At 41.9% G+C, this 72089-nt stretch overlaps 3 non-coding genes across 3 annotated transcripts; all 3 read left to right on the top strand.

The window, feature by feature from the left end:
- The first annotated feature begins 44303 nt into the window (after positions 1-44303).
- Positions 44304-44374, top strand: trnag-gcc. Its single transcript has one exon. It is a non-coding gene; the product is annotated as a tRNA-Gly (tRNA).
- Positions 44375-46314: 1940 nt separating this feature from the next.
- trnag-gcc lies at positions 46315-46385 on the top strand. Its single transcript has one exon. It is a non-coding gene; the product is annotated as a tRNA-Gly (tRNA).
- Positions 46386-47333: 948 nt separating this feature from the next.
- trnag-gcc lies at positions 47334-47404 on the top strand. The gene has a single exon. It is a non-coding gene; the product is annotated as a tRNA-Gly (tRNA).
- The last annotated feature ends 24685 nt before the right edge of the window (positions 47405-72089 follow it).

The following is a 72089-nucleotide window of genomic DNA, read 5'->3' as shown; positions in this document are numbered from 1 at the left end:
TTGATATGCTGCCTTCTTCTTAAAGGAAGAATAAAAGTTCCCCAGTCTAATTTCAAACTTCAAAGCACAGCTTCCCTGACAAAATTTAGGTCATATTTCCACAGTGAATAAGCATTGCGGGGCTGCCTCTTTGAATTGTAATCAAGTTGAGGTCCGTTAGTAAACACATTTGTCTCAGCAGCGGCGAGCGCTTTTTCTCCCGTGACTTCAAAAAGCTGAACTTAAGAGATACTGTACTGTTGATCGTGTTGGAAAATTTTGCTTTGAAGATGCCGCTGAACAAAACGAGAGATGCTTGCTTAATACGAATTCCTTTTGTTTCCCTAAATGCATGTGAAATGTGTCACAGTAGGGAGGAAGAAACCAGGCAACTTGGAAAATACATGTTTATATGCAGTGTAATAACCTGGGAAATATACAATGCATGTGTATATGCCAGTGAAGTGTGTGAATATTGCTTTTGCTGCACCAGTTCTGACATTAGACTGGTGTAGTGGGAAGGGGCTTCAGACACTGTTTGATATTGTGGTCCATTTTTGCAGGAGACACATACAGTAGTTAGGGACTTTAGTTTTCTCTACTGCCCTCCCCAAGTATGGAAACCAGTTTTTTCACACACAGGTTTTAAAGCTGTACTAGTCAACACTTTTCCAGCAGCAACACAAAGTTGTTTTCAGCTAAAAAAAAAAAAAAACTCTACAAACCCATTGTACAGTTCCTGCCCTGCACCAAACGGTGCACCAAAATAAGAGTTGTGATAAACCCTGGTTTTCCTTTGAGTGCTGGTAAACACACAAATTTTCTAGATGTGTGTTTTTTTTTTTTTGTTCATGCAAGTTATGAAAGTTCAGCCGATCCGAATCTGACTCAGCGCTGCGTCCGATCTTTTCAGGCTAAAAATACAGGATGCACAGAAGCAGAGCTGAGCATGAAGGCCTGGTACTGACACCAGGCAGCTCCAGGTGGATTCTCTGCCTCTCCAGTGGCGTTGACATCTCAGTTCTCATCTGCTTCTGATTCCCTGAGGTGGAAGTAGGTGGTGGTAGCTCTCTGACAGCGATTATAGTGGTTGGTGGTAGTGGCCACATGTAGGTGGAACTTATTTATTCAGGCCAAACAGTCAAACTATTGCAAAAAGAAAAAAAAACCCAAAACATGTTTGTCCAAAAAACAAACCCATTTTGAAGAGTTCCTTTCAAAGTGTGTTTTTCGTGAAAGACTGAGCTCTAACCCAAGTTGAATTTAGATCCTTTCATACCCACTTTTAAAGACAGCGGTGTAAAATGTTTGCTACCTCAAGGCTAGGAGCCCCAGTTAGGTCAGAGTTGTTTTTTTTAAAAGCTTCAGAGCTCCTTTAGCTCTAGGCTAATTTCCCTGATTGCAGAATAAATAGGTGTGTTGAGGTCGAAGGATACGCAAACAGAACTCTTTTTAAGAGGAGACGTTTCACTGTATACTTTGCTAATTTAAAGGTGTTTCAGGCTGTGCAGTGGATCTGCTGATTCAGACAGAGTGGCGGCTGTAGCTGGCGAGAGAAGCAGCAAGTGGGAATAAGGCAGAGAATCTGAGAGACAGGAACAGGGAGAATGCATCAGCTGTCCAAGTCCTGCTATAGCTGGAGAGGTTATGGCTGTACACGCTGCTGCCAAGTGTAATGAGGGCGCAGCAGAGTGACCACCAATCCACACACACACACACACAATCTACACTTTCCCCTGTTTGGAAACGCTGTGTGACCTCGTATCACAAAACGCAAATGCGTCTCACGAGGTTATTTCGCACAGTGGACTGAAAACACGGGGGCATCTGAAGAAACCGTACAAAGAAGCAGCTCTCAGTTCATTCACCACCGAGCCGCTGATGTCATTTCAGCTGAAAAACCTGACCTATGAACAAGTTTTGGGATGAGGAGAACATTTCTGTGGGAGAGTTTGGAGCTTCATGCCGCATTTTTGTGGTCCTCCAGCAAACCATGAGACACTGAGACACGGCGTAGGCTGGAATCTTTCTTCCACTCCCAACGTCGCAGAGAGATGTGTTTTCACAATCTCGCAGGCTGATTCTTTTATCTGTAGATTTTTGCACATTCTTTCTTTCCTTCCATCTCTATTTTACAGTAAATAATCAAATAAAGGGAAAGAAAAGGCAACAAAAAAGGAAAAGAGAAAAGCAAAGAGAAGAAGAAAAGAAAGCATGACATGGACACGACAGTGAAGAGGTGAAAAAAGGAAAGGATAGGGAAATCAAGGTAAAGGAAGGAAAAGCTAGGGAATGGGAAAAAAAGGGAAAATATAGAGGAAAAAAGAAAAAAGGCAGGAAGGGAACGAAAAGATTTTGCAATGTGATTTGCTGGTTCAGTCCTAGTTCATGAGAGGATGAGTCTATCATCTTCCTTTGGCAGGGTCTATGTCCCGTGTCCTTGGGCTCCAGATTGCTTGGATCTGTCATACTGGGCAAGAGACAAATTCCATCAGCAGATGTCATGGTACTGTTGTGGGTAAGGGACCTTGGATGATGCGTACATATCATTCTGTCGCACAAACCAGGCCACTGGAAAGCAAAGCCAAAATCACAGCGGAACATCCAGAGAGAAGAAAACTCAAATAACAGCAAAATGAATATGTGAATGATCTGTTTAAGATCACTGGTGACAAATAACCCCCCTCCCCCACCAAAAAATAATGGGTGTGCCATCTGCTGACCACCAAGCTAGAACATTAGATCACACTCAGCACCATTATAAATCCTTAAGAAATGTGCTGTAGTGCAACATCCATGGCAGCCCTTCAAGATCAGGGCGGAAGCACTACAAGCTCACTGATTTGAACTGTTTTGGTCTCAATATACTTGTAATACTTTGGTTCAGATGTGCTGGATTAAATGCAGGTGTTACTGCGCAGGACCTCACAGTAAGAGCACTGTTCAGAAAATCTTGATATAAGATATTTTATACCTGTTGGTTAAAAATAGATCAATGGGTCGAGGCAGACGGCCGCCCACCGTGACCTGGGTTCTGTTTGAGGTTTCTACCTGGTAAAGGGGAGTTTTTAGTTTTTAGTATGGGTGTGTACGTGGGGTTTGAACTGAATGAAATGCTGAACTGACCAATCGCTGGTGAATGAAGCATGCAAAGTCTTCTGGGATATACATGACTGTAGTCCTAGGAAATAACTTAAGGACTTCTTTCTCCATATTCTCCCAGAGCCATGGCCTCAGTGACACTGCCACAGGCTGCTCCAATGCACTCGTTTCAAACGTGCACCCTGTGAGGCTCATTTGATGCTGCAAGTACCATCAGGTGGGCCTATGTAACAACAACATTTCACCAGGAATGGATACAAGGTCATAGCCTTAAATTCTTAAAAAAAAACAAAAGAAATTTTGTTCATTAATATTCACTACTCCCATACAGACTCATTAACAGCTTAGCAAACGCCATTGTGATTTGAGAGCACAGACTGTACTGTTTATGTACAGGACAACACACTAAAGCTAAGCAGTTAGCTTTAACAGCTCTGTGTCCGACTGCTGATGATAGTTTGGAATTAAAGCTGAAAGCGATGTGGCTCCGCTGCCTCTGGCCTGTTCCCTGTGCTGCTGTGATAATTGATCTTCTTCTCCTCCAGGATCGATAGATTCTCACCTTGGAGAACTGATCAACCTCTCTCATTATTTGGAGAAACCCTATGTTTATACTGCTTAAATGATGCCGGGTTAACAGAGGTTGGTTTGATAAAATAGCCGCTCATAGGAAACCATTAACTTCAGCACCTTAAATGATCTCTTTCTGTAGAAGTTTAACACAGAGTCCCGCGAGATTCGAGACCTTCCTCTCAAGAAAAGTTTTGGCCAGGTTCTGCCACAGAGAGAGGATGACCATGATTAACTCAGCATGAGTACATGGTCGTATAGAAACCCTGGTGTCATTTTTCTCTACAGACACAAATCAGCTAGAATATCCATTATCAATACTTCAATCATTAGCTTGCAGGTCAAGCTCTGTAGTTACGGGCCCTATATATGACTTTTCCACTATAGTAGCAAATTAGTAAGTTAGTAATGTTTGGTATTGGACAAAAACAAAACCCTTTAATAACAAAACCCTTTAAAATATCTTCATTTCAGACAAGGGATTTACATTTTACATCCACAAGTACTGAATGGGTGTGAGGGACCAAAAACAATACAGGTACCCTTCATTTGTGCCCAAAACTGAGCTCCACAGTTCACCCCATATTCTGTTTTTTTTTTTTTTTTTTTAATGGATTAAGTAATGGATAATTATATATTAGGGGGGTTTAATAGATTATCTCCACAGTTTAATATGTTTTTAAGATGTAATAACACCATGAAATTTAACAAATAGCATGACGCCCATCTGTGAATTTTTGCGTAATTGAAAAATGAAGGCTCTTTTAAGATATGAATGAAGGGATGGGATTTTTTTTTTTTTTTTTTTTTTTTTTTACCCCTGAAAACCTGAATATATTAGGATCCAGTAGTTTATCTATTAATTATCCTCTTAAATCCCATTAAAATCCTTTAGATATATTATAATTAAGGGGTAGATTTATGCAGTTTTAAGGCCAAAAGACAAAAGGTGGATTCAGTCTCACAGTGAGACAGACAGAAATCAACCTGGCAACTGTTTTATTTAAAAGCCTGCCCCGGTTTACTGACGGCTCTCCAGTGTTTCTGTGGCTCTCTGATAGCACGCCAAGTTTTATCTTATGAACTAACAATGAAAATGCGTGATTGTTCCACTTTTTTTTTCTTTTTACTTTACTTTATTCCTTCTGTACTGAAGGTTCAATGTTGTCGCTTTGGATTAACACATTGACCAAATGAGTAAAGGTAAACGTAAATGATTTTTCACCAATCCAGCAGACAGACGCATCCTGTCTCTGGGGACAAGAGGAGTAATAACTTATACTGGGCTTGTATTAACCACACAACAGGGATCTGAGATGCTAGTTATCCTTTCTTAGACTGACACCAGAGGAAAAAAAAACATGCTCTGATGTTTCATCCCTCACAAACTCCTAAGTCTCCAGAGGACAGCTGGTCTAGTTGGCTATAGGCTCAGTGACACACACTTTTTATATGTGTACATTCAAGTGTGTGACTGAGAATGAGTTTGAGGACGGAGGCTCATCAGTCATGTGCCTGAGCAGGTTGATCCTTGTCCAAAGTCCACAGATTCTTTTTATATCTTTCAGTTTATTTAACCTTTATAAAACCAGGTAGAGTTCGAGAGATTTTCCTTTTTTTTTTTTTCTGTGCTCCCTTTGAAAGCTGCAACCAATTTGGAATTCCAAGAGCAGGGCAACCTAATCAAGACCAGAATGTGTTTCTTACAAGATACAACATATTGACTTTTGGTTTTGGAGCCTAAAGGTTTTAGGATTTCGCTGCTTTTTGTGCAGAATACTGTCGGGATAGATATGCGCCCACGAACCACAGCCACAGGAATCCAGTTTTTCTGGCAATTTACTGAGAACAAGACCTTTCAGATTTTCCACTGGCATCCCCCGTGATGGCACTATTGCCTCTGTCTCAGCATGTCACCACTGTTCCTTAGCTACCTGCTGAGGGATTTTCTTGACCGACCATGTGGACAGCTAGGAAGCCTCTGTCCACATCTACTTCCCTAACAGACATCCTTATTTTTTTTTACCCCCCCCCCCCCCCAGTGGCAGTGCACACCCGTAGGTTAAACCATGATGAGTTTCTCATGTGTCAAGTCATATGGCTCCCTGGCTTGAGAGTATATAGAATACTGATTTAGCCACAATGACCTTAAAGAGACGTAAATCAACTACAGTGAGATACAAAATGATCACAAAGAGACACAAAACAACCACAGAAAGAGACACAGAAAAAACATGAAGAGGTGAAAATTGACCACAAAGAGAAACAAAATGACCACAAATGACTTGTCACTTTGTGTCTCTCTCAGTCTGGGTGTCTTGCCCATGTGTGGGAGGAGTGGTGGTGGTGATGGGGTGCTTTTACATGTCTGTGCCCAGGGGGCTCATTGTCTCGTAATCCATGGTGAAAAGCAGAATTTGACTCTCTCCTCACAGCCAGTGAAAAGAGACAGTAAAAATAAGGTGCTGCTCGTGTGACATGATTGCTTCATGAATCATTTGCACTCTGCAAAAGAAAAACACTGAGGAGGAATCGAGAACCAACATAGTCTGCATAGGTCAGATTTTCCTCGTTTAATTGGAGCCGTGAATCAATACGTGTAATTACTCTCGCTATGCTTGCTTTTGACTCTTAGCCCAGCAGTTAGAAGGAGCCATATTTGAGTCCTTTCGAGCTTTTTGTTTTGCAACCACGTGGGGACCGGTAATGAAACACAGACAGGAATGTGTAGCATTTCAGAACCCTCAATAAAATGAGGGTCAGATTCCTAATTTCAGTATTTTATTTTTTTGAAAGGGTTTATTTTCCCTGTGAAGCTGTCACATCTGAACTTATACTCACTTATGGAAATGTGAATATAATGTCACAGAGTTCAGCGTTATGCAGAAGACCACCCCCCCCCAAACCTCCCTTCAAGTCTGAGGGAAAACAACACACTGACATCAAGCTCTCTCTGTGCTGACTTACAATATATTTGACGTGTGGTGCTGCAGGCTAACCATCAGAAATGGAAGGGTCAGCTCTCAGGCGCACTTTGTTTCTCCACATACTCTTGTATCAATACATAAAAATGTGGCAATACTTTCAGGCTTCATGTTTATGCATGACTGGGCCGTAGCTAAGATCTTTTTTTTTTTTTTTTTTTCTCACGGCGAGAAAAGCCTGCAGTTCAAGTGTCCGTAAATAGACTCATGGTTGTCCTGTGTGGGAGCACTGGTGGAAATCGGTGAACCCAAAAAGAACGCTGAGCTAAATGTCTTGCCAGTACACCTGATTCACATTAAACCCATTATCTTTGGTCATCCACTCAGCCTGTATCTATTTTTCATAGCCGTTACATCGGGTGGTGGGGGGACTGGCAAAGGGATCAGCCATTTAATGTGAAACGCTGAAGAGCAGCTTATTCATAGTCCGTGTCCTCGATGTTAGGATTATGTGAGGTGGACAATTATGGAAATCAATTGGACAGTATCCGGAGAATTATGCATCCGTTTTCAGAGTAGCAGAATGTAACAGGCCGCTTAAATTATTTTTGGTGCATAGTGGAACTTTTGTAAAGAGCTTCACCGGCACTCAGAGATCATACATGGCCATAATACCTGCCTGCCTGGCAGCGGATAGCAAGGAGGAGGTGCTGTCCTTTCACCACTTCCCAAGAGATTTAACAGCCATTCACACTGTCGTTTAAGCAGAACACTAACAAACCAAGGTACATCAATGACCTTAATAAGGACCCCACAGTGGTTACATACCTGGGACTCCCCACCAGGTCTGTCAGACCTGAAGAAGACTCCTGGGTGAGAGGTGTCTTCAAGAGCTACAATCATGTCCAGCTGACCTTGATTCAGCTCCTCTTGGGAAAGATCAATGATTTGGTTGACAGACGACCTACACACTCATTTACACAATCATTTGAACAGCCAATGAGAGAGCCTCACCATCTCATGCCCAAAAGACACTGAGCAACAGCCGGTTCACTATAGAAATAGGGACAGAGAAATGCGCAGTCTCATGCCGAGGGATTTAAAGCACATCATATATAAACATCACTAACACGATGTAACCTACTCAACCTGCCTTTGCGTGTCCTTAAAAAGCAAAATCCTCCTCTGACGTACGAGAGTCAGCACATGCTCCATTTAAAAACGATAATTAAAGGTCATTTAAACCTGCACCTTGTTCATTTATTTGATTACTTTTTCCTAGTTTGGATTCTTATCCACATGGTGGCATTTGCTGCTGTATGCAAGCGTAATACATCCACCGAGCCTGGTCCATTAAGTCCTTCCCTGTCCTGACGACGGGGGAGCTTCAACAGGAGCGTGCTGCCCCAAAATGTCTGTCTTGGTTTCACTTTCATTGCTCTTTCCAGCACCCTGGCTTCCAAAATGGACTGTTTTCATAGCCCTGCCACTACATCACATTTTTAGTATTATTTATTTTTTTTCCCCCCAGTCTTTCTGGTCTACTTCATTCATTTTGGAGCAGTACACTCCTGGTGAAGCTCCCATTCTTTCACCAGGGAAGGAGTTAATGGACCAAACTGGGTGGATGTATTACTCTCACACAGAGCAGCAAAATGTATTTTAGCCACTTAAAAAAGGTCCACTTCAAAAAAAAAAAACAAAAAAACCCCCGCTATGTTTAGAATATTTTCACCATTTTACTTTGGTGTCAGACAGCTCTTTCTGATGGAGAACTGAAGCTGTTATATCCATCTATGCTCTTTTCAAAGTCACCAGACTCCTTTGACAAATGCAGTCATTTTACCTTTCAGAACACACACAGGAGTTGCTGGTCTACCTTTGTGTTATTGTGTGAATTTGGTGTTTTTAAAGAGTTAGTTTGGATCTGAACTAATGTGTCATCTCAGGCCAGAACAGGTCTGAAGACATCTGACTGGTTACAGCCAGGACTACCAATCTGGCTGCTCACCTCTCAACCAGCTGGTTCTAGCTGGATTTTACAGTAGGGTCATTTCCGTCCACTGTCTCTGCTTTATGAAGCAGGTTCATTGCATCATCATTTTGCCACCCCCGGGTGAACTTGTCAAGTTTAGTTACAGTGAATATCATCAATGACCACTTCTCACCATGATAACATGCATTTTTATAACCAAGAACACCATGAAGAGTTAACAGCTAACAGATTCATTCTGCCTCCTGAGCCGCTCTGTTTCCAAGAAATGTTTGTGGAGTCAATCTGCTCTTCACTCACCTCTAACTATGATCCTGTTACTTACTACCAGACCCAGAAATTACCTGTAACCTGAGCCTAATTCTGCTGCTTTCCACTGTTAACCTTCAGACAACATGCATAATTAGCTCTGTGATTTCTTTTCTTGTGGGTATAGTTGGACCACACACACACACACACACACACAGCTAAATCATCCTGCACACATGCCCAGGCTCATACACTCACACTCGTATGTGGGAGGTAGAAGAGTTTGACTCTACACTCTGCAGTTAAGGGGTGGTGGGGGTGGGGGTGTGGGGGACGTGGGGGGGGTCTCAAAGGGAGTGTGAAGAGTTCATTTCGATTTATTAAAAAGAAAAAAAATCCAATGTGAAGAATAAAGAGATGCGGTCCCTGCTGGGACCTGCATCTTCTACTTAATTTGCATGAAGGTCCGTACATCAAAAGTCATGGATGCCCTCTTTAAAATATTCAAATGCGGCTTGTTACAAGCTCCATCTCTGCTTCTATCAAAGGCAGATGGAGGCTGGGAGAGAACCAGAAAGCTCTCTCTCTCTTTCTCTGTTTTCTTTTTTTTTTTTTCTCCACTGGTCAGCTCGACTGTTCTCCTGCCTGCAGGCCTGACAGGCCGTCGTTCTATAGGGCATCCCTCCCTCATCTCCCAGGAGGACATCATGCTGACAAGCAGCAGCTGAAGTGAGCATGACAGCGGACGTGTTGAGGAAGATGCCCCACCCCCCCACCCCACCCTGTAAAGGAAGGAGGAGCTGCTTGGTCCACGCCGAGGAGGGGAAAACTGCTGTCGTGGCACCTCCTGCCTGTATGGTGTGTGTGTGTGTGAGGAGGCGGGAGGAACGCACCAACTGGTTTTCTGGTTTTCTGGTGTGTCCCCCCCTATACTCAGAACACTACAGAACACAGTGTTTCTCAGCAGCAGCAGCTATCGAGTCAAAATATTTAGAACATGCTCAGGAAAGTGATTGACATTGCTTGACTACCACATGGGGCATGAAACATATTCCTGCTTGTTCTGTTTACCAGTTTATTTGTACATCTTTTCGGTGTGTATGTGTGTGTGTGTGTGTGCAATTACAAGACAAAGAAAAACGCGGTGTGTGTGTGTGTGCCAGGTGTTCCTCTGTGTGGGTGGGTGTGGATTCTTTTAGCCCTCACATATGCTCAGAGTAAAGCGCAATAAATCAAATTAAAAAGTAATACTTCTGCTTTGTTTCCAGGCAGAGCAATCTCTAGCATGTATCATTACCGCAGATTGCCCATTCATCATGCACCGTTGTAGGTTGAACAGCATTGTCAAATCAACAGAAATCAGGTAAGGAGTGAAGTTAGACTGAAGCCACTACTAATGAACATATATTTAGAAAAATAGATGGGGCTTGGATGAATATTATTACAGTCTGAATGGCTATTTTGGCCATTAATCACGCTGATTAATCAGCTGCAATTAACTGTAAAGAGAGAGCTGTATTCTTTTTATGTGATGCTAGCTCATTTTCCTTATTGCTGGGAATGCTAATGGTAAATTAATCGCTAATTGTTTCTCTTTTTTTTTTTTTCCTCACAGGGTTTGATTTTAAATGTCATCGCTAAGTTTAATGAATTCTCTCTTTATATCACAGTGAGAAATGTGCTCAGACATGCAACAGCTTCCTCTGTGGTGTTTTTTTTTTTTTTAAGCTCAGCAGGTCAGAGATCAGTCTCTTAGACGAGCACAGTCACCGAAACTCTAAACTGTCACTGAGCGGAGAAGGGACAACCAGGGGATTTTCATATGTAATTCTATTATCTACATTAACTGTTATAGTATCTATGCATGCAGTGTGATTTCGTTTTGTTTGCCCAGAACAATGCAAGTGATGGAATTTTTCCTATGGTGCTTGCAGCATTTAAAAAAACCAACACAACCATGATCATTCCCTTAAAGCCTAACCATGTGTTTATTACCGTAGCCATGATGTTGAAGGTGCTCTAATCAACCGTCCAGAATCAACCTGTGTGTTCACACTGCAGCTGCTTGGCCCAAACAACACTGGGACTGGTGCCTCTGATCTGGCAGTCAGGCCTTTTGTTGTCACAAACAGTGCCATGTTCCTTCCTAAGTCAAGCCACCATTCTACATAATCTTTGAATGTGTGCAGTTTTAAGGGACGTAGAATATGTAATGTTAGGGTTGTAACATGTGAGAGGATTCACTTGACAACATTACTAAACAACAGATAAGGTCAACTTTAATCAGAGTATTTTCTTTAGTGTTTGAAAGGCTAATTGTAAGGTTTCATTCACTTTAGGGCTATACAGCCTGAAAAGAGCTGGGAGTGGGGGGGCAGTGGTTATGCCAGTTTAATTGAGGTAATATAGTATTGATTTCTGCTCCCTTGTCCTTTTCTTCCTCACAGCTGCTTGGTTTCAGGTGCTCAGGTGCCTGACCAGCCAGTAACACAGGCTTTGACGCACCAGGAGCTGTGTATCATTGCTAATGACCTGGCTAATTATCTGCATGATAAACATTATCTGGTCATTTTTCACCTTGTACAAACTTAATGGACGCTGGCTTAGCCTGATATCGATATCTCGAGGTGTTAAGAAGTGAAATGCTAAAGGACTATCCACCCCCCCAAAAAAACTTTTCTATTGTCACATAATAACATTGTCTTTGCTCAGTGGATTCAAATCAACCTGTTCTAAATCAACTTTTAATATCCAGAGGACGGTTGCTCTCTGTCTTTGATGTGTGTATGTGTGAACAAAATGAACAAGGCTTTAATTTATGCCTATAATATCATAGAAAATAATTGACCTTCAGTGTGAAATGAGAAGTGCTGGGAGCAGCCATTCATCAAATCCAAGTGAAGGACATTTTCCCCCAAGTCTCTTTAGTCTGGGGGGGGGGGGGGTCCGGTGGTTTAATTGACCTCTTCCTGTGGTGTTTAATAGAGTATGACTACTCTCTGTAAAAATGATAGCTAAACATAATGACTTTAAAAACAAATAAAAGACCACAGTATGAATATACAGTGGGGCAAAAGAGTATTTGGTCAGCCACCGATTGTGTAAGTTCTCCCGCTTAAAATGATGACAGAGGTCTGTAATTTTCATCATAGGTACATTTCAACTGTGAGAGACAGAATTTGGAAAAAAAAATCCAGGAAATCACATTATAGGATTTTTAAAGAATTTATTTATAAATTCCTGTGTAAAATAAGTGTTTGGTCACCTACAAACAAGCAAGATTTCTGGCTCTCACAAACCTGTAACTTCTTTAAGAAGCTCTTCTGTCTTCCACTCGTTACCTGTATTAATGGCACCTGTTTGAACTCGTCATCTGTATAAAAGACACCTGACCACAGTCTCAAACAGTCACACTCCAAACTCCACCATGGCCAAGACCATAGAGCTGTCGAAGGACACCAGGAACAAAATTGTAGACCTGCACATGGCTGGGAAGAGTGAATCTTCAATAGGCAAGCAGCTTGGAGTGAATAAATCAACTGTGGGAGCAATTATTAGAAAATGGAAGACATACAAGGTCATTGATAATCTCCCTCGATCTGGGGCTCCACGCAAGATCTCATCCCGTGGGGTCAAACTGATCACGAGAACGGTGAGCAAGAATCCCAGAACTACACGGGGGGACCTGGTGAATGACCTGCAGAGAGCTGGGACCAAAGTAACAAAGGTTACCATCAGTAACACACTAAGCCGACAGGGAATCAAATCCTGCAGTGCCAGGCATGTCCCCCTGCTTAAGCCAGCACATGTCCAGGCCCGTCTAAAGTTTGCCCGTGACCATGTGGATGATCCAGAGGAGGACTGGGAGAATGCCATGTGGTCAGATGAGACCAAAATAGAAATTTTTGGTAAAAACTCAACTCGTCGTGTTTGGAGGAAGAAGAATGCTGAGTTGCATCCCAAGAACACCATACCCACTGTGAAGCATGGGGGTGGAAACATCATGCTTTGGGGCTGTTTTTCTGCAAAGGGGACAGGACGACTGATCCGTGTTAAGGAAAGAATGAATCGTGAGATTTTGAGCAAAAACCTCCTTCCATCAGCGAGAGCATTGAAGATGAGACGTGGCTGGGTCTTTCAGCATGACAATGATCCCAAACACACTGCCCGGGCAACGAAGGAATGGCTCCATAAGAAGCATTTCAAGGTCCTGGAGTGGCCTAGCCAGTCTCCAGACCTCAACCCAATAGAAAATCTGTGGAGGGAGTTGACATCACTACTCTAGAGGAGAGCTGTATGGAAGAATGGGCCAAAATACCAGCTACAGTGTGCGCGAACCTGGTGAAGACCTACAGGAAACGTTTGAACTCTGTCATTGTCAACAAAGGTTATATTACAAAGTATTGAGTTGAACTTTTGTTATTGACCAAATACTTATTTTACACAGGAATTTATAAATAAATTCTTTAAAAATCCTACAATGTGATTTCCTGGATTTTTTTTCCACATTCTGTTTCTCACAGTTGAAGTGTACCTATGATGAAAATTACAGACCTCTGTCATCATTTTAAGCGGGAGAATTTACACAATCGGTGGCTGACTAAATACTTTTTTGCCCCACTGTATATATGTACACAGACCTCTGAGAAAAGTCAGGGTGAGCTGCTGTAGCTGACAGTGTATATTTCATGGATGCTATCTGTAGTTACAGGGTGGAATCAAAATTTATCTAAAATCCAAATCTAAAATCTTGAAATTCGTGTGAAGTGAGAGCACGGCTGCAGATCGATGGACTTGTTCACAATACTCCGACCCAGCATTCGGTGATCTCCGTTATATATTTTTTTTAAAAAACTGTTTTGTTTGTAAAACAGTGCCAGGGGTCATGCAGTGCAGTGCAGCGTGGAGAAGCAGCAATTTTTAATACATTCTCATTTTTCATCTTGTCCGCATTTGCCTGGTGCGTGTCTGCGTCTGGGTTTGATTCTCCCACTACAGAGCCTGTCAATAGAACTGTGTTCTGCAGCCAACTCTCATGAGTCTCAGATTTCAGAGCGTCTCACCAGCACATGAATGCAGCATAGGTCAGGGGTACACTTTTCGCTTGCGTATCCTGCAACAATCCAAGTACAGAGAGGTCATTTTGACATTAATATAAAATGATACATTCATTTTATATTCACAGAATAAGAAGCAGTCATATTTTTTAGTCAGGAGTCAGTTAAAATTAGCAAAAGCAGTATTTTACTGTTGTAATTAGTTGAGGTAATGTAAATTTAAAGTAATGTAAAATGAAAATAGTGGGAAGAACTCCACAAGCCAAATACTGCACACATTTGAAATATTATGGCTTTATATGTACTATATATATACACACACCGTTCAGCCACAACATTACAATCATTAACCAGGGTTAAAGTTGTGGCTGATCAATGTAATGTGCAGTGTTTTTTTTTCCAAAGGCTCCTGCAACACTAACCTGGATCTACTGTGGAGAAAAGGTGGTAATAACGCATACAAGTCTTTAAATGTCATCCTCATACACAATACAGCCATCAGACAGAAGTGTATGGTGCTGGAAACCGCATTTTGAAGGAATGTTTTTTGAATTCCGGAAACGGCTAAACCTGACAGCCATCCTTTTTCTGGAATAATGTAAAAATATTGCAGTCACGTAGTAATTATTTTTTAATCAGCGAGGTTCGTCAGAGCTTTGGATGGCTCCCCCGATTCTCTGCCTGCGTGCTCGTGGCATGGGCAGGCCTTTGAGCGGCTACAATTAGAAGCAGCCTGAGATTTCTATTTCTACATCCAAAGGAGATCGGCTGGCTCCGAGGAGCACTGAAAACCAGAGAGCCTTTCGTTTGGCCAACTGCAGCCTGTCTGCATCTGAAGCTATTCCCACTGGGAACCCTAATCATAGCCGCAAACTCAGAAATCAGGGTCAGGAAATGTCAAGAATTCAGAGGGGGGCTCACAGAGAAGGCGCTGAAGTATAAATTCTGGAGATCTCTCAATCCAAGTTGCTTTTCAAAGGCCTTTTTTTTTTTTTTGAGGAATGTCACAGAGCTACTTAACGGTGAAGCCGCCACAAAGTAAAAACATCATGTTTCTAGATGAAAACTTGTTCACATAAAATAAGTCCCTGTCTTACATGTCTGTCTGTATCAAAACCAGTTGCCTCATGCTGGTAGTGTTGCATTAAGTGAGTAAGTCCGTTAGCTCATTTTCCTACAAGAAAGCCGATATTCACCCTGCATAGGTTGGTCATGAATGCTTTGCATTCCACCGGTTTCTGGTTTGGCAGATGAATGGAGATTCTGCCATCGCTTTGGACAGCAGCTCGTCGTTGGTTGTTTTTATGGTTGAGGCTGAGTGAAGCAAGGAAGGAAAAATACAAACCCACAAAGTTACTTAGCGGTTGCCAGATATAATTTCAAATGTCATTTAACCTGTGTTTACTGCAACAGGATTCATGTCAGGTATGACACTGCCCTGTGTGTGACGGTGTGTGTCCAGATAGTTTTGGTGGGACAATCCCAGTCAAAAGTCCTGGGCCGACTTTTATTCCCACTCCAACCCCTGTCTGTGAGGATGAATGTCATCTCTCCTGGACATACGCAGTATGATGGTCATAATCCTAAAAATGTGCAGCCTTTGCTAAATGTATATAAAACACATTCTGATCATTTAAATGCATTTTACTAGTTGTGTTATATCACTGTTACCTGCCAGGTCCAGCTACTTTCCATTAAGTCCTGCAGAGCATTTCTCCGGTGATGATCAGCCGTGCATGAGGTTGCACCAGACCATGAATCCCAAACATAAATCAACACACTGACTGGAAGAGAGATGAACAGCTTCCTGTCTGTGTCTGCAGCCCAATTTTACCTCTTTAGCTTCGTCCGTGTAAATCTACATATTTAAAACGCAGGCTTGTATATTTGCGTTGTAGCAGAGGCAGTGAAACTTTAGCTTGACAGACATAAAACAGAGTGACAGAAAGAACCATATGTTTGTTCAAGCCCATGATCAGCGTTCAGCTATGTTCTCTGATTCAATATTCATGTCAGGAGTTTTTCCTCACATCAATCAACATGCAGACTGCAATAACTACCCTTACATGCCTTGGAACCTGTTCTAGAGTACTTCCCTTCCAATCCGTCATGATGAAATCAAAAGAGAGAGAGAGAGAGAGAGAGAGAGAGAGAAGAAAGAAACACTTGAAAACCTTGGGCTACAATATGCCACACATCCTGTTGGAATGAGTTTCTCACCTTGTAAGCAATAAATCAAATGTGAAATTATGCTGTCGAAACATTATCAAATGGGGAAGGATTACAAGGAACGCAGAATAAGCCCCTCTCGCGTTTGCAGTGTCACAACGTAGCCCGGGTAAATACGTAAGAATCAAAGAGCTTCATGGTCACATTTCCGAAGGACAGAGGAAAGTGTTTGTGAGTAGAGTTTTCTTTCTGGCCCCACCCCCCCCCCACAAACACACACCATACACACACACCACACACCCCCATCTGAACAGGTCGAGGCAAATGGCTGCCCAGCCAGACCACAGTTCTGCTCGAGGTTATTAGTGGAATGTTGGGTCTGTGTAAATAATATAATAAAGAGTACGGTCTAGACCTGCTCTATAAGAAAAGTGCCCCGGGTTAACTTCTTTTATGATTTGGCACCATACAAATACAACTGACTTGATTCGACTTGTCTTCATTGTTACAGATCCACATGAGATGTAAGACATACGCGGTTCAACTAAATGTACAGTATATAGTAGTATGCAACAAAATAATGTAAGCTCAAAGGTCCACTTACCAGGAAATACTGCTCTACTTAGAGGCAACGTTATTTAGCTTAACACCTGCAAGCTGTCCAGCACAACCACGTGTGTTTTGGCCACTGAGCAAGTTGTATGGGTCAGGATGTTTTCCCACTCAGGCTCACTGCAGTTACCAGACTTGTGCTATATGCTCATAAAAATGTGAGGAGTGTTTTTGTCCCTTTTGTGTGTGTGTTGTAAGTACAGTGGTCATTGAGCTTGCTGAGCGCTGCCAAAACCTACACTACAATTCTGAGCCTGAACGCATCCTGTGTAGACACAGGTGGAGCACTGAAGCTGCTGCTGCTGCTCCGCTAACATGCCGCTCACGCTGCGCCTCCTGCGCAGACAGAGTGTTACATGGTGCCGGCTTTCCAGATTAAATTTCACATCGCTGATATCAAATTCTTCGGACAGCAAATACTCAGATGAATATTTCAGAATGCCTCTTCAAATCAGTTACAGCGAGGCCGACTCGCCTCAAAGAAATTCTCACCTGTAGCTGACACACTACAAGAGTCTATTTGATCACATTCAGCATCTTGCTCTTCTGCTGGATTTTACATTTTAGGCTGAGTGTAAGTTTTTTGGAAGAACAGAGGTGGGCTCACAGCAGGAGCACAGCCAGAAGTCATATTGTGGGTGGGCACAGAGAACATCAGGTGGGCCTACCTCCAAAAACTCTGGGTACATGACTCCTGGCAAAAACAGGTTCCTATTACCATAATGTTATTCGTTAAATAACTTTTGTTTAATGAAGTTTCAGCAATGAAACTGAACAAAACGTGAGCCATACACACGGATACACAGGCAACAAAACACACACACACACATACAGTGAAGAAAATCAACAGACCCACCAGACACACAATGTCAGAACAGCTAAATAACCACATACAGTCACACACCTGCAGGGCCACGTCGCTTCCTACAGTCTACACCCACACGCACAATAAACTAACAGAGACAACACAAAGAACGGAGACATGGATGTAAATACAGTAGCTCACCTTAACAGTGTGATGGTCACACTGTTAAATTTCAGGCAAAAGAGTGAGGAAAGTTAGGTCTATGTGTCACCACTGAGCCGAGAGAAATCACCACACTGTTTATCACTGTTCATCCTGTAAACCTGTCACTGCAGCATAACCTGACGTCCAGCAGGCTACTTTCTCAAAAGGCCCCCGCTGGAGGAGAACAGCTGCTGGCAGGTTGATTCTTTAGGGGCTGGATTAGCATCCACATCCAACTCCATTTGGTCTGATGAGGAAAACACTGCAGCTTTGAGACTGAATTGGAAGCTTTCTTTTTCCTCACTGCACTGCTGTGTGACAAATTAAAGCAGTACTTGCTTTGTTTCTGTTATTCAAACTTGAGGCAGACCGAAAGCAGCGAGCTCGATGGGATCCCCGTTCCTCTGCTCTGAGCGGAGCCACCGCTGAACGCTGAGTGACAGCGAGGGATCATTATGTTTCTGCCGCCATTCGGAAACAGAATTATGAACAAGTATAAACAAGACTCAAGCACATGCAATGTTTTATTTGCAGCTGTCACATAGTCTGCAGAACATTACAAAACAGTTATTGACTGGTATTACTAATTCAGGTTTGACCCTATTTGTGCTTGAAGCTGTGTGACTGGGCCAAAGCCTCCCAACCGCCCCCCTCCTCCTCCCAGTGGCTGTACATATGAGTCACCCAACATCAGCAGTACTAGTAGCAGGGAGAAAAACTAGCTTATGGTGCTTTTGGCTTGCCAGCCGCAGAAATACATCTGTGTGGCTGCTACAGAACGCTGCTGTAATGAAAGGATTACTATCAAACTGACAGACACACTGTTTTTCTGGGAGATAAATTACAGGAAAAACCTGACAAATGAGTAGAGAAACAGGATGACAGGGCACGAGGGGTCACCAAATGGTTTGATGAGTATGAAAATGATGTGGATCATATGTTACGTCCCCTTCGCAGTCACGGATCTCAACCAAAACCAAAACTGATCACCTACGGGAGATTTTGGACCGATGTATCACCCTCCACCACCATCATCAAATACATTATCTTAAGGCCTTAAAGCTAAAATATGTTCTAGAAATCCGGCTTTCCTCCTTCCACCCCCTCCGTCTCCCTGCTCAGTTTTGCTGTCTCAGCTAATGCAGGAATCAGGGGGTTAGCTAGCCTGCCCCGTAGAGTGACGTCTTCTCCTAGCTAATACTCGCTTGAAGCCTTTAAACCAGGAGTGTGTTCACGTATTGCTTGACAGCTGTGCGCTCCCACCCCTGACTTTGGCTCTCTCTGATTGGTCACAAGGACGAGGCTTGTTCAGAAACTTTATAAGGGAATATCTCTTCACTGCTGAGTCTGGGCCACCTCTCCACACTTTTGGAACATATTTAAAACATTTTCATAAATCATTTTTTATTGTAGCTTACTTGCTGTATATTGCCACAGAGAGCGGGAAAATTGAGGGTGACTCAGTGCTCACGTCTAATTTTTGCTTCTTGGCCCTGAAAAGGGTTAATTCAGTCCTGCCCTCACTGATTCAGAGCTCAAAGACCATAATGAATTCGTCCTCCATTTTTCAAACTCTATGTTGACAGAACACTAATTTCCTTTATCAGTCAACCTGTGTTCCACTAAATGGTTAATGGTGTAGTTAATCTCCATGTCACAGTGTCACAAAGTTCAATATGCTCCAACTCTGGCTGTGCAGGCAGGCCGACGGGGATTGAGCCTACTTGCTGCTTCGTCTTGCCAGATTGCCGGGCTCCTGCGTGCTGCGTCCTCCCCGCCCCGCCTCTCATTGAAAATGAATGATTACCAGCCGGCTGTCGTGTCTTGTCTAAAAAGCCCTTAAAGCTGCAATCTGCTTGATTCTGGAGTCTGCTGGGTGTAAATCTGTTTTGTCTGCTGGATGGGTGCTACTCTGAGGGGGCTCGCGCATCAACAAAGCTCATCCCCCGCCGAGCTGCTACACTGGAGGAGGGGAGAAAAAAAAAAACACACACACACACCGCAAGTTTAGTCATAGCCCTCTCTGACAGGATAAATGGCAGCTCCAAAGTGCAACAAGCAAAAACCACAACTTCAGTGTGACCATGGCAACCAAGTTAGAGAGAGCACTGCAGGGTTTGCTGTCAAAATGTGGACTGGAAAAGGACAGGCAGAGAGAGAGAGAGAGAGAGAGAGAGAGAGAGAGAGACAACAGTGAGTGGGAAAAGTCTCAGAATAATGCAGCTGAGGACTTCTTTCATTCCACAGCCAGAGAGTGTGGGGGTTGACGAGCGCACTCACACACACACTCACACACACACTCACACACACAAACACGCTACCGATGACCTGAATTTCACCCCTAGTTGAAATATTTCCACTGCCGCATTATTCCTTCTGTGACAAATCCATATATGCCTACTGATGTGACACATATCAGTGGTTTAAAAAAAAAAAAAAAAGTTACTGAGCAACTTTTTCCTCATCTGCAAAATTTCCATTCACTGTGTTGTTTTACTGTAAATTCCTGTCACTTCTTAAGCTTCCTCGTCCCAATTTAACCCACGTTCCAGCTATGCCATTCTCGGGTTTGGCCCCACGTTAAAAGGTCAAAAGGGCACGGGGGCAAAAGTTCGTCAAAACCAGCACGGCCAAAAGTTTATGAAAACAGTCTTATCTAAGAAGTCTTTTGATGTCTGGGAGTGTATTCAGAATGCGACTATATTTTTGACACACATTTTAGGAGAGCGTCGCCCCGGGGACCAGCACTATGAAATTGACATTAATGAGAATTGAGGTAGGGGAGGAAGATGGTGCTTCTCAATTTTTCCTCCTTCTTCCGGGATGCAGCTCCAGACTGAATGTGTTAGCTTATGAAAATCAACTTTTTAAAGCACAATGCTGTTGACCTGACGCAATGGCTTATGTAACGTGGCCAAAAGATGGCAATGTTGTTCAGTCTGTCTGTCCAGCTCTTTGGTTCAGAGGTAGATCTCTCAACAGCTATTGGCCACGTAACCCTGGAATATGGTATGAATATTCATCATCCTCAGAGGACGATTTCTAATCATTTTGGTGACCTTTTTTGATCTTCTGTCTAACGACATGGACACTTTGGTGACCAATAAAGTTTTGAAATTTTGAAAAGTAAGTAATGGACACTTTTTCATTAATTTGCCCTGGACAGTCGTTGGTTACCAGGGCTTCAAGTGTATTTGGTGACCCTCTAGCAAACATTTCTCTAGCACCACATTTTGAATTGACTCAAGTACTATTAAAATGTAATTGGCAGACTGCCATGAAAATTACCAAGTGCATTCATGCCCCATTAAGGATGAATTATGCCCATGTCATCCATAAGCATTCAAGTAATGTCAGCCTCATAACAAACTGTGAAAAGAAAGCAGCTTTGTAGTCTTGTAGCAGTACACACTCACCACGAATTTTAATAGCAACACTTGTACACCTGCTTATTCAGTCAGGTTTGGATATTCCTAAAACTGCTGATCTCCTGGGATTTTCACACACAACAGTCTCTAGAGTTTAACTCCGAACGGAGCCAAAAGCAAAAACACATCCAGTGAAGCAGCAGGTCTGCAAACAGAAAAGTCTTGTTGATGAGAGAGGTAAGAGGAGAATGGCCAGGCTGGCTGGAGCTGACAGAAAAGCTAACTCAGATAACCACTCTCAGAATGAACAACATCCAACCCTGAGGCGGATGGACTACAACAGCAGAGACCACGTCAGGTTCCAGTCCTGTCAGCCAAGAACAGAAATCTAAAGGCTGCAGTGGACAAAGACTCACCAAAACTGGACTGTTGAAGACTGGAAAGACGTAGCCTGGTCTGGTTAATCTGGAGACTCCAGATGGTAGGATCAGAATTTGGGGCCAACAAAAGGAATCCATGGGCCTATGAAGAACTGAGGCTGTCCTGACAGTAAAGGGAGGCCCTACACAGTATTAGTATGATGCCCCAAATAAATTGCTTGGTGTGTAAAGTATATTCAGATCTAGTCAGACAGACAGATTGCCATGAAACCTGAAGGGGATGAACCCTTTCGATTTAAACGATTTGAACAATGAAACTTGCTAAACCATTCGCGAGGGCTTCACCTGGGGACAATGCTGAGGTCACAGTACACACCAGGCTGTGGCTTCTGTGTGCCTTTACATCGCTAGTGTACAATTACTATAGTATGTGGTATGAAATTGGGATATGCATTTCCTCAGCTGTCTCCCTCAGTGCAGACAAAGTACTAATGATGACAAGTTTGGGGGGGTTTTCAATCCCACAGAGGCTGACCGTAATTTAAAAAGGTACGCACTCGCAAACTGGTCATCAACATCTAAGTGAACTTGGCAGGTGTGTCCTGAAGGTCATCTCAACACTTTTGCTCTGGTCTCTATCGCTATCATATTAGCATGCATAGCCTTAGAATAATCTCCTCCTTGCTGAAGCTATACCTGCTGTGACACCACGCAGCTAATATTCCCTGTCAGCTTCACATCCCTAGCAAAGTAACACGCAGCCACCCACACTGCACTATCTTTGGTTTCAATTTCTGCACTAATCTCTCTCAGCATTATGAAAGCCCTGCCGCTCACTTACCCAAGACTATCCCAGGGAGCTTTGCTTTAATGAGATAATCATACTGACGATCACATTGACATTTCAGACACTCACTCCACTCATTCCATCAATAGGGAACCGTACTTCTATCACTAGATCCATATTAGACTTGGCAGATTATCATTTAGTGCAATTCACACTTCATTGTTAAGTACTCACAGATGATTTTTTGCATTCAAGGTTGCAGCCTTTCTTGGAGAAAGATTAACACACATATAATTTGAATTCAATTAATTTCTCCTCTTTTAATCCCACTGAGGCCAGAGATACAGAGATCCTCCATTACTGTCCGTTATTGTCAGTTCCTCGGTGGCGACGGCTTAGGAAGCAAATCCAATTATTTGACTTAATATTCACTTTAGTACGCCGGGGATCCTGTCTGGGTGTCTTTGCTTGTGGTCATTCTGAGAAAAGCTGGTGGAAAGAATCAATTCTTTTGTTTTTATAGCCGGGGCTGTACTTCAAAGCAAAGTGGAAGCAGGAGGAGAGTGAGTCTCTGTGCTGTGATCAAGTAATTGACAATGTGACAGTTTGATTTTTTTTTTTTTTTTTTAAACTAGAAGGGGTGTTCAAACAGAAATTTCATGGCAATCTTTTCAGATTTCCTTAATTTGACAACTGCAGACAAGACTCAGCAGGAAGCAATAAAAGCAGCCGGAGTGGAGAAACAGAAGTGGGATTTTATTTACACTTTGTTATGAGATTCATAAAGTCCGGGTGCAATCAATTCATAATGCACATAAGGATATCTTATGATGTTTTACTGGGGTTAAGGGTCATTTGTTAAAAGTTAGGAAATCCTTCACACAATGTTTTTGATTGCAGACACTAAGGAGAGGGATTTGACTGGTGATATGATCAGAGTGTGACATTCAGCACACACTGGGGCTTTCTGAAGTCATGCTTTTCCAAGTTGCTGCCCAAGTGAAGCACATGAGTGAGGGGTGACATCAGTGCGACATGAGAAAGAATGCAAGCATTGTACTAGACTATTGTGGGGATGAGAGAGCTGAGCTGGAAGGCAAAGCTTTCGATTTATCAGTCATTTTCAAAATGAGTCTCCTCCATATGGTGGCTGGGCTCACCCTTAGATACAGGGTAAGGAACCCAGACATCCAGAGGGAGCTTGGGGTTGGACCTGAAGATCCAACTGGTTAAAAATGAAATGGAGCATATGGACATACTTTGAGAAAGAATTTTATGACCTTTTAAATGAGTTCTGTGTGTAGCCGAAGGACCTTCTCCCTCCCTACCACTACATGGCACTGTGCCAGCTTTTGGCCCCTATATATATATATATATATATACAGGTGTGCCCATATCTCGGTTCCTCCTCCCGTTCTGCTCGTCCCCCGTGGTGGCTGTGAGCCACGCAATATTTGTTTGTGCCAGCCGTCGAGGCACCTGTCTCCACGTATCCAGGTAGGATGCACCTATATCCCGCCTCTGATTCACGTGCGTAATGAGCACATGTTTAATACGGTTTTTATGTGCGTAGCGCGCCCGACTGCTGGCGCTGTGGGAGACGGGTTGCGCCTCTGGATTTCTTCCAGGTGCATCTGCGTGTCCGGTGTTGGTAAGTCGTCATTGTCTTCCTGTCCTTTATGTGTCTGTGGCTTCTTGGCTTCAGGTCAGCTAGTGATAGATATATAGTGCTGCAGCGTGGTCGCGTGTTATTTCTTTGTTTTCTTTTTTTTTTCATTATTTTTCTTGAGTTATTTAGGTTGTAGTTATTTTTGTTTGCATTCATTACTTTTAACTGTAGTAACATTTGTTTTATTTGTTTTTTTGTTATTTGGCTTTATTTTTAATTTGGTTCTTTGGATCATTCTGTCAGCACCAGGGATGTCTGTTTTTTTTAATTTCTTTTCCTTTCAAGCAGGTGCTGAGGGCCTGAGGCGGCAGTTGATCCCTGGTGGTGGTGTTTTCTTCACGATGCCTCTTTTTTGTTGGTATGCGGTGTCACGGGGTGGTTACTTTTAGGGACCCTTCCCTTTTGATTTCCCTGCCGCTGTGGTAAGCCCTCACCCTGTCGGCATCCCGAGGCCCAAGTTCTAGTTTTATCTACCTTATTGGCTGACGTTTAGTTTTCTTTTTAACGTTTCAATATTTTGTTAATTATTTTTGTTAAGTAAAGTTCTTGTTTCTTTTAAAACCTTCAACGCTGTCTCTTGCTCAGTGGTATCAAAGAACCTGTGCTATATATTCAACCTTACACTTGTTGAGTCTAAAACTCAACAGGACTCCATCTGGCCTCTGTTGTGGTTTTAAGTTTTTGTGGTGGGTTTATAATCACATTGCGTAGGAAAGATAAAGGAGGCATCACATTAATCGGGCAGATGAATGTGCAAGGCTCCTATCAGTATCCATGGTGACAGATGTTTTCTGCTCAAGGCATAAAATGTTGAGTCTGTCCCAGAGTTTATGTTTATTTATACTTTCCCTCTTAATGCAGGGTGTCCTCCACACCTGTCAGTTTGACTTCACATGGAGTGACACTCCATAGTGAGGGGCCAGAGGGTTAGGATACTGCATCTTCAGGCACTCATGCTTTGGCTCAGCTGTCGACCAGGACGGCGGCCACTTGGTTTAAAACCTGTAGAGAAGCACTGTACCTGCAGCCACTAGCTGACCTAGAGTGATACTCCTCCACAGTGTGGCGGCATGTCAGTTCAGGATTGTTATCAAGCCACACAGCCACCCACATCCCTACAATGTGAGCAGAATCTGAGACGTGTGTGACAGCATATTGACAGTAACAGCTACTCACTTCCATTAGCTGATATCAGCCACTCGAGTGGCTGTTTGGCTGCTGAAGTTGGAGCAATCAGATTGTGGCGACACAGCCATTTCCTGAAGCTGATTTGTCGGAGCATGAATCTGTTTGCTGTGCATGGTGTCAGGAGATTACAGACACTCCCAGACTGATGTGGGCAGCCAGCCTTTTAATAACCCACAAGGCCATTAATATATTTACACAGATAAAATGCTCCGATTTGCACATGCAGTCATTTATCTAAATAAACACACATATGCATTCAATCACACACACATACGCACACACACACAGTACACATGTTGAGTGTAAAGAGCAAACAATCTTAAAGGGGCCATATTATGCTGTTTGTGATTTCATCCCATTTATTCACTGTTGTCATGCTGGATACTAATGTTAAACATGGACAAAGTTCCAAAAACAGGTGAATGTATGTCAAAATGTATGTCCTTGTAAGACAAAAACCCAGGTTTCAGTTTGCTCTGAACACTTCCTTCCTATGTTTTTTTTTTTTTTTTTTTCAACTTTACTGACACTGACGGATGAATGCTGTGGCAGCCCATACATGTACCTCCGCTTTGGGCCTCTGCTCCAGGTTCAGCACGCCCCAGGTTCAGCACGCCCCAGCAACAGAGCATACCCATTAAATGCAGGCTGCAGGGTCTGCAAAGGCAGCACAACCACAATGTCTGGAATACAGTTTTTGTTTTGTTGCTGTGGTGGAAGAAAGGTAACATTAGACACCCCTGGATATCATGTGTATTTTTTGGACCTCACACAGCAGTTCAACCCCTGCATTTTGATCTGGACTTTGCATTTAATCAGCGAACTATCATGGCCAACTAGCTGGTGGCCATGCTGTTATTGAAGGACAGACAGTTCCAACTTATCTGTGCTAGTGTTGATGCATCTGTGATGGTGAGTTCGCATTCATGCTACTGCACTGTACCCACAGACATGATAGCTTTCTAATGCTCACTTGCTTGCTTGTTGGTAAATTTGTAAATTTTCAGCTTAAATTATTTCAAATGTGTGTCAGCTTTTATTGTCTCATGTCAGTCTTCCCCCTGTGCTCACCCTGTGCTGGGTACATCATAGAATTCGAACTTCATGCCTACTGTGAGTCTCCAGCTTGCCCAGGAGCATGCAGGCCGGGCACTCAGTACCTGGGCCACCTGCCTCTACTGTACTGTGCTTGTCTGCCCCTGCTTGACAGCTGGGCGAAGCAAGCTAGCTTCACGTTTGAGAAGTGGGCTTGAAATCCTGGACCCCTCCCACTGTTTGCTTTTTTTTTTTTTTACTCCTATCTGATGGAGGCTGCATCTAACACAGAGAAAATAAAGGCACCAGTTGGTGAACTATTATGGTCCAGGACCATGACATGGATGATGGTTTTACAGTGTAACATGTGGCTCCAGATGCTCTAGATTTCTGATCAGACCAGGCCCCACCAACCCTGGCAGTCCAGCAGTGCATGCCAGTGGAGGTTTCTCTCTATGGCATGAATCAGATTCTGAGCTTGATGTTTTTACTGACATACAGGCTCCCCTGCCTCAGCCCTTTCTTCCCTGCCCTCCCATGGGCTGCGTTGAGCAAGCACTCACGCAGTGGCGGAGAGGGCTCTTCACTGGCTATCGGAAATGTTTACGGAGGCGCCTCAGATGTGTACTTGCCTGCTCTCAGAGTGTTACTCACTTCTGGTTTCTATGAGCAGTTCCATGAACAGATTGAAAAAAGGGCTACACTCTTCAAATTGCCCCCCTCTACTATTCAGTAGGTTGCTGAAGACAGTAATGTCGTCACAGACAGAGACAGCTGCTCTGATGACAGATGAGTTTTTGGAGCTCCTGGACAAAAAGGTGATCTCTAGAGTTCCACCAGGAGAACAAAGGTTTTTGTTCCTCTTGCTTCCTGGTCCCAAAGAACACTGGAGGAATGAGACCCTTTCGCTCCCTGTCTCTCTTCAACAAATCCTTCTTGAAGAGGCTGTTCTGCATGCTCAACGTGAAGCATGTACAGAAATGCATCTGCCGCAGTGACTGGTTCATGTACATGGATCTAAAAGAGGCATATTTCCAAGTCCCTTCATGTCCATGCAGGAAATTCCTGCTTTTCTTTTTCAGAGGAGTCCAGTTTTAGTACAATCATATACTTTTCTGTAGCTCTCTGGCCCCAAACCCATTCTCAAAATATGTGGAGATAGCCCCTGAGCTTTTATACAGGCAGGGCACTAGAGTTTTATTTTATCTGGATGACCTGATTGTGATGGCGTCCTCCAACCTCAGCACAGCACTCCACACAGTGGAGCTAAGGAGACACCTGGGAGGCTCCTGCTGTGGGCTTAGGCCAATCTGTGCTCTGTCAGAGCTGTGCATATTATATATAACTGAACCACGGACTTGATTTCAACTCCAAGGTGTCTCGCAAAAAAATCACAGTGCGTGCTGTGGTTTTCCATTTGTGTGCAGGAAGACCTGCCACTGGGGGTAGACACATTCTCTCATCACATGTAGACCAGTACCCTCCTCTACGCCTTCCGTCCCATCCCCCCATACCTGGCCTCTTAGAGTGTATCCAGGAGGAAGAGTTGTTGGTGTTCCTGGTGGCTCCAGAGCACATGAGCGTGCCATAGTCCCCCTTGGTGATTCAGCTGTGGTGGGGTGAGCCCTGGGAGCCCCAGTGGTTCAGAGACGCATGATAGGCCGAACGGACACGTTTGGAGAGCCTAGGTTTGTCTATCTGAGGTGCGAGGGCGCCATCCATGACATCCTTATATGTGTCGAAATGCGCTTTCTCTCTTACCTTGTTATCCGAGATGATGGGAGCACAGCCACTTTGAGAACAAATCCTGTGTTTATACCTTTAGATCCATAGTGATTTCCTTGGAGGGACTTTTTCCTCCTCTCCACGGAAAGGAGATGGAGGAGGCGTCTCATCGTCTCCGTCCGGTGTGCGCACTGTCTCATTACGTGGTGCGCCCAGCAGCCGTCAGACAGACCAGCAGCTGTTTGCGCATTACAGAACGCATTCTCACGGGAAGCCTCTGACTAAACAACAGCTGTCTCACTGGTTGTCTGGTGCCATCACTCAGGCATATGTTGCAGCAGGGAAGGACCCTCTAAATGACATTCGCTTGCACTCTACGAGAGGCGTATCTTCATCCACAGCTCTTTTCAACAGAATGGCAGTGGAGGATATTTGTGAAGTGGCATCGTGGGCTTCCCCTTGTCCTTGTCCCTCTCTGGATTTACTTATGCTTACTTTTACATCAGCATTTTCCCTAACTAACTGGGTGCTATATGTGCTTGTTGAACAAAGTTACCAACATGTGCTAGTTGGTGTTTTTAGTTTTTGTCTTCTTTAATCATCATGAAGAGCTCATCAAGACATTTCAAATCATTTCAAACAATGAAACAACAAAACATTTCAATTCCCTAAGATGTCTCCTAAACGTCTTCTGTACTCTGACTGGTAAACACAGTGATCAGAGGCAGCATGGTGCCTGAGTGGTTTGAACGCTGCCCCCCCCCTCACAGCAAGGTCCCTTTGTTTGAATCTTGGCCCTGGACTTTAAAGCGTGGGGTTTGCATGTTGTGGCTGTGTTTGTTTCCTGCCACATCAAAAGACGCTGCATGTTTTAATGCCTCTTGTGGTCGTCAAACAATCACTGAAATGGAACTGGAACTGAAAGGTAAAATGCCACATTGTGTATGTGATGCACATGGTCTGAGGTGAGACTAGATGTTTATTGATGTACAAAAGAGTTTTGGGGGGAAAAAAAGAAAAAATACAATAATATACAAGTATAAGAATAAATCAATAACAGTCAGACATATATACAAATGCAATGAAAAGATTAAAACCAACAAAGCATTAGCCTGTCTGCAAGAGGAATAAGTTATACCACACTTTGATACACACACAAGACTTTCATTCGTTCATTCATTTGTAGTTTAGATCTTTTCATGGGATATGTCTGATTAGGTAAATATAATTGCGCAAATTTACATCCTTCGTTTAGCAGAGCGGACTAAAAATCAAACTGTTCTATGTCATTTGTCCTCCTCGTGACATATGTGATCAATCACAGATGGTATAAAATTTCCCAGACCGCCTTATGTCCAGTTTTAACTGGTTAAGATCAGTGATATGACACGCGAAGCAGCACATACAGAGGAATCTGTACTATTTTCTAGGTCCGGTTTAAGCAGTCTCCATGGACACAGACAGGGCATCACGCGCTCCCGCTGTGGGATGATGGGAAAGACTTTAATTTGCTCTCATTGTGCATCTAAGACTTTTCCCCATGGATGTAAGTGGATTAAGGCAGTGCTAGTGCTCAGTGTGAAGCAGCAGGAGCTAGATAATCAGATACCGCACCACTTAGCATTTACTTTGCAGGTCTAATGTTACGAGCCTGATCCCTGCATTGTATCTACACTTGCTGCGTGAAGACACCTCCTTGTTGGTAGCTTGGCTTTTGAACAGCCCCTTCAAGGTTGCCTGGTGGGTAACAACGGCTAGCAGGTGGCGGCTTCTTTTAAGGGTTTAAGGTTTACCTCTAGCCAAAACAGCTACTTAACCTAAGTGTCTCTAGATGAGAGAGGAACAGTAAGCAGCTTTCCTTATTTGATGAAATGATGGGTGAGAGGAGCTACGGTGCCAGGACAAGCAGTTTGCCAAGGCGATATTGTCTTGATCCAAAACATAGAGAGTATTTCAGCATACAGTTTTCAGTATGTTCAAGCCGATTGTGATCGATGCATATGGGTAGAATTGGACTCGTGTGCTGTTGGTTTTTCAGTGCTTTGTTGTGGTTATCAGTGGAGATACCTCTTAACAACTTGGTGACCCTTTCTCAACACTGTCTGGTAATGATGTGCTTCTTCAGTTCTCTTTTGGTCTTATAAGACTGTAGAGGGCAGTAGTAGCCCAGTAGTCTGGACGTTTAGGCGTGTGGCCGGAAAGTTGCCAGTTTGAACCCCAAAATGTGTCAAAGAGTCCAGGCAGGGAAAGAAAACTGTTCTCTTCATTTGACAGTTGTCAAGGTGCCAAATTAATCTCCACTGACCTCTTTGGGGTTAATTACAAGAACCAGCTGAGGACTGAGACTGCAGTGGACAGATGCTACAAAACTAATCATGATTATGGAATTCTGAGTTGCTGAGAGTTACTGGTGGCTCATTTGAAATACCACGGTCCCCTTGGTCATTTCAGTGAGATCACTGCATTTGCATGGTGGGAACCCTCATTAGAAAACCCTTGATTTGAAAAAGAAAAAAAAAAAGCATCATGTCTGTGGACGATGGGGAGATGTAACATCCCTCAAATTAATATGTAAAATAAACACTTCCATCAGGTTTCTCACATTCATTTTAATAGCTTTTGTAACTTATAGATCAGCATGTGTGCAGCACTCCTTTGAATTATGCTTCACATCTATTCACATTTTATTTTATTTTTTTTATATTATTTTTTATTTATGTTTGTCAGTGGTCATTGTGCTATATTTCCTTCCCATGAGTATTTGCCTGAGGCAGACCTGTAGTCTCTTGTGGGTGCTCCTTGCATTGCAGTGTAATAGATTTTCTTTTTGTGTGTGTCCAGCCTCTCTCCCACTGAGATTTTGTGTATGTGGCACACAACTACTCACAACTCTTTGTAAGGGGTCACAAACGGAAACGGCACCACAGGTCTAATCTTAAGAATGAGTTGTATTTTATAAATTTATTGTATGTTTTAAAATATAAAATCCTTATGTGTAAAGTAACTACATCTATAAAATAAATGTAGTGGAGTAGAAGTTGAAGCTAATATAAAATTCACATACTCAAGTAAAGTACAAGTATCTCAAAAATTGGATTTAAGGACAGTACTGGAGTAAATATAGTTACATTTCATCACTAAAGTAGACACAGAACATATTTCAGCCGGAGGTCATTAGGTATGTGTGTGTGTGTGAGTGTATGACATAGATTTTGATTCAGCTGGAACTGTGTGTTAGTGTATCTCTCTCCGCGGGGTCATAGAGACAGTCCCATGCTGGTTGCATGGAACACATCCCCTCTGCTGCTGTGCCCCTGGTAGCTATTACAAATGGAAAACAGTCAATATCAGCTGAGATGGAAAAATCTATCCGTATCATGGTAATGGTGTCCACAGCTCAAAGGATCTCGCTCTGTCCTTGAGCAGGCGACGCTAATTCTGCTGCACAGTCCGCGCCTTTGGAAATGACCATTAAAATTCAGTGTATTTCCTCAATAGAAATGTGGAGCTGTTACATAACAGCACTCCTCCTGTAACTCACTGAAAAGCAATCATCCAGTTTTGGTTGAAAATGAGGATAAATCCCCAATGTAAGCTCCAACAAGCTGGAACCTGCAGTCTTCTGCTACAAACCGACGGACAGATCGAATGAAAAGCTGTTGGACACCGACTACAAACACCACACACCATAAAACCTCTCTGACATCTGTAGTGGGAGCTGCCTTATCAGATTATTCTCAGTGCATTCTGCTCAGCTGAACTTTATTTGCCTCTTTGGGGCACTAATCCAAAATGAGATATCCAAAAACACTCATTATGGGATGTTATTTTAATTCTTTTTTTTTTTTTGCAAGAAAGCTAATTACTTACAAATTATTTCATTTATGGTTAGGCAATCATAAGTGTAATTTGAGTAATGAATATCAGGGAAAACGCGGTCTCAGAAGCATTGTGGAAATGAAAACTTTCAGTTGGGATCAGTTAACAAAACACAAGATCAAAAATGAATAGATGTTGAGCTGCCAAAACACACACACACAACATGGAGACATGTGAAGTAAGAATTTTGAAAACATATTTTTGGCATCTGTGTAAACTGCCTCGTACCCATCGGCAGAGCAGTTTTTCTTCTGTGGAAACGGCATCTCAGAGTGGAAGTGCTTCAAACTGCGAGTGGAGTACAGCAGAGTCATCCACAGCTGCACTGACCCTCCACAAATACCTGCTGCTGCTGCTGCTGCTGCTGTGTCACATGTCAAAAACACAGCTAGCAAGAGGCTTTCTGTCAGCTTCAGTGGTGACAGCCAGCCAGATATCTGGCCCTGTGGACCAGATATCTGCACAATGCTTTTTTTGATTTGGATTTAATCAAGGAAATCCAACATGCTGTGTTATTTTTTAAACTTTAAGTCAGTTTTCAGATCTGAAAGACTTGCACCTGACTGACAATTTGCTTATGAAGAGATTCGACTGGTTTACTGGAACCCAACCTCGAGACTTGTGACTTGCTTTGATAAGACCTGAGATCTGACTTGGATGTGCTCCCAAGTGTTGTGGTATCTTTCCCTCAGTGATTGTTTCCAAAGAGGCTGAACACATGTGAGCCCTGACAGACTGATATTTTAATGCCGGTATTAATTGCACAGATAACAACTGTTCATTTATTTTCTGAAGCTGATTAAGGGGCGGTTACATTAGTAAGGTTTGTAGATGCAGCAGTAAAACGGTCCAAGGGTTTCAGCTCTGATCAGCTGAGAAACATAAATACCTGATTTTCAATCTTCAAGTCAAGCTGCTCACAGTCCCACACCCGATGGTTCTGTTATTCTGTTACACCCCAGACACTGGTCCGTAATGAAGACCATAGAGGCTCATGATTGCTTTTTGAGATAGGGACTTGCAGGTCCATACTTCCATCATCATAACCCTTGTGAGGCCACTACAGACTATATAGGGTAAGGTGGGGTTTAGCAGCCCTCTATTGTACAAGGACAGATTGTAGCTGATTGTAGGCCTGCACATTTACTTGCTTGAGAGAATACTTAAAAGAGCCAGAAGTACATTATAGTATGCTATAGGTTGACTTGTAGTACACTTCATAGTATAGCTCTAGTACATGATAGAATTTAATTGTAAACTGGTTGTGTACTCATAGTTTACTAGTCTTACACGTAAAGCAATCTTAAAAGTCTACTTATAAACTATGGGGCCAATTTGGTCCCAAGAAGTACTGAAATAGTACAGTTACAACTGTACTGCTAGTACACTGATGTTAGTATATTTACTACATAAAGTGTACTTTGTGTATCTGTGACGTGTGAGTTCAGCGCATTACAAATAATTCCCCCTTTGCCATAAATCACTAAACCTGCTAGCTTTGAAGCTATTAAAGGTGCATGGAATTGCTTGTTTTGTGTTCCTTACCCAGCCATAGTGGCATGATGTGTCCTCACAGGCACGTGTAGTTTTTTTTTTTTTTTTTTGAGAGATTTCTAGGATGAATATCCGCTTGATTTGGCTAACTCAGACTTTTAAAGCCTCATATTAGATCTGCTGAAGTTTAAAATGCATCTTTAATACATAATGCATAATGTGGATTTTGTGTCCTACTGACTGAAAACCTTTTGAGCGTACATGTGAGTGAGAGGAACTTCAAAAAACCTGAAACTGTTCTTTCAAATCATACTGTGGGCTTTTGAAGGGCGGCTGGGGGAGAACAAATCTGAAATGTCACACAACATGAACACAGGATTTCACCGTTAAACTTTACTGCTCAACAACTGTTGACTTGTTCTTGTCAAGGAGAATCAAACAGCCTGGCTGCTCTCTTGACCATGCGGGCAGTGTGTTAGCTGATGAGTGTGTATATTTGGAGATGTGGAAAGTCAGTCTGGTCTCCAATCCTCTCTTATTATCAACCAGCAGCAGGGCGTCTTTATCTCTTGCCATGCACCGAGCTCTTCACTCTGGCTGGCTGTCGGGCAGCCCAGTTGCTCTGGCACAGCATCACAGCCTCCATTTTGGAAAGAGCTCCACCTCCCGACACTCCTGGGTAGCACTGAACTTCTGACCCCTTCTGTCTTGGAGACAAGTGTCGCTGCTCTCTAATCCCCCTAATCCTTTTCCAACAAGAATTTATCATAATGAAAAATACACGCTGCTAAAAAAAAAACAACAACAACAGGTACAGCCTTGTTCCAGCTTCTGCTGCAAAGACAGCCAACCTCATCTCCATTTCACAAAGACATCATTTCTGTGAATTTCCGTTTTACGGCGGAGGGAAGATGAGTGGGCTCGATTTTAGCCATCTCTACTTACCATCTGTTGTATCTGCCTTCACATTGCCTGTGCGTAAAGTAAGCCTGTTTCAGCATGTAAAGCCGCGAGAGCAGGCGGAGCTGAATGCAGCTGAACGAGTGACCGACTAATCCCCTTAACACATGGGACAGTGCCGGCACCAGCTCTAATTGATTCCCCCGAAAATGACTGGGGCTGAATCTGTGAGCGAAATGAAAGGTTTGAGATTCCTGTGTGGGTTGAGGCTTCCAGCAGTAGCGGCCGCAGCCAGACTCTCCAGGTGCTACACATCTCAATCCATAATCAGAAGATAAGAAACGCAGATTGCTATGAACATAAATTTACTTATATGCATTTACACTCCTCACTCCTTTCCTGGCTTCAGACATTTTCAACATCTGACTCCTCACAGTGAGGAGATGTTCGATTTTTTCCCTCCCATCATATATTTATAGAATGTCTTTCAGGGGTTTGGAAGGCAGAAAAAGAGATTATGATGGTTCCTCTGAGGACAGTCCTTTTTGCCAAACTTCTATATTTTTCCCCCCCTCCTCCTTTTGCATCCAGACGTCCCTCCTGATTAGACTGTCAGACATCTCAATTTGTAAACATCTGAAAACATTTCCATCTCACGCTGTGTCATCCTCACAACAGATGCAACCAGACACCGCAAATGAAAGCAACACTACATTATGCTATCAAATGTTAGCACTTGTCCTTGGATCTCCAGTGCTTTAAGCGAGCCGAGTGCTGGCATGTGTTCAGCAAATGTCTTTAAAATTCCCTTTTATTCTTTGCATTAATTCAGTTTTTCAAACATCTTTTTAATGATGAGATTTATCAGGCGCAAATTCTGCGTTTTAGAAATCAATAATGTGACATACGGCCTCTGGGTACGCTGCCCTAATTAGCTACTTACTGTGGACAGTCATGGATCCAATAGTTCATATGTTGCTGCCCTATATACTTGTATGCCATCAGTGCAAGCGCAGTGAGTGTGAGTCAGAGAGTGACTGCTTATGTGTTCTGTAACAGAGTGCCTGAGGAAAACACATCACCACCTACTCTTAGAGATGCTCTCTTTCTCTTACATATAATTTAAATTGCTGATGAGCTAATTTGCTAACTAGCCCGTCCTCCAAATGAAACAACAAAATATAGTCATTGTCAAACCACTGCACCACCATGCTGTAGGTACATGTCACAGCGAGCAGATCCTACACAAGGCAAACAAGGCATCTGTATTTATACAGCACATTTTAATAAACAGTGCACACATAAAACAGTAAAAACACAAGATTAAAAAAAAATGCAAATGACTCCTATTACTGTGACAGACCTGCTTACAGCTAAACTCAGTTTACTCTCATTAGCGGCGTTCTCATTAGCACATTGAGCACCAGCCAGTCACAGAGGAGACAAAGCCCAGACTGACCTGAGGCGCACCAACAGGTGCCTGTTACTGCCCAGCCACTTTCTCTGCAGTCCAGCCAGACCAACTGGCCCTAACGTCATTTCAGGTTTTTTTTTTTTACATGCAAACATACAGTGTATGTAAAGAATTTTTCTGTCTCATTTTTCTGTTTCAAACTGGTTAATGCACAGATAAGGAACACTAACATGAAACTAAGAAATATCACATGAAAAAATTAAACATTTTCAATTTTCAAAAGAGAGCACAGACATTAGGGAAGATGTAATTACTGTAGCAGCACAACAGCCAATGTAAGTCAGACTTGAATAACTCTATAAACCTGTGAATGTTCTCATTCTTGTGTTTATACAAAGTAACCACATCCCTTTAACCTTCAATTTAATGCACGACTCTGTTGCAACCAGGCAACGCACACCTCAGCCTGATAATCTGAATAATACCTCTTCAAAGATACATACCAGACAACAGCTGTTTATTATTTACTTCAGTTATGCTCAAGTGCTACTTGAGATGTTTGGTTTCTGAAGTAGAGATCCATGTTAGAGAGCAGAATTTCCAGTGTTACCTGTGTATAAAGTGACTAATCTTTTTAATCCCCCTGTCGGATCAGCCTTTAAATAGAGTGACAAACACATAGGGTGGATTAAGAAGGAGAGAGGGCAGCCTGCTCTCCCCAGAAATATAGTTTCAGAGCAGCAAAAGCTAAAGAATAGCGATTAAATAGGCTGTCCTTGACATGAACACACCTCACTGTGAGGTTTTTCAAGGGTGGAAGTTTATGCAGAGCCTGGCTTCAAAGTAGAGAGATTGTACATGAATGGCATATTTCAGTCTCTGAGCACTGAACATAAAGCAACACTTTCTTCTCCAAATAAAAGAAGATAACAGCAAATTCTTAATTAAAAGCTGCTATTCCTACATAATGTCTCAAATAATATCTGTTGGTGTGTTCATCACAGGCAAGTACAGGGTGGGCTGGGGCCATGTCAAGGCCTCGGTTGCATATACCTGAATACACACGTGGCAAACGCATTGATTTAGAAAAAGAGAGATACCTGTAAAGGTCAGTTTTTGACAGCTGTATCAATATTTATTCCAAGTTTCAAGCAGAGTTTGGATCTGATTTGTGGCTCCGTATGAGTTTAGCTGAATCTCTGACATGGATCTGGTAATGTTTTCACCCCTATCATAGAGACGTCAGCATCTTTTTTTTTCTAGTGATCACAACTTAAATGTCTCTTTTTGGAAAAACTGGTTTTAATACCTCAGTGCCCTTGTTTGTCTCATCTTTTAGAATGGAGAAACAAAAGCAGAAGGAAAGCACAAAAAGCAGGGCTACACATAATGTGCCATTATGACCTGAATATCACAAGAAAATGAGATAATTAAGTTGTGATCACAGGCGGTGTGTTGTAACACAGGGTTGGGTTTGGGTTGTTAATATCATCATGGCTGTTTTCTGATCTACTTTTAATTTGTTGTTGATGATGTTTGCTTCCAATGTAAACTCAAAACTTCCTTCAAGGATAATGTATAATTCCATTTGCTCAATTTCTTCTCAGCCCACTGTAAATGAAAGTCAACATTTCCTGTCCAGATGTTTCACATTAAAGGATGAGGCTGGAGTTTTTCCTGTTGTCATCAAATCACATGAAAAGACAGAAACCAAAAATAAACCAAAGCCCAGTGGCTCCTATTGAAGCTGGAAATCTTTATAAACTACTCAAATATATAGTTTTATTTTATTAAGTAATGAGTAAGTAAAGTTCTAAAACTGGCCACTGTAGTTTTTAAACTAATGTTACTCACAAAAGGGGGGAAATAGGGCCTTTGTTGGGGACTATATTTAGCTGCGGATTAATCCACATTTGGTGACCAATTCCAGCAGCAGGACGGTCAAAATAAACTACATTGTGTATGTGTTCGGGCAATGAAAGAACATGTCTCCCAGTACAACAATGTTGCTCTCTGATGTGTTTTTAATAGTTTTCGGACAACAATGGAGCTCTGTGGCACAGAGGATGTATAAGGCTTTGGATTCACACACACAACACTTGTTAGCAGGACACACTAATTGTTGGTTTTGCCCTTTCAGAAAAAGAAGAATATGAAATATATTGCCATTTATGTCCTTTAATAGTCTCTCAGTGACTCAAAGAGCATGATCTGCTCCTTTCCTGCTGGGCATTTCATTTGAAACATTTGCAATAAATGTTGAGTTTTACTGAAAGTAATGTGACAACGATCAAAAGAATGGCACAGTAGAAGCTTTTAAAATTAATTAGAGAGTAAAAGCTATTTCTGTTTAAAAGAACAACTCGGGATCGACAATTGGTGAGACATGACACTGTAGAATAAGCAGTATGGAAATAGCCACCTCTGCCTAATAAAGACTGTATAATGTCTCTGAAGGTGCCCTGTGGTGTCTGGTACCAAGACGTTAGCAGCCGACTGGATAATCTCATTTAACTCTTGGCAAACTATTTCTTTAAACAAAATCCACAGCTACAACACCAAATTTCTAAACTTTCAGGCTCGATTTAAATAGGGAGCAATGATGACTGTCATTTCTGTGAATATATACTTGTTCTGTTTTGCTGGAGTTAAAAAAAAAAAACAAAAAAAACAACCCCAACAGCAGCGATGATGTTTGGCTGAAATGAAATGCATCAGACCTCTTTATGACCTGTAAGCTGCAGCTCAATGAGAACTGATTGGGTCTTTATTTTAAAATGCGGGGCTTGTCAGGAAATGATGCCACTGGCTGTAAACTGTTTCACATCCCCGGTGTGCGACAAAGTCCCCCCCCTGTCAGAAACCCAACGTGAGGCTGCCGCCAACACGGTGCTTTCTGCACACTTCCCACACGTTAGAGATGAGTTTTTTAAACTCAGGGGAGAGATATAAACAAATAGAATGTAAATGTAAAAATAAAAGGGTGAGGAAAGGAAGAATGATATGAGAGTTGGCATTGTGGAACTTTACTCAAAGGTGGGTTTATTTCTGTCAAACAGTGTTTTAACGTTTCTTAGCTTTAAATGAAATGGTTCAGGCAAAGTAGCTGAAATCAATTATACAATGCTAAATCTTCTATTACCCAAAGCCCCTCTGTGAGGCCCAGTGATGTTCACATAACAGGTGCAGTGATAAGATCCAGAGATCTGCGGTACTGATTTCTCCCTCCGCTGACTGAGTTTAACAATATCTACTGATGTATTCATACTGTGTCTCCAAAGACTCAGCCACTAAAACATTATTAAAAGCCAATACATGACTGATAAATGCAGTCTTCAGCTACCTTAATACCTATAATTTATGGCAATAAAGCCTTCATCAATCTCAGCCTTTTATCAGTTTTTCAAATTGAATTAAAGTCAGCGCCTCGCTCGAGAGGGATTTAAAGCAACCTGCTCAGAATATTCCGGGCTTGCGAGCCTTTAGTCTTCTGCCTGGAATGCCAAGCACAATTAATCCCCATGAAATGGAGCTCTGTGGCGTTGACTAGAATTAAGGTCCTAACATGAAGTCAATCAAGAGGATCAGCAGGCTGGTGAGTGGAGTGCCAGTGGCCCTGCCACTTAGACATGCTCACTGATGGAGGATGAATGGTTGGGCTTATGTTCGGCTGATGACAGGCTAACAAATATCTATAAAATCATGTTGTTACATTTTTTAAAATTTTATTCTGTGACTGAGTCTCACAGAGGCTATACTGGTAGGTATCTCTTATATCTGACTAACTACTAAACTGTTTTCCATAAAATTTTGTACAAATATCCATGGTCAGTAGAGAGTGAATCTTACACACTTTTTCTCTGGCACTACCATGAGGTTGACATTTGTGGTTCAGAGAGAAATACCTTGACAACTGTTGGATGGGTTGCCATGAAATTTGTTTAAGATATTCGAGGTGCCTAGAGGATAAATTCTGTTGACTTTGGTGATCCTCTGGCTTTTCCTCTAGTGCCAACGTAAGGTTGACATTTGTAGGTGATTGAAATACCTCGGTAACTATTGGATGGATGGTCATGAATTTTGGATTAGCCGTTAATGCTCCCCTCAGGATGATTTTTTTTAAACGTTGATCCTCTGCCTTTTCATCTATATACCACATACCAGAGGAACTAATGGCATCAGCCTCAGCTATGCTTTGTGTTTAACTGCTACTTAGCAAATGTTATTTGTTAGCATGCTACTACTACTAAGATGGGGAACATAGCAAACATCAAAAAAACAATTAAACAATTAATATGACATGCAAATCCCTGAATAAACTACAAATTGTATTGTAGTGGGGAATCCTCCACTAGTCTAGGTGGAGCTGCTGAGTGCAGCCTTGAGCCAGCCCCTCCCAACTCCTCCTAATCGGGTTATATAAGACACCTGTGATGTTCTGTCTTTCTCTCTGCCTTCTTCTCTGTCCCTGCTGTGGCTTTCCAGGTGCTGTATTCCTTGTGAAGGGTTTTGGTACAAGTTTTTAACATCCTGTGGTGAGTTGGCCTACGACTGTTCTTTATAATATATCTTAAATATGCAGAGTAAACTTTGTTAATGGCGTTTCCCCCTGTCTTTTTAGGTTCACCTTCACTACCGCTGTTTTGCCCCCCCTCTTTTTAGACGTAGTTTGCCCTTAGTTTGCCCCTGTTTGACCTTAGTTTAGCCTTTGTTCACTTTTTGCTTTGTTGATTATTGTTATTGTTTATTGGTCATTGGGCTACATTATATTTATTTGCTTTATTATTGTTGTTAAACATTCAAGATGAACTGAAATCTAATTGCTCAATCTCCTCTGGAGACAGTTTGAGACACAGTCTAGCCAGATGTTGAAAATGTGTAAATGCATCTTTCGCATAATCACATATGTAATAAAGCCATTATTAGAAATAGTTTGAACAAACAACCATCACTAGTATTTTAGAGGTTTTCAATCTCTACAACACATCAAAGGTGACATACTGTCAAAGAATGCTGGGATGATTAACTAAAAAAGGAACAAACAATAAGTTTATTCTTTTACTAGGAATAAAAGCACCACCAAAGATCCATGGTCAAAATAGACAAATAAATAAATAAATGACAGATTGAAACACCATCCAGATTGTTATTTTCCGTGCTTGTTTGCAGATACCTCACAGTCTCTTTTTATACTTGGTGAGAACATACCACCCACATTTACAGTGTGCTAAACCAATGCTCGCTGCCCAGAAGCGTCATCGCATTGCTGTTTGCCAGAAGACCCGCTGAGAGCTAAGCCATGTTAAATCTGCATCGTATGGTGTGTGTGAGAATGCCAATCTGAAGGACCCCATTATTCACTCAGAGGTCATGTTAAAATGGAACACCTTGTGATTTTTTTTTTTTTCTCTCCCCCCTTTTCTCTTGCCAGAAGCAGTCGGGAAATTAAAGGGTGCACCATTTCCAACCTGGCAACTAATTGCAGGTAGGAATAAGGCTGAGAGCCTGGCAAAGATAAACACCTTGTATAAATAGCAACGGGCAGGTCCATGTGCAGAAACTGTCGGCCCTGAACATCAGAGGTGTAAGATGGAGCTGGCAGCTGGATGAAGCTGGACCTGGGTGCACAGTGAGAATGGGCCACCTACAATATAATGAAGTGAATAGGCACTAACTGTAGAACTGACTGTGCTGAAAATATTTCATTATCCACACTCTGTCCCCCATATTGTTCCCCCAGAGTACACCTGAATCCCGAGCGAGGAACTTCAGGTGGGTTGGTTCACCCAAACGCGTTTCTTTAGTTGCTTTTGGCCAAGCTTTGGAGAGTAAATGACTGTAAATGGAATTTGGTATTGAAAAAAAAATGATATTTGAAGGAGTAGGTGATATTTTAAGGAATCGTGTTTGCGCATCAGAGTCTCTGAAAACTGAATCTTCAGTCAGTCAGTCTGACTGGGATCTGAAAGCTGTCAGACTAATTAGCTGGTGCTGCATTTGAGATAGTGCCTGGCTGAAAAACCCTGTTCTCTGCTTTACTGAATGGAGCAGCAGTAACATTCAAGACCTTCAACATAATAGGTTTCCATGGGCCGAGTCATCAGCGCTGCTGCTGCTCTATGTAGCAACAGCTACGACTGTGAAATGTGTGCTCACAATAATCTTCTGAATAAACAATCGACAAGTTGAAGTGCTTCACACTGGATTTAGGTGTTACTACCGTGTGAATTGTGGCCTAGTAAATTACCTCATCTCATTTTTGAGTTAAAAGATAGAAAAGTATTTTCCCACTTGCCATCCAACCTGTATATGTGGATACTGGCATTCCTCTAATCGTACTTTAGTAACGTGGTGCCTCTAAGAGGGAACCTTCATCTGTATGTCTGGATTTCTTTTCATTCTTTGTGTGTTCCTTATCCACTCAATCAGTTCTACTCCTCAAAGTCAGTGAGTTTGTTCTGAGGAGCTCTGCTTCAGCTGTTTAATGTGTTCTTTCTAAAGTCTGAGAAACAAACCCTGGTGATGTCATCAGGGTTTAATCTGAGTTTGGGTTTAAAGACTACAGATTTATAAAAGAAAGCCTGACATGCATGCACTTTCCAGCAATGTTTCCTTCTAAATCCTGTAACTGCAGCAATAATATGAGGAAGACCAGCAAAAACAGCCAAGCTTCATTTTATTTACATAACATCATCAAGGACATGTGCAAGCACAAAGCAAAAGTTAATTTCTACCCAAACTGAATAGGCTGTCCTGCCATAATGAGATAAGATAGGGTTTTTCATATTTGTATTTAACTGATGTGTTTGCATGAATAGTTGTTTTCTCCTCTCTCTCTCTCTCTGTAACAAAAAAAAAAAGCCTCCATGCTTTCCATGTTGCTTTTACTGTCTGAATTAATCTTGCTAACCCGGATTTCAACAACATTGCTAATATCAAAGCATTGTGAAATGAGATTTATAGACATTTTTATGGTGGACATTTTACTTGTCATAGGAAAAGCATGGATGGAACTGATTAACATTAACTGCATCTATGACTTAGATGCAGCAGTTATTGCAATAGCAATGTCATGTTATACACCTGCTTGACAAGTCAACATGTCTGTGAAGATCTATTCTACTGGAACATTTTCAGGTTGGAAGTCACTGATTTACTTTAAATAGCTTGTGTTACTTGAAAGTTTAATGGTATGTAAATATATATGTATGAGGACAGCCGCCTACTGGCTAGTAGGACTGTCATATGTATGAAAGATACTAGGCTGCGCCTTGTAATGTGTCCATTAAGTGTAATTTGTCTTAAGTGTCCTTTGGCAAGAGGCTAAACCTGCTTAACCAGATTAAGGTAATAGATTCACGCCTTTACATGGTTCACATTAATCAGATTTTCCCAACAATCGCTGTTTACATTAGCTGTTTGGTAATTATGGTACAGCCTGGAAGGATGTGAGGGCTACTTGTTCTAAAAGAAGAGAAGGAAAAATCTAGGCACTTTGCAAGTAATTACATTTTCAAGATCATAAACATGTATACTGTAACTATGATCAGGGCTGGCCCAAGCCTCTCTGAGGCTCTAAGTAGAACCCCTACACCCACCCTAGGTTCTGCAGTTATTATAATGCCTAAAAAAATAATAAAGGAAGATAATTGCTTCCACAAATCACAGTAAATCAGCAGAGGACTTCACTTTTGTAATTCGTTATAAAGCTCTATCAAAGAGAAAACTACAAACTTTTTCATGGTTGACATTTTTGTAAATACTTCTGGATGAATGTGTCAGCTAAATATAGAAAGTGCATATAAAGATAAATGAGTTAGAAACAGTTATCCATCAGGTTTTACTGTTGGCCTCATGTAATCTACCTGCTTGAGAAACTTAATCTGTCACTGAACAAATCCGCCTTCTTTATTTACTGTGGCCTGTATTTGGCATATAAAGTCAACTGGTCAAAGCAGAGACTTGATAAGATAAGAAGTAAAATAAATCACCATACACTAGCATGTTAGCTGCCTAACTTTCACTAATTATCACTAAACACAAAATACAAATGAAGCTGATGAGAGTTTCATAGGTTTTGGACATATTTGGTCATCAACCAAAGTATTGGACAAATTAAGGTGTTTACCAGATGGTGGCGCTAGATGAAAAGTTAAGGGATCACCTCATGAGGGGAGCATGAATGTCTGTGCCAAATTTCAGGGCCATCCGCCTTCACCCATTCAACCCTCTCACCACCTACATTGCTTCTAGAGGATAACCCAGCTATTCCTGCAATATGACCCCCCCCCCCCCCCCCCCCAGTCTTAGGGCAAGTCTCGGCTTGTCTGTCAGACATATCCACATGGATGAATGGAATAGGAATGGAATAGGAACTTTATTGTCACTTGCACAGAAGTACAGGCGAAATTTCGTTAAGGAGTATAGCCTCCGGGCCGCAGCAAAATGTTGCGCTACCAGGAAGGAACGCCACCTTCAGCTATACCTCTCTAAGACTGAACTCATAGTCATCCTGGCCAATCAGTCTCTCCGTCACAATATCAACTTCAAAACCCCCTGGTCATGAGAAATCTGGGTGTCATGTTTGATGAGCAGCTGTCATTCTCTGACCATGTTGCATCTGTCTCCTGGTTGTGCCTGGTTAAGTTACTCTGCTTGCACAGTGAAACCCTTACAGATGGCCCAGATTGTGGCAGCGTATCTGGTTTTCAATCAGGCTAAAAGGGCGCATGTCACGCTACTGCTCACTGACCACATCAAATTCAAGGCACAACTGTTTGCCTGGAAAGTGAAAGTGTGAGCATTGGTGGTTCAGTGGTAGAATTCTCGCCTGCCACGCGGGAGGCCCGGGTTCGATTCCCGGCCAATGTAACCTGTTTTACGGTTGGTCTGCAACCCCCTGTGACCGGCTCCTAGACTTTCTGACTGGTAGGCCCCAGACTCCGTCAGTCAAAGGAAATTATAGTGGACATGAGGAAGGAGAGGAGGGCTCATCAAGTCAAGTCGATATTTGATATTGGTCAATAATCATATCAGCCCCCCTGTAGATATCATATTGTGTTTTGTGACCCTGAGTATGACCAGTCCGGATTTGTCACTTGTCCCTCATATACTTTGACATCTCAGCACACCGTCTCTTGCTGGCCAGTGGCTCACGGACATGCCCTGCAGTAAGTGTTTGCTGTCAACGTCTCGACACTGTCAATCAACCTCCAACCTCCAGGTCTGCAATCTGCCCACCACTGTCAGCAGCACCTCGCTGATGATTCCATGACTCACCCAGATGTCCAATGTTTTCACAGCACCCAGACCTCAGCTAGAATTATACTGCAGACCCCATAAAACCACATTAGTGCAGTGGAGCCCATTTAAGGAATCATTTATAAATGTCTGTTTTGTTAATTTACCTTCTATCAGAAACTGATAAACACAACTGGTATTTGACCTGCTCATAAATGCTTCTATTCGCACTCTGTAACCTTCAACATTTCAATTGTTCATTGTGTTGTGACCTGTGGCCTATCCATTGTTGCAGCAAAGCCCAATTTCAGCTTTGAAATCAATAAAGTAAATCTTGTATTATCTTAACTTGAAAATAATTAAGGGGCTTGCAGGGTCACCTGACACCAGCAGCAGGGTATCGCCTGTGACCCCTGCTTGTTCACTTTCTGTACATAAGACTTCTTCATACAATGACTGAAAAAGAGTGATTAACCTCTTAGACCTTCCATGTTGATAAGCAACAGTATTCTGACTTGTATTTGACTGACCTGCTAGATCATTTATGTTAAACTGCAGAAGTGAAGTGCAGGAAGGTGAGATATGTTATGAGATTTAACGGAGAGCTCTTTAACCTCAGAGAGGAGAACTTGTTAAGCACTTAGAATATAAATATATAACAGCCTAAGAATAAATTGCCAGTGGCCAGTTTGCATATATGTGTTGGATTGGGTAATTCAAGTTAATATGAGTGTGTACTTTGAGATAATGCATACCGTCTATGCTTAGTTATACAATTTCTGACCCCGAAACGTAAAGAATTTCACCAGCAATGCATCTGTTGTATAAGGTGCACCTTTTTGCAGTATCAGTAAGCACAAAGCTAGGTTACGTAACTTTTTCAGAGAATAATACAATTCTCCTCTCATAAAATGAAAAACTGAATTCATATTAATACACATATCTACTGTAGTTACAATACTATACATTTTGGCATTCACACATTAACACTAAATCACCAGGTTTGTTTCTTCATTCATCTCCCTCTCAGCATACCATGCAAATTTATCTTCTTTGTGCTTTAATCACGTTGATTCATATGCTTACATATGATATTAATACAGGTAATTTTCCTATAAAACACATTGTGTATAAAAAAAACAGCTTTTTCTGCTTATAAAGGTCCATTGCATATGTGGACCTGCCCCCCACCTGAAGCTGTGCTAGCCGCTGCTGTGTCAAGTATCAAATAATCATCAAAACATATAAACTGTGGTTAACTTTAGCCCCAGTTTGCGCCTCCCACATGAAGCTGCTGGTAGGTCAATGGTGCATCACTTCACCCATTCTGTACTCTCTCAGGCAAAGGGCTTTCCCCCACCCCTCCAGTCTTGCGGCAGGTCTTGGCTTGTCGGTCAGACATATCCACATGGATGAAGGAACGCCACCTTCAGCTAAACCTCTCTAAGACTAAACTCTTCCTGAGTCTCTCCGTCACAATATCAACATCATGTCACGCTACTGCTCACTGACCTCAACTGGTTCCCCATGACTGCCCAAATCAAATGCTTGCCCAAGATGTCTCTATGTGAGCATTGGTGGTTCAGTGGTAGAATTCTCGCCTGCCACGCGGGAGGCCCGGGTTCGATTCCTGGCCAATGCAACCTGTTTTATACTTGGTCTGCACCCCCCTCTGTGACTGGCTCCTAGACTTTCTGACTGGCAGGCTAGGGACTTCAGCCAGCATCACTACTAACACTGGCACCCCACAGGGATGCATCCCCAGCCACATCCTCTGCACCCTGTTCACCCACGACTGTGTCACCTCCCACAAGTACAACATTATCCTTAAGTTTGCGGATGACACCGCAGTGATAGGACACATCACTGGCGGGGACGAAGTGGCCTACAGTAGGGAGGTGACCAGTCTGGGGTCATGGTGTGGGGACAACAACCTCAACCTGGACAAGACAAAGGAGATGATAGTGGACATGAGGAAGGAGAGGAGGCCTCATCAAGTCAAGTCAAAGTGTTTACTGTCATGTGCACAGTGAGGAAACATGTTTCCCTGTACAATGAAATTCTTCCTTTGTTGTCCACACTGAATGCCAGACAATACACACAATATAAATTCTAAAACACTAAGATTCTAAACAGTACAAAATAAAACAGATAAATAATAATACAAAAAGGGCATTTTTAAAACAGCAAGATCAGCTGTATGGCAACAGAGGTCAGCTGTATGTGCAAAAGAGATTGTGCAATTGTGCAACTGTGCATGTGCAAACTTAGAACATAAACAAGTACAGTTACATGACGTAGTCTGTGATTGTAAGCTCCTGTCAGTTGTTGAGGAGTCTGGAAGTCCTGCATTTCACACTTCTGTGTGGTGTTGAGTATCCAGGTGAGGTCCTCACTGATGTGGATGCCCAGGTATTTGAAGCTGTTGACCGTATCCACTTCAACCTCCCGGATGAACAGTGGCAGTACTTCCTGAGGAGGCTGAGGAAGTTTGGCATGTCACGCTACTGCTCACTGACCTCAACTGGTTACCCATGGCTGCCCAAATCAAATTCAAGCCACTGATGTTTACCCAAGGTAAGCTGTGTGAGCATTGGTGGTTCAGTGGTAGAATTCTCGCCTGCCACGCGGGAGGCCCGGGTTCGATTCCCGGCCAATGCAACCTGTTTTACACTTGGTTAGCACTCCTCAACTGAATGTGAATGGCTCCTAGACTTTCTGACTGGCAGGCCCTGGTCTGTCAGGGTTGGCACTAGGACTTCAGCCAGCATTACTTCTAACATTGGCACCCCACAGGGATGCATCCTCAGCCGCATCCTCTACATCCTGTTCCCCACGAATGTGTCACCTCCCACAAGTACAACATGTCTGTACAATTGTGCATTAATGACTGTGCAGTTGTGCAGTTTGCACATGCACAATCGCACAGTCATTGCTCTCTGTTGCACATATAGCTGATCATGCTCAATCACACAGACAATTGCAGCAGAGACCGTTCTTGTTTGTGTTTCCCCCAATGGTGGAATGAGCAACCACATGCTATCAGAGAAGGGACGTCCCTCTCTCGCTTCAAGAACCTCTTGAATACTCATCTCTTCCAAGAGCACCAACTCTCCAAACACCCTAACATGCCTAACTAGCACTTTCAGTGCTCGTCTTTACCTGATCTCCTTGCGCTTCATCTTACTCCTACTGTACTGAAACTTTAGTGTTGTCCCTCAGTCACTTTAGATAAAATTACCAATGTTAAAGTAAATGCAAATGTTTAACTATTAGCTAAGCTTTCGTGAAAAAAACTTTTAGTCACTTGTCCTTCCTGTCCCCCTGTTGTTACAGCTGCTTCTGAGTATAAAAGTAAAAGTATTGAGTATTGAAAAGTATTTAGTAGATTTAAAAAAATGTATATATATATATATATATATAAAGATCCACATCTAGACATACTTCATAATGAACTTCATGACATGCTGTTGAGCAAGGTTAGGTTCTAAGACTGTATTTGTAGTAACTTTACTGTACAATTGTAACAAAGAAACACAGTTTTCAGTTTTATTTACAATAGATTGGACATGGCTTCATCCTCAGGCTAGAGGCAGATCAAAATAACTAACAACATTTTTGGTTGGGAACTTGACCAACTGAGTTTGAGGGAAGTAAGACCAATGTTGCTCTGAGTCAAGGTAAGAAGCTGTAGACTTAAATACTGTATAGGTAAAGTATTACTGTAATAAAGTCTGCTATCTTTTCTGTCTTCATAGAACAAGGTTCTCTCTGTGTGCTGGTCTGTATTAAACAGAATGTGCATCAGCGTATGAGTTCTTAATCTGCCTGTGTACCAGAGACACATTTTACATTCAGAGTAAAATGACTCAGATGCTGATGAAATCATGCTGTTACCCTCCAGTCAACTGACTTTCAACCCCCCTGCTGACTCAGACTCTTCTCAAAATCTCAAGTTTTTTTTTCCATCACTGCTTCATACACTACGTATAAAGCAAACAATACAGTATTGACTTTCTAAGACCTCAATTTAACAAAGCTGAAATCGAAGCAAAATTGTCCCCTGCTTATTTCAAAGAGGCAAATATCACATATTAATAGATCTTCATGCTGTGTTGCTGTGTATTACACTACCACAATAAATGCCAGAGTTCTGAAGGCAGAGACATTGACAGGATTGCCTGGTGTGATGTTAAATGTTTTATTTTTCTACACTCTGGCCCTCTTCTGTCTGTCGGGCTTTCACTCACACACAAAATATACAGTTTTTCTTTTTAGCCAGTTCAGGCGGATATCACTGGGATTTCTCAGCAATAAGGCGTTGTATTCCATCAAGTAAGACGGCTCATCATTTGACACAAGAAATGTCATTCAACAGGGGTTACTCTCAATCAATCGGTGTCATCTCATTCATGACATGCAGTGGTACTTCCTTGTTAAAAGCTTGCTTAAAGACAATGAAAGCCACAGGATCCCTCATGCAATAAGTCTTTTGTAGCTAGTCGGTTGTTTGCACTGTCTTCACGGTGCAGACTTAATTTTATACTGAGATGAATGAAAAAGTTTGAACCAACTTAGAATCCAAGACTGAAGGAAAGCTGATGTGACCGTTTAGCTTTAGCTTGGCTACAAATCCCTGAGGCTAAAGGAACACAGATGTAAGCTTTGCACTCCTGTAACATCACTGGACTCACAATGGACAAAAAAGATCGAAACCAGAGATGTACTGAAAGTGTTTTTTTTTTATTTCACACACTAGCCGCAATGCAACCGGACTAGCTGACGGATCCTATAGCCTCAAGCAAGTCTGGTCAGCTCCCCTCTTTCTAAGTCCACCTCCACAGATTGTTTTCACTTTCAGACTTGTAGTCTTCACCTTAGCCCACGCTGACTCAAGTGGCATCACTTATCAGTCTTCACACAGCTCACTTTGAAGACACAAAAGGCTTTATACTTGCACATATGCAACAGTACTCCCAGGACTCCCTCACACCAAATAGCAAAGTAAATGCATCCTCCACATTTATTTTTTATTTTATTTACTTATTACTTGAAACAGATTTTTGAAAACAACAATAATCAACATTAACATTCCTAGACAACTGGATTCACCATTTGTCGCTTCCAAAGTGAAATCTTATGAACTGCAGATAAGGAAAGAAAATAATTAATAAATAAGTATATATAATAAATATATATAGTAAAAACAAAGTCAAATATTCTGCACGCATGATGGTGTGAGCCCTCTAAAGGCAGTGTTCTTGTCCCTGCAGGAGATCCACAGAGAAACAACAAAAGATGTTGACTCATAGGCTACATAAATATTATACTTGCATGTACATAATATATGCATCCTTACACACACTGTACTTTGAATACAACAGGCCAAAGTAAAAGGAATGCTAATTGAACAAACAAAGTTAAAGTAATGTGAGGCTTGAGTTAGGCCTAGAGGCCTGGTAACTCCACCCAGTAATGGGTGGGGATAGATATGCCTGCCTTTAAAAGGCCAGGTGAAGGTGCAGCACTTCCTTTGTCTGAGGCTTCCTGTGAGCCGTGCTTTGGTGTGTGCAGATCTTTGCAGTCCTGTGAGCTTGTAGGCTGTGGCTAAATTAAGCTTAGCTCTTTCCTTGTGCTCCATAGTAATATGTGTTTCCATCTGACAGGAGGACTGAGGAGTGCACCTTGTTGAGCTTTGACCACAGAACCAGACAGAGCCAGGGGATTCTATAGTAGGCCCACATCCAGACTGCTGCTTTGCCTGAGTGGTTCTTTTATTGGTTGAATGTGAATGTGAATGTGCTTCACCTGTTGCTTTTACTCTTCATATAAGTCCTGTCTTATTCATTTTATTTGTTTGTTTGTTTTATCAGAACCAACTGATTTTAAAATTGTTTTTATTTTAGGTAGAGGGGCCAGCCTGTGGGGAGTAGTTTTGCTGGGTACACACTTTGCGTGCTGTATGGTGATATAAATGGTGGCGGTCACATAGTCATGTCTGAATTTTCTTGTGCAGTGCAGTGTTTAAAACCTTGCAGTGCTTGAATTATCTTCTAGTGGGCACCTGGTGAGCACATGGTGTAAGAATAAGCAGATCGCGATAGGATCTCCACACAGCGAGGACTCTACCCATGTTTTAAGCTTTTATTATGGTATTTAGTTGGTGCTATCTAGGTTATTTTTTTTAAATTGTAGAATAAAAGCTATCATTTGCACTATCTGAGTGCTTTTGTTCTTTTAGGCCTGCTAGCTCTCAACTCCTCTTGTTTTAATTATCTTGATTTAAATAAACTCTATTTGTTTTAATGCATGTCTGCCACTCTTCCTTTTTGAACCTTTCTTTTTTTTTATTTGTGTCACCACTCAGTATTAGTAAGTTATATTTCCTTGAGGATTATGATTTTAAATCCTCAGGCCTCTCTACATTCTGAGTTGGGTCACAGTAATATTAACATATTGAGATTAACAATAAATCTTTAAATGGTTCTTAGCATATATGCAAAGGTTTATTATTATTTTTTTTAAAGCTGCATAAATTATTTTGGCCACTTGGGGGCAGAACTTTACACCAAGCACCATGGCCTGCCGAAGCTGATTTGGCTAACTTGTTAGCAAAGTATTGCCTGGACCTGCATACACATCCAGCAGACACGCGTCATTCATTAGGCGTCGTGTTTACATGCCTGACGGACCAAGTCCAACATTCACTCTCTTTCTATCTCTTGTTTATTTGACCATCTCAGGAGAATTTAAAGTGGCTTTTAAGCAGCAAGATCCTTCATTGTGTTGGCTGAAAGAAGCAAATAAAGCTGAGGAGCTAAAGAGAAGAGCTGAATGGTAATTTACTATAGTTTGTACATCACACTTTACCCTTTTCCTTTTTACATTATACGTAGTAATCTGACCCATTCTTTATATAAGATATTGAGTACTGCAGCATAAAACTTTGCAGATGCATCGATGGGGTGGGGGAGTTTTGGAAAACGTAGATGGCCTACTTTGACCAAGTTCAACTACGGTGCATGAGTGGGAATAGAAAAAGTCTGTTTCCAATGTTAAGTATCTGAACTCCAACTTTGAGTTGGAGTTTGTAAATTATTCATTAACAGTTGAAGTTCTTCAATAGGGATAATTCTGTATGAAACTACACAGATATATAAGATTACAGGGAACAGCAGCATTAGCCATCACAGAGAAACTCTGTGATTTTAAAGCAGTGAACATGTACAAACAGCTCAGGAGACAGACGGTTCAATCTTAATATATTCAGATGTACTTTAAATGGTGAAATCAAAGCATCTGCAGAGTTGGAATGTTGCTGTTTTGGAAATGACGTGTTGTTTAATTAGTTTGTTTTAACAGTATACCTCAGTGAAGCTTTGAGCCGCACTGTTTGCTTTCTGTTTACATCACTTTCCTCAGCTGTAATTAACACAATGATTCAATGTCTTCCATTTCTCAGTAGACCAAACAAAACTACAGGAGAGAATCACACTGTGCGAAGCCATAAACAGTGCTGAGGTATGCGCGAGATGATGTACATAATAAATCAGCGCTGTACCTCCGTAATGCACTCCTTTAAGTCCGATGTAATGAATGTCACTTGAAGGACTCAACGCAGTCAGAAAAAAAAAACAAAAAACTGTTCAATTATTGTGGAGTTAGAGCAATTTGAAAAGGTTTCCCAGCCTCCCCCTGCCTGGAGCGTACGAGGAGGCTGGTGTTATTTTTTCCATCTGCATATGTCACCTGTAACATTAATTTGAGTAATAACTGAATGGTCTCTCTTTACTGTTACCTTCCCCTCCATTGCCCTTGTAGCGTCTGCAGGGTGGGAAAGGTCTTTCTCATTTGCTTTCCCCATTGTACTTAACACGTCTGTGGGTGTCACGAGACCTTTTCGGTCTGGACAGATGCTGAATGTCAACACTTTATATTTTCCTTCCATGAGAGACATGAGAAACCTTAACTTCACCTCTTTGATTAAAGAACAAACAAACAAACAAACAAAAAAAACATAATTTGATGGTGTGAAATAGGATAAGTGGACCTTTTCCTTTAAAGCGCAGGTCATTCGTAATGATGAAGGAAAGGTAAGTAGGGTGCACTCTGTAATCCCCCTCCTCTTCAGCTCTGGTTAAGTGATTCAGTTCCCACCCGCTGCCTGCTTGCTTGACGACTCTGCACTTTGCCGGGCCGAAAACACCCCTCTGAAAACCTACAAATGCAAATTGAAATAACAGCCTTGTTGCGGCGCAATAATTCTGCAGTGACAGATCAACGGGAACATTTCAACCATTCCTCTTCCTCCAGCTCTGTGCCTGCTTCTCATTAGGCCCATAAATAAAGCTCCTGCTGAAAAGTTTTGGAGGAAACAGCATCGTGCTCTTATGTGGAATACAGACATCAACTTTTCTCTCCCCGGATCCCTAGACTATATCTTCCCCACCCTCCCCAACCAGAACCCCCACTTTTTGTTTGGGGTTTCTTGTGAAGTTGGCACACTTCAAAGCTGTCGGATTGACAGCACTGCAGACTGAAAGATCCTATTCATCTGCCTGGTGGAATTATGCAGACATCTCTCTTGAGCACCACTTCAGAACCTCGCTCTCTTTACTTTAAATATCTGGCCTCTGCATGACACCCTGCAACAAGCTGAAAAAATATGTGAAGGAAAGGAGTAGGAAGAATAAAAAAAAAAAAAAAACTCTTGAAGAGAGGAAAGAATGAGCTAGTTTAACACAATACAATCGCACATCAGTTAAACATCCTACAAGCTGCTAAATGGTATGACACCAGCAAGCGTTTGGGGGACGTTGGAGGGGAAAGTACGACTTTCCTCTGCCGTCTCTGGGTAAGAGAGTAAATCTGCTGGAGTACATGATGATAACATTTACCAGCCTGACAGAAAATAAGACAAATAAGACCAATACACATATGCACAGCTAATGAATTTTCTGTTTCATTTTGTCCATTTCAGTCTCACGCTCTTGGGTGAGCTCTGGTGCTCTCACATGACTGTCGGAGTCGTCCCTCTCTGGCCGAGCATGTGCAGAGCGGCGATTCAGCCCTGACCTCCCTCACCTCCACCAGGCGGACACCGCCGCACTGTTCCTGTTATATCATCCATCATGGCTGTCATAATCCTATCTGGGCTAATATTACCAACAAAGCCGGGGTGCCAGGGTAGTTTATCTAATACAGAGCCATGGTGTGGTGTCATGAGGCGGAATGCAGTGTCTCACTGGTGGAGTCTGGGTAATAGGAAGCATCAGCAGGTTTGATATAAGATCTTTAAAAATGTCATTAATGTCGTTCCAATGTACTTTCATGGACTTTAACTCCACACATGGCCCTGTGTTTTCTTACTACACGTCGCTGTCGCTTCATCAGTTACTTTGACTTCATAGTTAAAGTCATCATTTCACCCAAATTCTGTCAAATTTAGTTTGTGTTGCTCAAGAAATTAAAAGGTTACATCTGAAAAACTTGCTTTACCTGCAAAAAAGTCTTATTTATGTAGGATAATGTGTATATATGTATATATGTATTTTTGTGTGACTCTTTAAAGCTGCATGAGTGGATTTTTCTGGCACGCTCACGTCACTATAAAGTTGTGCAAATGTTCATCAGACACAGAACCACACTAGCAAACGTGAGGTCATGTTTTGGTCTACCTGATGAATGTAGGTCAAAGTGTGGCCACTTCCTCCTGAGATAAATCTCTGGCTTTTTAGCAGTTAGATGTTCAGTTTGTTTTTCTTAGCGGGCTCGTTTCTAAACTTCTCCATCTGACATTTTGTGCCGGACAGGTAGTGTGTAGAGGCTGCGTGAAAGCATTTTTGCTGAACACAACTCCTGCTGTATGCGAGGTTGGTGAACGTGGCGTTTGAGGGGGTAGGAAAGCCAAAAAAATGAGATGAAAGATAAAAAATAACTATACGTTGCCTCTTTCCATGACTTTGCATATCTTAGCCCTGTAAAGCTTTTTTTTTTTTCCAATCTGGATACATTCTACAACATGAAAATAACATTCCAGCTTGAATAAATTGTTACTAAGCTCGCGAGGACACTGTCAATATGTGACTCATTTAAAAAATAACTCACAACCTCCTATCACATTTCCTCTTCCAGCTTGATCCGGGATCAGTCTCACTGGTTTGGCTTTGCCTGGTAAACAACGAGCATTTATCACAATGTGCTCTCAATTATTCCCATGTGGATCATGTTAGACATTTTATGTAAAGTCAAGCCCCCTAACAATTGTTTAATGATGAGCATACCGGTTTGATGACAATTACATTCAGTCAAGTTGAAAAAAAGAAAAAGTTCGGAGCAATGAGATCTAAGATTAAGACCATCCAGCGTAGACGCAATCAATATGTTGTGACGAACCTTTGCTTTGTAGTATGAGCTGCGATGGCTGCAGCAATTACAACAGCGTGATTACAAGACTAATTGGACATAACAGAGTAATTGTGGAGTTAAACCACCACGGCCGCAGTGGTATGAGGAACATCCGCTGAGCATACACAGAAGATGAGTGTGCCGGCGTTGCTGCTGCTGCTGAGCTGGCTCTTCCCTAAACAGCTTGTAATAACGTTGGAGGTACAGGCAGCGTTCACATCGCATCCCCTCGGCGACCCGACTCAACTGCACCCCTTTGGCAAGACGCACAGCAGCTGTTCTGGAGACAGATGAACGGTGAGACGAGGAACCTGTCCGACCATTTACCCCCGACACCATCCATCATCGCTGACAGCTCTCGATCATTGCTTATATTAATAAAACCATCCCATCAATATTGTGGGGCCGGGGTATTCTCCAGTCAGATGCTCCCTGTCTTGGTGTCTTTGTATAGATGTATATCATAAATCTAACCTCTCAATGGCCAATGAAGTAGACCTCATACACAGAAGAAGGGCCATTATAGAAAACTTGAAGGGGTCATAGAAGCTTCACATAGTGAAGGAATGCTGAAAGGGTTTGGATGTACATGCTGAAGCTGTGCATGAAACGTCCTACAATACCTGTGAAATAAAAATTAAAACGTTCACATGGTTTTTATTACCTTGTAAAAAAATTCACATATGAATGTGATCATCGTCCATCAACCTTTGTGATTTAAAAGAGGTTCTCTGCCAGAACATTTTACCTGAAAGAGTAGAAAATGTCGACACCTTGGATTTGTTTAATTTTGCTTATTCATTTTATTATATTTTCTGTTTTCTGTTTTGGTTACATTTGGAAAATCTGAAATATTAAATCCTTTATTTACTTACTTTTTGCTTGACCTAGAAGAGTAAGTTACTTTGTCTCAGTGGAAATTTGGATTAATATTAATTCCAGAATGAAGATAAATTTGAATAAGTAAGACCATGAATTTTGTTCAATTTTGAGATCTTCCGTATCCAACATTTACACATTGCCCTTAGAATGGGGCTAGAATAGAGCTTGTGAGGTTAATCCTCTGGGGAGCATGAATATACTCAGTAGATTTCACAGCAATCTCGCATTGCTTTTGTGGAAATTTGGAAAGTGGAAATTTGACATGATGGTGGTATTAAAGTAAATGTCAGGGGGCCATGAATAAAATTCATCCTCTGTGGACAATAAAAATTCATAAGTTCAAGTAAAATTTGTCCCCTGCAATCAGGCCTTGCCGCTAGCAGGGCCAGAAGGCGGGGTGGTTAAAGCATTAAAGATGAAGTCAAGACATAAAGGAGAAAAGGTAATCTTACATAGAGAATGAATATTTCTCTAAAAGAAGACAAAAACATTCATATCTTGCCCTGCACTGTTGAAAACGAGCTCTTGTTCATTTTGAATATGGTGTAAGATGCTAATGTTACATGAAAATGTTCAAATTGCGTGAGCCATGCTCCTGTGCAGCCCTCAGGAAAGCTGGCATCACAAAAGTGCTCGACTTTTTTTGAGCTTGGATGCAAACTTGTCACAGACGGATTCAGCAGTGCACTTCAATTCTGTGGAAATACAGGGCTGCAGCAGATTATATAAGTGTTAGTTTTGAAGGTCTGTGATGCGTCTCCTTGATGTGGATGTGACTAGAATAAGGCATTGTTGGAGCTCTGTGCAGAACTTCTGAAAGTGGAGCATTCCTCAGATGTAATCTCCTTTGCCCGGATGAAAGGCCTAGTCATAACGGACCATCTCCTGTTTATGGGGGCCTCTATGGAGCAGGTCTGTAGCTTAGAAGGAGATTACAATGGATTTACCACTGATCTCACACACTCCTTTGCAACTCCCCCACCCCCTGCTACCTTCACCTCCCAAAAGTACCGCTCTGTGCACGCTGCAGCCAATTGTCACCAGCTTTGTTGAAGGTATGTGATGCGGCCACGAGGCCCAAAGCTTAAAGCTAAAGTGGAAAGCGTGCACTGCGGTCAATCAGAAGCAGCTGCATTTATGATCCATACAACGACACACAATGGCCACGGAGCAGACTCTTCTTCTTCTTCTCTCTCTCTCCGGCTCTTGAGTTCAATGGAATCTGGGTCACTTCATGATAATGGTGGGTGGGGGGGTGTTGAGGATGCAGTCGTAAGGATGGGGTCGCACCGGGGGAATCGTTCAAATTCTGCTGATGAAAAAAACCCCACTGTCTCTCCTCAGAAATGCAATATAGGTCACTCCTGCAAAGATCTGTATGCAGCACATACAGAGGAGGGTGGGAGTGTGTGTGGGGGTGATGGGGGGGTGGGGTTGTGCTGATAAATAATTAATGAAAGCGGATAGCTGGGTGAAATAATCCAATGTTTGTGTACCAAATCAAGAGGATGAGCAACACCTAGCTCTGCTTGCAGCGTAGCCTCAAAGGGCACGTATCAAGAGACAGGGCTAAGTTGCGAGTGATTAGTCATGTTTATTACTACAGACATCAGGACTCACTTGAGAGGAGGAACTTCAGAGAGCGAGAGAGAGAGAGAGAGAGAGAGAGAGAGAGAGAAGTAGGAGTTTCATCACTGTGTTCAGGTGAATTCATCATGACAAATAATTTGCTTATTTGGCAGACATTGTGTCGGGCTGCAAACCTTTCTTCACAAAACTGCTTTCGCAGACAGCTAATTTGCAGGATGTTTTATTGGGAATGCAAAGCTGGAGCAAGGAAACATTTTTTTTACTAAACGTGTCTGAAAAACTGTCAGTGTATTTCATTAGCTTCTCCACGATAATGCCTCCTAGCCACACATTTTTATGTTTATGTTAAAGCAAACTAAAAGCAAAAAACTACATTTTTCTAGTTCACCTCTTTCTCTGTTGGTTCGGTGTCTTTTTTTGTCTCCAAAAGTGGATGGGGCTCTGCTGGAAAAAGGTGATCTCACAGATTTTCATGCTGTGTGTTTGCGTTTTGCTGTCACCTTACAGATAGCTGCTGTTCCGCGAGCGTCCGTTACACTCTGCGACCTGTGCTGAGGGTTTCCTTCACTGATTTGTGCGAGCTAAAGATATTTCCTGTCAGTATTCTAACATGGGCACTTGCCATTAGAATCCAAACCCTCTGTGATTCAAGTTATATAACAATTAATTTGCTGGCAACCAAAAAAACCTCTTACCAGCCCAGGAGTCCCAGCAAATTAATCCAAAATGTTGTTGACTTCAATAGTCAAATATACCCCAGATTGCAATATTGCATCACAACAAATCCCCCAGAATAAATGGCATAGGACATGGCTTCTCACTGTCTTTACGAACTACGTGTTAATGATAATGAGGTGGTTCAGTCCCACACTTTGCTGACCAGTCCATCCAGCCCATATACTCTTACCTGCAAGGTTTTTATAGCTCTACGGCAATATCACACTACTTACAGTGCATCCGGAAAGTATTCACAGCGCTTCACTTTTACCACATTACGTTATGCTTTATTCCAAAATTGATTAAGCTCATTTTTTCCCCAAAATTCAACACACAGCACCCCATAATGACAATGCGAAAAGTTTTTTTTTTTTTTTATGTTTAATGTTTTAATGCAAGTTTATTAAAAATAGAAAAATCAAGAAATCATTTGTACACAAGTATTCACAGCCTTTGCCATGAAGCTCAAAATTGAGCTCAGGTGCATCCTGTTTCCACTGATCATCCTTGAGATGTTTCTACAGCTTAAATGGACTCCACCTGTGGTAAATTCAGTTGATTGGGCATGATTTGGAATGGCACACACCTTGCCTATATAAGGTCCCACAGTTGACAGTGCATGTCAAAGCACAAACCTAGCATGACGCCGAAGGACTTGTCTGTAGACCTCTGAGACAGGATTGTCTTGAGGCACAAATCTGGGGGAGGGTATAGAAAAATTTCTGCTGCTTTGAAGGTCTCAGTGAGCACAGTGGCTTCCATCATTTGTAAATGGAAGAAGTTTGGAACCACCAGAACTCTTCCTAGAGCTCGCGGGCCATCTGAACTGGGGGAGAAGGGGAGGTGACCGAGAACCTGGTGGTCACTCTGACAGAGTGCCAGCATTCCTTTGTGGAGAGAGGAAAACCTTCCAGAAAGACAACCATCTCTGCAGCAATCCACCAACCTCCCTGTATGGTCATCCTGGATGAAAACCTGCCCCAGAGTGTTCTTTACCTCACACTGGGGCGACGGTTCATCTTTTAGCAGGACCATGACCCTAAATATACAGCCAAGATAACAAAGGAGTGGCTTCAGACCAACTCTGTGAATGTCCTTGAGTAGCCCAGCCAGAGCCCAGACTTGAATCCGATTGAACTTCTCTGGAAAGATCTGAAAATGGCTGTGCACTGACACTGCACATCCAACCTGGTGGCGCTTGAGAGGTTCTTTAGAGGTCTTTAGACTTAGCAACATTGCTGTTCCAACTGTGGCTGGAGAGTAAATTACTAATACAAGTCGACCACTAAGACCCTTTCAAAAACTCCAGATGGCTCTTCAGTGCAGTTAGGGTGAGTCTTATTTTGAAATACTAATTTTTTTTATTTATTTATTTTTTTTAAATTGTTGGATTCCTCACTTGTGGGTGAAAAATTGAGACTATTCTGCCTTTTCACTGTGGCACATTCCCACTGTTTCCTCTGCTGGTCTTTGTTCCTCTGTTTCTTTTAGACCATTTCACCCTTCAGTCCTTTCATCTGATGTAGTTTAATTGGCTTGTTTCATTTGTAGAGACACAGGAACTTGCTGTTTCACTTCTGTTACAAGAAAAGCTGAACTTTTGTAACAATGATAACACAGACTTTTGACAAACACACACTCTGGGTATTTTATGTTCATTTGTTTTGCATTTGTTTCACAAATGGCCCTTATGTGTCACATCTAGCCCTTGGTTCAAGTTATGTCTTTTTGTTGTGTTCCTGTTTTATTTTGTAGCTCTAACCCTCTGTCTCTTTTCAGATTTACTTCCTGCCCTCCTGTGTTTCCTGCCTGTTTGATTACCTGGCTCCACCCTAATGTGTTGCACCTGTTTCCTATTGTCTCTCCATCCCCTCATGTATTTAAGCTGTGTCTTCCCCTTTGTTCTCTACCAGTTTGTCTGTCCTTTTGAATCAAGTGTTCCAGCAGTTTTCCGTGTGTTTTTCCTGTGAGTTTGCCTATCGATTTGGATACCTTTGCCTGATTCTACTGATTACCATGTACCGACCCTTGCCTGTTAATAAACCTGCCTTTACTCATCTGAGTCTGTGTTGAGTTGTGCATTTGAGTCCCTGGTCTGAGCCCGGCCTGATATTATGTTAAATTTGTTGAGTGTACATCCAATAAAACAGGGACTGTTAGGTGCCCTCATATGTGCCAGTGCAAATTTAGTATGAAGGCATGAAAGGGGAGTAAAGACAGAATGAACCACAGCACGCTGAAGAGCCCCTTCCTATCACAGCATAAATGAAGCAGAGAAAATATTGTATTTCTTAAAAATGTTGACTTGAGAAAAGAAGCAAATGGGGCATAAATTCAAATCATGCCCTTGGGTTTGTGTAACTGAATGTTTGACCCATTTTTTTTTTTTTTTTTAAAAAGTATCAAATCAAAATAGTACACTTTTATTCTGACTTGATATTTATCTGGTCAGTGGTGATAATGTGTAATACAGGGATTTATTTCACTGTTGCTCTGTAACCTTTGCCCGTGTTTGCTCGCAGCATACAAATATCCACCAAACTGTTTCCGAGGTCTCTGATGCTCCCACTCAGCTGTTCCGTGCAGCTGCCCTTTGAAATGTGGCCTCTTCCCATCCGATAACCCACAGACTCCAAAGAGGTTGCCAGCAGTTTCCTCTTAATTATTATGCCTGCTATCAAAGACAGGAAGGAGGAATTTGGAGGTGGATTTTATTGATAAAAATTACCATAATTTAACATAATACTGCACTGATTTTCATTTCAGTCAAGCAGAGGAAAGTAATGATGAGCACCTCAAACTTCTGACTCCAACTGTACACTCATGCGTGTACAGTTGGAGTCGGAAGTTTACATAGACTGAGGTCATTAAAACCCATTTTAAACCACAGCTGATTGCCAGTCAATACCTTTGAAACTGTACCACAGAGTTTTCTACATGTGTTAAATACAGAGGATGTGACACGCTAAAGCAATTTGAGTAGCCACAAAAAAAAAATCTATAGAATTTTATTCTTTATAGTCATTTAAAAAGGTTTTAACATTATTTTACACCTGAATTGTAAATATTCATTTATATTCTGTTTCTCATAAATTTTATCTCCCATTTTGATGGTTTAATCCCTGTTATTATGGCATCACTGTTATTGTGTTATTGATTGAGCCATATTAACCAGCAAAGTAATGTCAACACCTCTTAAATTAGTATTAGTATTAATGAGTAATTGACTGTAATAAAGGACATGAAATATATGTAGTATGTTGAAGTTTTTGTTTCAGTTCAGTCTCCATGAGATGTGAAAGATTCATTAGATTCAGCCCGTCATAGATGATTTAAAACCCTCATCGAAAATTAAAACCAGGAAAAACACTCAAACAGGGTTTCCACATGACAGCAGCGATAGTCAGCGCGTTGCAGGTTTTATCTTTTTTATTTATGTTTAACCTGGACTTCACAGCGTGAGTGCCATCAGCACACTGAATTATTTATGTACACTGCCACTAACGACTGGCCCAAATTTTGGGGTTTTCCTCCCACACACGCATGAGGAGTCCGGGGCAGCATCCAATGTAACAAAGGACATGCAGCTCTGGCTTCACTTTTTATTTTATCACCATAATGAGGCAACAAAAACCTCACTGTCATAGAAGGCTGCTTGAAAAGCTAAGGGTCACCATAAACAACAAAGGCTAGGACTTTATGAAACCCAGGAGATGAATAGGGGCTGCAGAAAAAAAGCATTCTTGTTAGAGAACATATGTTTCGCTTGCATCCCTTGTGTAAAGGTCACAGAGAGACAGAGTAATGGCTCCGGCATATTCATCGCTACGCGTCTTCATTTAGGCAACCATCCATTTCCCGCAGATGAGCAGGGGGGACCCCCACATCATTTATGATCGTGAAATTATGTACTCAGTTGCTGCGAGGGGAAAAGCAGAGTTATGAGTTACAGCATTATGACTTTCCAGGGTCTAATGAAGCCATCACTTTGCTGCTGAACTGCATAATTGTTGCTGCTTTGTGCCATATTTAAGAATATTATAGAACATTTGGACACCTTTTGAGAGGCTGGGCAACTATACAAGATGTTTTATAGTCATATTGTCACCATTAGTGCTGCTTTTATTCATTTCCCCTTTGAATCTGTAAACTGTGAATCCTAAATGGATATTAATTATTTTATGCTTTTTTTTTTCTTTTTTTCATTGGCATCCAATGAGCTGTAAGAACACTGACAGCTCTCTGGCAGCTGCTCTTTCATTTCATATTTTCATAATAGGACAAGTAAGCTAGCTAATTAGAGCAGAAATCCAACAGAAGGGAGGAGGTAATACATCAAGATAAAAAACCAAACTGTAACTGCTTCGTAATTTGACCTTTTGGATTGAGAACGAACTGTGACTCATTGGGAAAGGCAGGGTTTCTTTTCTTTGGAAACTCACTGTGTAGGTCAGAAAATGACTGGAAAGCCCCCCCAAATAAATAAATAAATAAAAAATACTGATATCAATCCCTATGACGACATGTTGTATCAAATTTCTTTTTTAAATTTTGTAATTTGGGAACAGTTACTCGAAAAACGTTACTCACTGACACAATATTACATCATTTAAACCTAAAATTACTGATTTTTTTTTTTGGCCACTTGGGGGCAACGGAAACAAGCTGAGAATACAACATTGACACATCATCACCTTTTAAATTGAAATGGCAATCTTGTTAGCATACAGTTCTCTGTTCACAGATCTAGTGTAAGTTTAGCAATCAGTTGGAGTGGTCTTTGTGTCCACCTGACGATTGTGTGTCCAAGGTTCACTCTTATATTGGTTCTGTGTGATCAGCTCTGTGTTTACCAGCAGCTTTGGAGTTACAGGGAGTCATATTTCTTTTATTCTAAAATATAAGCCATCTGAGGTGTGGTCCTGTTATACTGAGAGCCATACAGCAGTACTGGAGAACAGAAAACCCCTTTGACGTGTTCCCACGGTAACCCCCGTCATATTAAGCAAACACAGAGCCGGGGAACATCTTTCTCAAGTTTCCATTATGTTCTGTATAGAGCTGGGGAACACAGGACCCCACAAACATAGGAATGACTACTTTACTGCCAAACGTGTTGGGACATTCAGAGTCTTAATTAATATGTTTTTCATTTCCTAATATTATTTTTTAATTTCGTACATGTACCTTTTGATTGTCTTGTCTTTTCTGTATTTTGTGATTAGTGATTAAACAGACAGCAAATCCTTTTTCTGGTCTGCCTTCACAGATTAGAGATTCCCTTCTCCACATTTCATTAATGTTCTGTTCTGTAATTCACCACCATGAGAGTGACAGACTGCTAAGCGTCAGGAAATTGCAGGTTTTGACAAAACAGTGACTCATCTGAGAGCGAGAACCACAAATGTCTTTCTTGGCAGCAGCGCAGCATCAAAGCTAAAAAGGTCAAAGGTTCAAGCCGTTCGGAGCGGTTCAGGTTCTTAAAGCGTGTCGCACAGAATCCAGCACACAACGCATGTCGGCAGTGGCCCACGGACACGCTGAGAGCACGCGTCCCGTGAAGCGTAAAATGCAGTAAGAGAGATAAACAGCCTCAAATATCCTATGAGGTGCAGGGAGACGATATCAGCATCACGTACATCAAGCACAACAACACGTGAATATACATGTGAATATATTTATGTTACAGAATATATTGTGTGTGCACAGTGTTAGAGTATAGCAATACATGCGTGTTCCTCATATTGAACACAAAGTAATGACATCAATAAATCATTACTGTATGAAAGGTCCCCTTCAGACATGTTTGAAGACATATAAAATGATCTGCTCTAAATAATAATTAGTGTCTCCATCTGATTATTATTATTGTTACACAAAATTGCACACACAGAAAGAAGATTTAAACATAGGTTGTCAGAACACAAACAGACCATTAGCTCAGCTAACCTGCGTACGTCACGTGACAGGCAGGGCATGCTGGGAGTCGAGCCGGGGGACTCACTGCTTCTGTACTCCTTTTATCTTTGTTTTATCTCTTTATTTTTTTGTATTTCAAAAATAATCTGCTTATATAAATGCTGTTATTACATATTTTTTTTTCTATTATCTGTGACTTTTTTGGGAATGAATTACCTTTCTCACAGTCCGTGATTGCCTACCTGTGCAAATGGAGCACCTGTCACATACAAGAAACACTCAGTGTTTTGCAGCTGGCCTCTGTTCACTGCCTGCTTTAAATAAAGGATGTATATGTATGTTTTGTTTTTGTTTTTTTCTTACCTTGGGCTGTTCTTCAAATGTGGCTTATCCAATTATCAGGTTAAAATAATCCCTTGATTTCTTGTAGAGCTAATTTAGTTCTTTAAAAACAGACTGATTTGCGGAGGGAGCGAGAGAGTGAGCGAACGAACGAACGAGTGTTTCCACTGTTTCCACACTTTCATCACGGTTAAACAGATATTACCAGTGCGTGCGGTTGGACTGTGAGTGATGTTGGTGCATAAATGGTGAAATTCTCTCTGATGGATGTGCAAGAGACTTTTCAGTGATGAGTCATAAGCTTGCTACGAAAATGAAACCTTATTAAAGCTCTCAGAAAGCAGCTTTAATTGCACAACCGAGTTTAAGTCTTGACAAATGACAAATTCCCATTTTAATCTCAAACTAAATGTCATATTTTTCTGGCCCTGCATTTGACTCTGTTCTTTGTTAGTGAACAAACTTTAATTTTATTGTAGATTTTATCATGTATAAATATAGCTCTTCATTATAATTAAATTGTTATAATTACACCAACAGATAATAATGATTTCTCAATAATATCCATGTTCTCATATCACTGATCGGCTGTTTCCAGAGAAGAAGAAGAAGCTGCATCTCATGGTCTTCATTAAAGACCGTCACTGAGTCATGGCGCATTCATGTGCTGGTGAGATCCTCTGTAATCTGAGCTATGTGGGAGCTATGCATTGATGAGATTGTTGTAAAAAAAAAACTATCAAACCCAGATGACACAGAATAAACAATGATGGTGGAAAGGAAAACATGAATTTGACAGCTGCTTGCTTTGCCAAATTACTGTGAGAACATTCACATTTTTATATTTTATCACAATATCATGGGTCATTCGAGAACAGTGAGTTAAATGTATCAATATCCTGACAACAGGACATTTAGTTACAATAATAAACACACTTATCTCTGATTTTAAATGTAGAATTAAGGACTTTAGTTTTGTGTACCATAAACATTGCATCAGTCTAATCCTGTGAATGTGTCTCTGTTGCCTAGTTAAGGTGCAGAAGGTGTGTGTGTATGGAAGATGTGTGTGTGTGTCAGGGGGAGATCATAGCCAGCAGGGAGGCAGCTGGGGCCCTCCTGAGGCGTGAGCCTATGACCCTGAAATCATACGCTCCAAGGCTCCCAAGCAACAGGCCCGACCTGCTGAAATCAGACACCCGCCCCCACCCCTTCGAGTGCCATCGCTGCTGCTCTCACCAGTCTCAGGCACTGGGGTCTGCAAGGGGTCAACCGGGGGGAAGAAGACGACGTCATTTAATTCCTTCATCCAGCACCACCTCCACCGCCATCATCCTTCCCTTCACAGCACCAAGCTGGTGCTTTGCACCTGACATTGATCTGTGCTTCAAAACCACAACAGAGGCTCACGTTCCATCCCTCAGCTGACACAAACGATTTGTCGAGATGGGTTCACGGCAGGCGTGAGCGCTGACAACCGGCGGCCCAGCATCAGCCACCGCCCCCGCCCCCCTCCACCCCTCCACCCACCCCAACTTTCCCTCTCCACATCTGAACTGACAAGCAGTGTTTTTGTTTTGCAATGCAAAGCAGGGTTTTGCGCTCTGTGCTTTTCTGGCATTTGAGCACATGACCAAACACATGTGCCACACACAGGCAGCACGTTCTATCTTTTTTCCATCAGCATCCCTCCACAGAAAGAAAGAAAGAAAGTAAAGGCTGAGGTGAGGGTCAATGCAATTCACTAACTTGATACTGCAGTTCATTTAATATTTATAGAACCTTTGTTTCCCATAAAATGACTTCTGTTGTAGAGCTTTTCCAGGAGCAAAAAAAAAAAAAAAAAAAATTAAAGCATTTTCTGTCTGTGTATGATCACTGCCTGAATGCACTGTGGTGAATCTGCATGATTTTAATATAACTCTATAATTCACACTGTATAGGACGTCGTGTGCACCTACATTATGTGATTGACTATACTAAAACACAAAAGTCAGGTGATGTTTTGGAAAAAGATGCTGTTATGTTCACTTGTTTATGCAGTTTTCTCCACACACAGGACCCGCATCTGCTCTGTGGACATGGTCTCAGATGTCTCAGAGAAAGATTTTTAGTGAGGTGATGTCCTCTGGCTGTGAGTGAAGACTCCATTCTGCCTTTACCACATTCCTCTGCCTGAATCATGCTGAATGCTGCATTTGCTCCTGCTCTGACAATAGAAATGAAATTCACTCAGTTCTCCTCTAAGAGCCCCACTGAAAGCATTTTTTTTTTCGGGGCTAGTTTGTCTTTGCCTTAAGCTAAAAAAATGCCCCTTGGGGGAATCATGGGTTGTTGTGTGCTGCTTAACCTACATACAGGCAGGGGTGGTGGGCAGGAGTTGGGGGGGGGGGGGGGGGGGCGTGATTTACAGAGTGCAGGGAGATCTCACATCAGACTCGGAGCTGTTGAAGTTTACTACAGGCTCCGCTCCGTATCACCAAACCACAGACGTTTCTGAGCAGTCGCTGCTCTGCACCACCCCTCCCTCCCCCCCGATGACAAATTCTTTACGCCTCTCCTGTGTTATTCATGTGTGTGATCCTAATTCGCCCATAGCCCCTCTTTATATATGTAAACTACTCCTAAATGGAACAGCTCAAGTGGCTCTTAGATTTGTCTCTGCGGCCAACAATATACCCCGAAACACAGCGAGGCCAGGGAACAATATTTCACCCATGAATAATTCATGTTGAGCTTGACTTTTAACGAGGTGCTAAAAATCCTGACATGTGGCCCACTCAACACTGGCTGCAACATAAATTCTTAATACTTTTTTATGAACTGCATCAGTCCGAGGTGTTTATCTATAATAAAAATCTTGAATTGTAACTTAGCGATATAACATTGTTGTCCCGGAGCTCATATAGCATGTATAAAGTCTAGTCCCGGGGCTTTTTTTTTTTTTTTTTTTTTTTTTTTTTTTTGGAAACATCAAGATCAACATCGCCTCGTTTCAGCAGCTTGCCTGTTAGCGATTAGCCTGCTCCGAGTGAGAAATACCAACCGGGGGCACCCACTTTATTCTCTTTTAGTCAGGACTGTTTTTGAATGCATGGTGAAATTGTGCCTCAGTGCATTTTAATGCCATTTCTTTCTTTGTGCGCTGCTCTTTGCATGCCTATACTGTCATTACAGCACTGATGTGGCTGCAAAGTGTATTGTTTACCAGGCTGTTTCATGCTGCTTTCTTTAACCAGGAGGAGCACGTACACGTGTGGGTGTACTATCTGAATGCATTGTCATTTATACTGTCATAAAGATTCATATTTCTCACCTCGGTATCTCTCAGCATGACAGCCAACTAGATGATATTTCCTAAGTGATGATAATTTTTTTTTTTAATCTCAATGTGTCTGGACCATAAATACAATTCCATGAAGTACATACTTATGTCTTTTCTCCATCTGCCTGTCTCTATATCTCAAATATGAGTGGCCATGATTTCCACAAGCCAAGATGAATATTGTGACAAGTGTGTCACGGCTTTTGGAAATGACGTGACCTACGAGCAATGTGACTTTGTTTTGCTGGTTCACACACTGCAGCAGTTTTTTTTTTTCTTCTGTTGGAGTGAGTGTCCAGGACTGAGGTGCCTGTAAAGGAATATCTACAAGAATAAATTTGTCCAGAACAGTCTGAGAATGTTTATAGGTAGAAAAAAAAAAAACTGTTTGATGATAAGAGAAATGACAGGATTCATACGAGCCCTTTATGCCATTTTTCATTTGGTGAGGACTCAAGGACTTAAAAGAGTTCTCATACAAAAGTATTCATACAGACAGTACAAACATTTATAAAGTTTGAGGGTGCAATACAATATTTTAGAGACAAGACTTTTGGTTTTTGACCAAATATTCTTGACTCAAGGTCCAGAAACAAACCCGTTTCCAGAGCTTTTAAATCTATCTCATGGTCTTCATTATCAAATAGAGCTGCCCTCAGTCCTCATTGTCTGACCAACATATATATGTGATAACAAGAACCTTTTCAATGCTGAACATCATGAGATGTGGTTGAGAGCTCTGGTCCGTGACTTTAGAATATTTTATTAAACTGATGTTTTCAAGCAAACTTTCAGGCTCATGATTTTAGCAATAATTACATAATCTTTTATTTTGAGGCAATGTAAATTCTGTTTGCCAGTAGCCTCTGTGGCCACAAGCAGCAATTGTGGGTTGCTGTAAAATGCTAAAACTTAGCGCAACAGTAGCACAATTAGTCACACAGAAGAGTCATACAACTGCAGTAATGTCAGTCACACACAGTTACACACAAAATTTATGTCACTGCTTTATGCATTTTTTTTCTTGTACTGCTTCAGCCCACTCTGCAGTTATGTAATTACTATAATAGCCATCAGGAGCTTGATCAGAAACATATAACAAGCCTCCTGTTATCATGACTGTGCTAGTTACACATACAGATGACCCAGCCTAATTAGTGCATTGATTTGCACCAAGAATGAGATGTATTGACCGACCGGCTCTGACCTTGTGACAGGGCTCCACCATCTGTTAGCGTGGGTCATAGAGAAGTGTTCCCTGCTGAATTCTATTGATCTAGCTGTGTAAATACTGCCATATTTTTGCTGCCTAACACGCTGCAGATGTTTTCCAGGAAATTCCCCCTTACATGTCCCGCCTGGTAGGATGAGGAACATTTTAATTCAAAAAATCACACCGCTCCAAAGTCCACAAACTGAAGTCATGCTCAGGTACAGGCCCCTAGTTAACCCCAGCTAGCCTTTCCAACACTTTCCTGTCCATTTGACTGACTTTCATTGTCTGTGTTACAGTGGCCTTTCATGGTTGTGTGCAAACATACACACAGAGGCCCGTCATCCTCTGTCAAAGCTTCAAACCCAAAACAAGATGTTTAAAGACACTGTGTACCTGGCACAACCTGCAGTTGCCTGTGAAGTTGTGCTCCAGCTCCCATGGTGCTGGAGCATCACCCTGTCCAGTGGCAGCAGCATCACTTGTTTCTGTTGGCTAACTCACTGTCTGTTTTCCTTTAGCATCCAGGGCCAGTTTTTACATGGAGCCATCACAAAGGGTCTTGTTCCAGCCACATTTTCAGATGCCGTGTAGGTACTGTCCTGCTGAAAGCCTGATGACAAGCTCTTTAATGCAAAGTGCCACATTCTTGACTTAGAAAATTGCACTTTTAAGTTATAATCACAGACATTTTAATGCAAATGCAGCACAGCAGTGATCCAATCTATGCCCTGAACAGGAAAGCCTCTGTATCTGCAATCAGCTCCACATACCTGAGGCTCTATTTTCATGACGCAGCAGTTTTGATGAGCAGCCCTGACCATGAAATTGCTAAATGGCACGTTACACAGTGTGCATCACTGAGTCCATTAGCATGCATGCTACTATCCTGGTTACGCATCACATCCTATTTTTAATCACATTTTGGGATGTGATGCCTGTTAGCAGGGAGCAGGTCTCTGATCACTGTTTATGGTTTTGTGCAGGTATGTCTATAACCTGTCATTTATCATTTGTATATTATGTTTTTATAATGTAAATCATAAAAGAAAATGTTTATGACTCAAACGTGTTTGTGACTTACATGTTGGTTTGTAGCCACTTTGCATTGCATCTTGTGAAAGGACAAGGCTCGCATCATCTGAGATGAGATCATCTGGGTTTCTATGACCAAACACAATTATAACACAGAGCTGAAAGGAACAGTCCAAAGTCATTCATGTAAACTGCATGGTCACGCACCGTCTACACTCCACCAAAACTGATTCCAGTGTCTGGTGTAGTGGGATGTTTAAGGTTCCAGAAGCAGCACACTGTGGGTTATTTTTAATTAATGTGTCAAACTGGGAACTTAACATAAAGAGTTATAGCCAACAATGCTACACAGTCAAAAAAGGAATAAATAAATTGAATAAATAAAGTTGTTTTTTTTACACTATCTGTGTACGCCAAATTGCAATTATGGTTAACAAAAAAAAAAAAAAAAACAAGCCATTATTAATCTGTGAAGGGACACCCACATGATGAATGTGCCTCATGTCCATCCACCACTCTGAACTCCACATCTTTATCTCGAACAAACAGGATTCGCGTGCAGCTTCTCTAAATGTGTGTGCTGTGTGTTGCGACAGTCCTGCAGTGGTCTGTGCCACACTGTTTGAGTGTGTTGACCTGAGCGGTGCTGACCTTTGCAAGCTCGGAAAACAGCTGCTGGCTACTGCTTGTACTGCAGTTAAAGAAGGAGGAGAAATGAATTTTTCTGTTAGTAAACAATGACAAATTATCAGATTGGACCAAACAAAAAACAGTTGCGGGGTGAAATATATCATCCAGCGCCCCCATCAGGTCAGAACGTTAAAGACAAAAACACCTGCAAAACTAATGACATTACCCATCAGCCTCAGTTGTACTTTGTGTTTAGTACTAATGAGCACATGATACCATGCTGAGATGGTGAACATGGTAAACTCATAAAGTTATCACAGGAAAAAAAAGGGCTTCAAATTCTCTTTATCTTCATTTTCTAATCAATACCTGATAAAGTCAGGGGCTACGGTTATTAACTGCTCTGTCATTTCACAGTGCTGCTCTATAAAACAGATGATGTGTCTGATGTGGCTGTGTAATCCCATTTTATTTGCTTTAATAATTATTATTATCATCACCTGAGCAGAAGGTAACGCTTATATCTCTGGTCTCCACTGCACTTTGCTCGCTGAAAGAGAAAGGAAATTACAGGTTCGGGACTGAGACGGGCTCGTAGAAAAGAAAAATGCAAATCAAGTAGAATATAAAGTTTGAAAGGAAATAACAATGCAGACTGTCTGGAAGTTTAGGCATGAATGAGGCATCCTGACAGTTTGTTGAGGTACGTGACACGTCCCCCGATCATGACCTTTGTTGCATGTCATCCCTTCCCTCTGCGCCATCTCTGCTGTCACTCCCCGCTGTGGCTGTCCAGCAGAGCAGAAATGTCACCAAAAAATAATCTTAAAAAAAAAAAAATACAACTAAGAATTAACCATGACAAGTAAGTGAAGTGCTTCAGAAACCCCACACACACACATATACACACTACGCTGTGTATCGAGCCGATTTTGTTCGCGCTCCGATGCCAGTCGATACATCTGTGACAACTGGAAGCAGCTGTCATGTGCAGCGGCGCTCTGTATATTGTTCAAATTAGCAGGGCCGATATCTGATTTCCAGTCAGGGGCAGTCATGTGAAGTTGTGGCATATTAATTGGGTTGAGTGCACACATGTTAGCAAGATGACTTTGAGCGAGTGCAGAGATAGTCATTAAATGGAGAGCTGTCTGCTAAGTGTGTGTGGATAATGTGTCAGAAAGGCCCTGTAGTCACACAGCAGGATGTGAGCTGCATTGAGTGGAACTGCCACACTATTTTAATGATCAATCCACTGGGCAGATGATGATGATTGCCACATCAGC

Source organism: Toxotes jaculatrix, chromosome 19 (assembly GCF_017976425.1).
Source record: "Toxotes jaculatrix isolate fToxJac2 chromosome 19, fToxJac2.pri, whole genome shotgun sequence".
Taxonomy (NCBI): domain Eukaryota; kingdom Metazoa; phylum Chordata; class Actinopteri; family Toxotidae; genus Toxotes; species Toxotes jaculatrix.
This window is presented reverse-complemented; position numbering and strand designations above follow the sequence as displayed.